The 72089-nt window shown below is 39.4% G+C and overlaps 2 protein-coding genes and 4 non-coding genes across 7 annotated transcripts; all 6 read left to right on the top strand.

The window, feature by feature from the left end:
• The first annotated feature begins 24784 nt into the window (after positions 1 to 24784).
• LOC141607547 (secreted RxLR effector protein 161-like) lies at positions 24785 to 25423 on the top strand. The gene has a single exon (XM_074426901.1). The coding sequence runs from the start codon at positions 24785 to 24787 to the stop codon at positions 25421 to 25423; it is 639 nt and encodes a 212-aa protein (XP_074283002.1).
• Positions 25424 to 42336: 16913 nt separating this feature from the next.
• LOC141605599 (eukaryotic translation initiation factor 2 subunit beta) lies at positions 42337 to 49752 on the top strand. 2 transcript variants are annotated; one of them, XM_074424436.1, is made up of 10 exons: positions 42337 to 42527; positions 42832 to 42887; positions 43605 to 43713; positions 43916 to 43971; positions 44057 to 44111; positions 44215 to 44315; positions 44831 to 44976; positions 45600 to 45742; positions 46426 to 46511; positions 49436 to 49752. In XM_074424436.1, exons 2-10 carry the CDS (start codon positions 42852 to 42854, stop codon positions 49508 to 49510), a joined length of 807 nt encoding a protein of 268 aa, XP_074280537.1. In that variant the 5' UTR covers positions 42337 to 42527; positions 42832 to 42851; the 3' UTR covers positions 49511 to 49752. The 2 variants fall into 2 exon arrangements, with proteins under 2 accessions (XP_074280537.1, XP_074280538.1); XM_074424437.1 differs by having other exon boundaries at positions 42349 to 42527; positions 42847 to 42887.
• LOC141609900 (small nucleolar RNA SNORD34) lies at positions 47431 to 47515 on the top strand. The gene has a single exon (XR_012527803.1). It is a non-coding gene; the product is annotated as a small nucleolar RNA SNORD34 (small nucleolar RNA).
• Positions 48277 to 48354, top strand: LOC141609899 (small nucleolar RNA SNORD34). The gene has a single exon (XR_012527802.1). It is a non-coding gene; the product is annotated as a small nucleolar RNA SNORD34 (small nucleolar RNA).
• LOC141609897 (small nucleolar RNA SNORD34) lies at positions 48493 to 48578 on the top strand. The gene has a single exon (XR_012527801.1). It is a non-coding gene; the product is annotated as a small nucleolar RNA SNORD34 (small nucleolar RNA).
• On the top strand, positions 49046 to 49121 carry LOC141609901 (small nucleolar RNA SNORD34). Its single transcript, XR_012527804.1, has one exon. It is a non-coding gene; the product is annotated as a small nucleolar RNA SNORD34 (small nucleolar RNA).
• Positions 49753 to 72089: the final 22337 nt, after the last annotated feature.

Below are 72089 nucleotides of genomic sequence, written 5' to 3'. Positions count from 1 at the left end.
TTATTTTATCGCAACGATAGATTGCATCATATTCCGCCTAAAACCAAACCACCTAATAATTACATGAAAACTGACTCATATAGAGGTCACGCATTAGTTTTCTTTGATATACAGATATCACACGTTTTAATTAAGCCATCACCTAAGTCAATTCATTCACGCAATGCTAGTTTTTCGTTCACTTAAAACGAATTAAAACTAAGTTGATGGGATCTTCCTCGTATAAACAAAAATTGAGAACAGTCTTTATAGGTCAAACTCCAATGAATCCCTTCTTCGTCGGTAGGCATAATATGACCCCTTCTACGTCGGGTAAGTTGGAACTGATTGACCTATTTTATCTCAACACTATGGTCACTCGTACGATCCTGTGATTATGGTGGACTATAGATAGGATTTACGGAAATCTATCGACCAAGAGTTCTAACGATAGAACTAGCTAAACAGTTGGCTTATCAATTTACGGAAATTGAGTCTTGGGATCACTTGTATTATTCTGGAGGGAGATCAATTATGCAAGTGCAATGAGTCTACACGATTAAAATGAATTTTTAATAGACTTAAATCACCTCGATGAGTTGCTTATTTCGTTTTGTTTTTCCTTTCTTTTTCAGTGTAGATCACGATCACTTAAACTGCTAATAACAAAATGGCTGGCCGTGCTGACGACCCAATGCCAAGTGCCACATTGGACCGTGAGTCCTGGTTTCGGATCTTTATGAATCAGATGAATCAGTCAACTCGACTGAAGAATGATGGATCAAACTTCGCGGACTGGGAGGCGGCATTACGGAATGCTGCCGCAGCTGACGGGAAGCTCAAATTTCTGATAGAGCCCATCCCGTCAAACCCATGTCCCACGGCTGGAGCTAACGAGATCGCCAAGTATAACGATTTCGTCATGGAAGCGGGTGCGATTAAAAACGTACTCATTTTTGCAATGGAATCCAATTTGCAGAAACGCTTCATAGCCCAAGGTACAAACAAGATTTTCACCACGCTCACTAAGGAATTTTCGAAAGCACCGAGAATCGTGACCTATGAGCATACCACTCGCTTCTTTGATGCGAGACTCCAGAAGGGCTAACCGGTTAGCCCACACATTCTCAGCATGATTGAGAATGTCGAGAGACTGGAGGCGCTTGACTGTAAAATCAGCGAGAACATCGTGATCGACCGCATGCTTCATTCACTCCACGATGGTTTTGCGCTCTTTAGAGCGAATTACTATATGAATGATTTGAAGAAAAGTCCTCATGAACTACACTCCCTTCTCGTATGCATCGAGAAGGACATGAAGTTCAGTGGGAGCTTGAAACAGGATGTTCTCGTTGTGTCAAACAAGGGCAAGGGTAAGGGCAAAGCTCAGGCAGACCTAGCGGTAGGTAAACCGAAGTTTAAGAAGTCGGGATCAGGTAAGAGTGGGCCTGGTGAGGCGAGCAACTCATCAGGCGCGACAAAGAGCAAGACCGAAAACATGGAATGCCATCACTGCCACAAGACTGGGCATTGGAGGCGTACATGTCCTGTTTATCATGAGGACATAAAAGCAGGTCGCGTTAAACCTGTTGGTATGTCTTCTTCCTCTTCTATTTTTATTCATATGATTGAGATTAACCACGCAAGTTACGGAACTTGGGTACTAGATACTGGTTGTGGTTCTCATCTGTGTAATCATGTGCAGGGGCTCCGAAACATCGAACCCCTCGTAAAGGGTGAGGTGGACCTGCGTGTCGGGAATGGAGCACGAGTGGTGCGCGTAGTCTCGAGGGGAACATACGTGATCCGACTTCCTAGCGGATTTGAGTTATTTTTATATAATCGCTATTATGTACCCAGTCTTTCTAAAAACATTATTTCAGGTTTCGCACTTGACAAACTTGGTTTTTCATTTGTAATAGAGAATAATACTTGCATTTTCTCATTACACGATATGATTTATGGCAAGGCAGTCTCCATGAACGGAATTTATGTTTTAGATCAGACCACCGAAATATTACACGTAATGAATAAGAAGTTAAAGGTTGGTGACAAAGATCAAACGTATCTATGGCACTGCCGTATGGGACACATTAATGAGAAACGCGTAAAACAGCTCATAAAGAATGGAGCTATCTCAGCCTTTGATTTTCAATCATTTGGCACGTGTGAATCATGTCTCATTGGTAAGATGACTCGAATTTCCTTCAAAGGTGTTGGAATGCGCGCTGCTGACCTATTAGGACTCATACATACGGATGTGTGTGGACCTATGTCAATCACCGCACGAGAAGGCTATAGGTATTTCATCACTTTCACGGATGATTTAAGTAGATATGGCTATGTCTACTTAATGAAGCACAAAAGTGAATCCTTTGATAAATTCAAGGAATACCAGAATAGGGTACAGAACCTACTGGGAAGAAAGATTAAAACACTGCGCTCAGACCGTGGTGGCGAGTATCTTTCTCATGAGTTTGATCAACACCTCAAAGACTGTGGGATTGCCTTGCAGTTAACTCCACCTGGAACACCTCAGTTGAATGGTGTGTCCGAACGGAGAAATCGAACACTACTTGATATGGTTCGATCCATGATGAGTCACACCGTGTTGCCTGACTCATTGTGGGGTTATGCTCTTCTGTCAGCTGCTCTAATACTTAACCGAAGTCCATCTAAAGCTGTTGACAAGACTCCATATGAACTATGGAAGGGAACGGTCCCCAACTTGTCCTTTATACGGGTTTGGGGCTGCGAGGCTTATGTCAAGTGGAGACACGAGGATAAGCTCGGCCCGCGATCGGTCAAGACATACTTTATAGGTTATCCTAAAGGAACGCTTGGTCATTACTTTTATTCGCCAACCGAACAACGTGTATTTGTTGCGGCTAGTGCGACATTCTTAGAGAAGGAATTTCTCGAGAATGCAAAGAGTGATAGAACCTTCGAACTGTCGGAGATTCCAGAACCAAATACCGAGCAACCATTGGAGGAACCAGTTCCTTCAATCCCTATTGCGGTTAATATTCCGAGGAACCTAGGAGGTCGGGAAGAGTCTCTATTCCTCCGGACAGATACATTGGTATGGTCGAGGAACATGACATAGATGACATTCTACTCTTAACGAGTAGTGAACCCGCAACCTATAAAGGTGCCATGACTAGTTCCGACTCAAAGCTATGGCTTGAGGCCATGCAATCCGAGATGGACTCCATGTATGAGAACAACGTATGGGATCTTGTTGACTTACCTTCTAAGGTTCGTCCCCTTCAATGCAAATGGCTTTACAAGATAAAGCATTTTGTGGAAGGTCAACAAGATATCTATAAAGCACGACTAGTTGCTAAAGGTTTCACCCAAGTGCCAGGTCTGCACTACGATGAAATATTTGCACCCGTAGTCATGTCATCTTTGCGTTCCATTCGGATTATCTTAGCGATTGCCGCTTTTCATGACTATGAAATTTGGCAGATGGATGTGAAAACCGCCTTCTTAAACGGTTTTTTGGAGGAAGAGTTGTACATGGTACAACCCGAAGGTTTCATCGACCCTGAACATCCTAAGAAAGTGTGCAAGCTTAAGCGTTCCATTTATGGACTTAAGCAAGCTTCTAGGAGTTGGAATCATCGTTTCGACCAAGTGATAAAAGAAAATGGATTCACTCGATCGGTCGAGGAACCATGTCTATATATCAAGTCGAGTGGGAGCAAGATTGTCTTCCTAATATTGTATGTCGATGACATACTCCTGATTGGGAATGACATACCTCTCTTAACTTCGGTCAAAGTATGGTTGAAGAACCATTTCCAGATGAAAGATCTGGGTGAGGCACAAAGAATTTTGGGCATCCGTATCTATCGAGATAGATCACGTCGGATGTTATCTCTCAGTCAGGAGTCTTACATAGACAAGATCCTAGAGAGATTCAGCATGACTAACTCCAAAAAGGGGTTTCTTCCTATGGCTCCAGGGGTGCATTTGAGCAAGTCTCAGGCACCAGAGACACCGGAAGAGAAAGAGCGCATGACACGGATTCCTTATGCCTCGGCTATAGGATCAATCATGTATGCCATGATATGCACACGTCCGGACGTGGCATATGCATTGAGTATGACAAGTCGATTCCAACAGCATCCAGGTGAATCACATTGGATGGCTTTCAAGAACATTCTTAAGATTGGGCATTGACTTATGGAGGCGAACAAAAGCTATGCGCAACCGGTTACGCAGATGCTAGCTTCCAAACGGATCGAGATGACTCAAAATCTCAGTCTGGATTCGTTTTTACTCTTAATGGCGCTGCATCAGTGGAAGAGTTTCAAACAAAGTGTTAAAGAGATTCTACGACCGAGTCCGAGTACTATGCCGCGTACGAAGGCGCAAAGGAAGCGATATGGATGCGTCAATTCTTACAAGGACTATCTGTAGTGCCTAGTTCGAATGACCCGATCACCATCTATTGCGACAATAGAGGTGCCATCTTCCAAGCTAAGGAGCCTAAGTCTAGCAACAAGTCTAGACATGTACAACGGAAAGCTCATCTAATCCGAGATTACGTGGAGCAAAAGGAGGTAGTGATAGAAAAGATTGCTACAGATGATAACATAGCAGATCCTCTCACTAAACCATTACGACAAGATAAGCATGAAGGGCATGTTAATTCCATGGGAATTAAACGTGTTCCTGAGTTGTAGTACTCTTTTATGGATTAGATTCACTCTCTTTTGTACTCTATACGACATCATCATTTTGATATTTATATATTCTGTTTTTCATGTGGATTTGTATGACAATTTTGAACACCACAAAGTGAACTGAACAAACATTATATTTTTGGTCCTTAATTGCCCACGTGAGCTGATAACTCTGTCACTTATTTTGTGACGTTGGTTGATGGTGGGTTCAACGAGCCATAAGTCAAAAGGTTGACTGACCAATCACAGAGGCGATTTATACGGATATCTCGTAGGACACAATTGTGACATCGACGTGGAGTCCTAAATGTTTTATAACATTCGGTGCCAGGTCGTGGATAGGACCTCCATGGTGATCCTAAGAGTCGATTCTTTTGACTATCGTTGTCTCTTGAGACCGAGGCGATTTTGGGTGACTTTGGTTTCTTTCTCACGGTCATCCGTAACAGGGGGCCAAGTAGATTTTTTCTGGGTCATTTCATGCTGTGCTTAGATCGGAAGGAGTCGAGTTGAAGGAGATATTCAGCCTTTATCAGGTACTCGATATTTCTCAGGGCCACTCGAGGAGCAGTAACTGAAATGCATGGCCATGCTCGAATACGAATTCGTTTTATCAGTTGAGTTACTCTCTAGTCGGGGAAACCACTCTTGATACAGATCGATTGTAAAATACGACCTTTGCGGATCCGGATCTGCAAATTGTTTTACATTGAGTGGGAGAAATTTTAAATGAATATGAGAATCGGTTATCGCACATACACTTGTACGGACAAGTGGGAGTTTGTTGGAGCTGTGTCCTCCAGTTAGTGTCGATAACGTTATTACACATACACTTGTACGGACAAGTGGGAGCTTGTTGGGGCTGGTGTCCTCTACAGTTAGTGAAATAACATTTAAATCTCTAAAAGGATCAAAGGGTATACTTTTGTATTATTATCAGTTGGTCCACGTTTATCAATAACGGTTGGCTTGCTAGATAAGTTTGATGTTATTGTCATACTGATGGCGGTGATCAACTGGTCCCTAAAAGTCACACCTATAGGATACGTTTGAGAGATGTGACGGTATGAAAATACAGTCATGTTGATGCCTAATTTGACTAAGCAGTTAGTCGGAGTTATTGACTAATAATTAGTCAAACGCGATGTTGAGATAATTATTTAATACAGATTAAATAATACGGGTTAAGGCGAATTAAGCGGTTAATTCGTAAATTAAATATAAACGGTTATATTTAATTAATGTATATTGAATTAATTATACAATATTGTCTTTGTCGGACATGTATTAATATGTCGACTAATCCTTGTTACTAGTCGATATTTTAATAACCGATGACGATTTATAATAAAAACCGCGTCATATACATTCAGCATTTTCGAGTCGGATCACGAGTTTAATAAGGAGGAAGTGGAAAGCCCACTCCCCCCTTAAGCAAACCCACGGACCGAACCAAGGAGGAACAAAAGGAGAGCTCCTCTCCTTTGTGACCTAATTCACTCATTTGTAAAATAATTAGGGTTTTGAGAGAATTTTCCTCTGAAAATCCTAGATCTCACATCAAGAAAATTCACAATAGCTCTCTCAATATTGCAAAGCAATTAGAGAGCATTTCTAGCACAAGGGGCATAGTCTCAGACGGTCTTGGGTGCAACGATTAGGAGGAAATCTACGTTGATTTCTATCTTAAGCCGCATTTCAAAGGACCCGAGGTTAATTCTCATGCTTTATCGTTTCTCTCTATTGTTTTTCGTTTATGACATTTTATCACATGTAAAATTTGCGTTATAGTCCTATATTTTAAGGGTTTTATACGGATATTACCCCACAGAAACAACTGCGGGTTATACACCACAACAAAATGGTGTAGCAGAAAGGAAGAATAGGATTCTCAAGGAAATGGTTAATTCCATGCTTTCCTATTCGGGACTTAGTAGCGGTTTTTGGGGTGAAGCAATGATAACGGCTTGTTATATTCTAAATAGAGTTTTCTCTAAAAAGAATAAAGTTACCCCTTATGAACTTTGGCATAAAAAGAAACCCAATTTAAATTACCTTCGGGTATGGGGTTGTAGAGCAATTGTAAAATTGCCGAAACCTAAAAGAAAAACTTTAGGTGAAAGAGGAATTGAGTGCATATTTATTGGCTATGCTGCACATAGTAAAGCATATAAGTTCTATGTGATCGAATCTAATGATTCAATCGGTGTTCACACCGTTATTGAATCGAGAGATGTAATATTTGATGAAACAAGATTTACTTCGATTCCTATACCTAAGGACATATTACCGTGTCCTAATAATAACAAAGTTCAAGATTCAATAAATGATCAAGACTCTAATCCTGAAATTAGGAGCAAAAGAATGAGAAAAGAAAAGTCCTTTGGTCCGGATTTTCAAGTTAATTTGATTGAGGGATCAAAAGAAAATGTACTTTCTTAATTTTCATACTGCTATAGTGTGGAGGAGGATCCTAAAACATTTAATGATGCCATGAAATCCCAAGATGCCTCATTTTGGAAAGAGGCTACAAATGATGAGATGGATTCAATTATAGGAAATAATACATGTGGACACGGGGGGCCAACGGGGGCACTTGGGAAAACAAGCGTTTGCATTTGTGGAGTTGCCACCAATTTATTGTGGAAAATTGGAAACCGTTCGAATATTTCGCGTCATGTCAAGACACAAAGTAATGATATAGACACTAAGAACTCGTTACCCTTAGCATTCTATGTCTAGAATGACTCTCGTGGATGCCAATGAACACGGATGTTCACAGAGATCTGGAGTAAGGGGTGAGGGTACGTATTAGGAAGCTCTTTTACTGAACACCTAATCCCGCCCGCCTCGATAGCGGCCTCTACTAATGATTAGGGAAGTTGTCTATACTTGATATGTTGTCGATTATATGCATGCAATGCAACATCCAACGTTTCGATCCTAACATGTGAAAATTAACTAAGTCGGTGAACATGTAATTTATCATACATTAGGTCGAAGTAGGAATTTTAGGTTGATTACATGTGAAAGCAAACAAACGATAATAAAGAGTACAATACGATAATTAAAGTTACAATGGTTACATTGGTTCAATGATTTACGTCGAAAATACGTTTAAAACGGATAATTTGAGAAAAGAAAAGGAATATAATAAAATAATTAGGGTTAGAAAATGGGCAGATTAGTGGTGATATTACGATTAATAGTCGATTAATACGTAAAATTAATAAACTAGGTCGAAGCAAAAACAGAAGTTCAGAGACAGAAATCACCCCGGAACAGGCGCAACAGTGTTGCGTCCCTTGGAAGAGACGTAGTGGTCACTGCGTCTGTTTCTGAAGTGAGTTCTGGCCGTGAAGCCGGAACGGCATATTGTTAATGTTCGTTGGTGATTTAATGATCGATTATTGATATTCGACTCAAGTAGAAGTGATTTAGCAGATTATTTACATGTGAATTAATCATAAAAGCGATGAAGAAACAAGTGAGAACAAATGAGAATTAATTATAGTGAACTAAAGTAAATTATAAACTAATTATAAATTAATTTTATTTAATACAAATTAATTAGGTTAGATGATGATAAACAGATGAAAATATACAAAAGGCGAATTCCAGAGACTTGATATGAACGAATCGAATCTCTAAAATCCGGGTTTGATTTTAATGACGAAAACCCGCAAATATTGATTACTTGGGATTTAAGTCGGATTTAAAGCTGACAAATTATTATGAATTATGTATTAAAATTATTAAGTGAATGAAACATGAAGAAAATAAGAAAAGATGGAACAAAAGAGACGAATCAACAAAGAACAAAGGAAGAAGAAGAAAGGCAGAAACTGCGGCAGCCTCAGGAAGAGGCGCAGCTGATGCTGCGACTCTTCGAAGGGGCGCAGCAGTTGCTGCGTTTCTTCTCGACGTATGTCTTCTGTTAATCCGTGAAAATAGGTTTGATAAAAAGGGTTTTATAAATCGATTTTAAACATGTTTTTGACGTAAACCTTACATTAATTTATACAATAATAAAATACAATAATGAAATATAATAATAAAATATGGGATTTATACCCTCAGACTTACATGTTTGATGAAACGAGATTAACTAAGTTAACGATTAGTGATTGCTCGACTCGAATGTATGATGAAAGTACCCTCGTAAGAGGATTTAAATTAAATTGATTTGATTAATTGAAGTGGAGTTGGTCAAATTGGTCGGTCATGAAAACGAGACTAGTACTCAGAAGGATCCGAGCTTACGTCGTCGATTGATCAAGCATGTAGACGCCAATAAGCAAAGAGCGTGGTCTTAGAATAAAAAGGGAGAAGAGAAGGGCGGACCCTCGCGTGATAAATATGAGGAACGAAGGTCCCTATTTATACTAATCACACGGAGGAATTAGGGTTACGGTAAAACTTTGGAAACAAATCTCGAAAAGATTTGAAAACATGCAGAAAAGAGCTGGGGAAGAGACGCAGCAGCCACTGCGGCTCTTGGAAGAGGCGCAGCAGGTGCTGCATCCTTTCCCCAGAAGTTTCCTCCTGCGGAAGAAAGATTTTTCGCATTTTTGTTATGGAATTGCGGTAGATCTCAACTTCCTTATTGTTAAAAATATGATTTCGGGATATATTTTGCCAATAGATGAAAAGATTAAAATTATAGAATAGAAATATTCGGAATATTCCAGAACACTCCGACTCGGCATTTTAAACGGTTTATTAGAAAATGAAGACGGTTTTTGACCCGGACTCCAAATGAACTCTAATTACTGTCAAAACGACCGTAATGGCGCGTAGATGACAACCAAGGGTAGACACAATTATTTGAGCTATCACTTGACGATAAACTTACGAATTGGCATAAATCATTCCGTATACCAAACATGCGGCCCAATCATCACGGGGTGGCTTGCTGGAGGTGCAGAAATGAGGTATCTATAGAGCCCCCACTTTGACCGAGGGTTGGACAAGGCGAAAGTCAAATTATAGCCCTCAGGTCAATCGAAGATTACAACCTGAAGACTATGGCAACGCGAGGCGGCTCAAGGGGTCTGAGCCAAGGACCTGTCGTCGGGAACATTTTAGAGTCTGTCGACTTCCGGGGAGGGTCGTTTAAAGTCCATTAGACTACGTAAGGAAGCTCGCCAGCCATAAGAAGAAAGCATACCTGAGATACCCCTGGGTGAAACGGGACTGAAGGCACTTCGGCAAAACTCTTTGGTCTGAAGATAACTTGGTGTCTGAAGGCATTAGGAGTTACAGGGATTCTGAAGAAACTTCTTAACACTTCTGAAGGCTAACTCGCTCTAAAGGGAAGGCTGAAGGATAACTCTCTAAAGGACTGAAAGGGGGCTTAAAAGAACTGAAGGGGGGATTATCCTGAAAGTTACTGAAAGGATTATCTTGAAGGGATAAGGCTGAAGGAAGGACATATGAAGGACTAAACTATCCGAAGGGTTATCTGAAGGTTATCTAAAGGGTTATCTAAAGGTTATATGAAGGGATAAAGGATCATCTGGGGGTATCTGCCTGTCTCTGTCCTCAAGCAAACTCTCATTGGGGAATAAATTGATGACTCTGGGGAATCTGCCTGTCTCTGTCCTCAAGCAAACTCTCGTTGGGTGGGCAATACTGCAAAATACTGCTGCGCTGGAGAGAAATGAGGATTAGGAACATCTTGATCGTCATGGAAGAAACCTTGGGTGAGCAATCGCAAAATATTCTTTTGTCATACTGGACATAACAATTTGAGCAATATCGCAAAATATCTTTGCTTGTTACTGGGAGAAGGAAGACTTGAGCGAAGCCCCCAGTTGGAGCGAGCACTGCTTCTGATACTTAACTGCATGGTTAGTAGCCACACAAGAATACGATCTAATATATGCACGTAAGCAATTATCACATGGACCTCGAATGAGGAAACACATAGGTTTTGCAAAAGTTGTTTCTTTTTATAAAAGTCGTTTAAAACTTGCTTAAAGAAAATTTGTCGTTTGTAATGCGTATTTAATGGGCTCTAGACGCAGGACCTGACATGACATAGACCTACTAGGACGCGAAATGATAGACTAACGTAACGCTAACCTAGATTTGACGCGACACAGGGATAAATTTGATAGACTTTGCCTAAGCATGCGCAACCCCTAGCCGAGCGTGGGTGACAATGCGTATCAGTTCCAAGGGTAGAAGAATTTCAAGAATAATGGGGACATAAAAAGGCAAGGCATGAGCCATGGATCAGCTGTCTACTTGGACATCTTTTGGTACTGTTTGCTGTAAAAGAGACCCCTCTTGAGGAATGATAACTTTAAGAATCGATCTAAAACCTTTGTCATTGTCCGGACTAAGCACTAACTTGACTCAAAATAACAGAGGAATAAAGGAAGGGTGGCGCCTCGGAACAGAAGCCCCCCGGATGAGAAGATGACCCTAGACTTTGGTAAAAAGGAGTCTGGGCGACAAGAAGGAGCCCCCAGTAAAGAGGTAAAAAATGGAAATTGTGGTTGGAAGGTTGAAATTGAGGTTGAAAGTTGATGGTTGAGGTGGTTGATAATTGAGGTTAAAATTTGAAAGTGGGGATGGTTGTGTCCTTGATGACTGCCTACGTATTCATGTGAAGTGAAATCAATCCAGATCGTAGTTATGAGGTTTGGCTTTGGTTAATTTTGTTTGGGTGTTGTGGTTGTATCCTTCTTTCTAAGAAAGGACTGCCTACGTATCCACCTAAAGAGGTGAAATCAAACCATGCTCGTAGTTCAGATGTGTGCCTAAGCTTATGTTGTCAGGACCTTAAAGTGCATGGGTCAGGAGAGTATATTCCTTTGGTGACTCGAATAACTTATTTGAGATAACTCCCTCTGATCATGGACCAAAGAGGTATAACTAATTTTGTAAAAAATATCCTTGTCATGTGAGCACACTCAAAAGTGGACCCTAAGGATGATATGGGTATGTCCCGTTCTGAGTAGCAAAGTATTCGAAGATTCCGTGTTTGGGTCAAGGTGAAATTGGATTGGATATTTGTAACGTGGAGCTTGGTAATAAGAGGCTTTGATGAACAAATCTCTGGAGCTTGATTTTGTGGAGTTAAGGCTCGATGGGATTATGGCTTGTAGTATGGGTTGGAAATTGAGTCTCTTGGCTTGATGTAGCCTGGGCACATAAAGGTAGGTTAATTGATGTGGGATCAAGTTTCCATGTCTTGGCCCTAAAGGATGGGTATTCTTGACGAGTTTGAGAGGATTCTCAAAATTCCTAACTATCTCCCTGTAATGGTCTTGAAAAGGACTTAGGGTGTGTGATGTATGAAAGGCTAAGTGAGAGTGCTAGCTAACCATCTTCATCGATGTCTTGATTCTATATAGACTTTAGCAGCATTCTTGTGACACCCTTAAATCTAGCCTTAATTAAATACGTAAATTCTACAGAAAAACTGGTAGGATATGTTTGTAAATGGTTCAACTAATCCAAAAACCTGCAATTTCAAAAAAATTTCTTCCTAAACCATTCACAACCAATCCAACTCAAGAAGAGTGTCAAAAACCCTGCAATTGCTACAATCTAATTTACTTAACACCGCTAAAGGTAAGAAAATACATAATGATACAACCCAAAATGGAAAAGGGAGACATATGTCCCTTCAAATTATATACAAAACCAAAAGTTACAAGGTTATATACATAACCAAAAGATAAAAGGTTTCTACAAAAGAAAGCCAAACTAGGTCCAAGGTTCCTTGCTCACTAGCTCGTCTGTGACCCCAACTAAGCATCAACAACCTGTCAATCGCATTTTATACAAACACGAAAGCCACAATTCAGTGGGGAGTAACCTCGAGTCCTCCCAGCCACGAATCGTCAAAATTAATGTAACATGTAGTAAAACATGTAAACAATATGATAAATAATTCAATGCAATTATCATGTAAATCTAACCTATGACCCCTAAACTGACCAAACTAAACTAACATGTGAATCATATAATTCAAATAGTAATCCAAACTTTATCAACTGTAACCGGCTTACATCTCACCTATTACAGTTCATAAAATCACCATACAAGAAAGGGCAATATATCAAAGACAGGCATAAGTTCTTAGTACGGTCAATAGTCACTTTGTAACTCGAGTCTATACCACGAGGTAGGGAAGGTAATCGAACCGGTATCTTGGCTCAGCGGTTAATATTAATAAAACATGGCCAAGAGACAACACAACCCTAGCCTAAAATCTGCGCAGACCTAGACATGCGGATACACACCACCGTACCCAAGACCCACAATTTTTCTAAAAACAAAGTGAGTACCCTAAGGAGTCCACCAAAGGGTTGGCTAGTACTTAAGTTGACCCCATACTATCAAAATAAGTACCTGAGGTCATGCCCCAACTTGGATATAAATCCACTAGTCAGGAACACAAAGGCTATCAAGCAGTGAACATATACTCGTCAGAGACTATAAAGACCTATCTATGATGAAGGCCGAAATACTCACCTAGTCCCAGCTAGTCCCAGCTTGAATACTTTAGCCCACACCATACAAGACTCACCACACAAGTCAAGTAAGACACCCACTTAACCATAAGAGGGCAAAAAGTCCTACTTACCAACATAAATTCTAATATTCTATCATGTGAAAGGCTATATAAATGTCTATTCAGCAGATAAACCAACAGAATCCTCAATACAAATTTCCAATTCTAACAATATTAACCAAATTAAAGGCTTCAGGGAATCTAGGGCCGTTTCTACAATATAAGAAGCTACTTAAATTCAACTAACTACACATGTGAAATAAATATATAATGAATGGCCTAAAACAAGAAAAAGGCCGACTATCTAATTCATTCAAAATTTCATCCAACCGGATTTTTACCCGCAACCCCAGCCCTGCGACAGGTACGGGTCAAATTGCGGCTGACCAATCACTCAATTAACTGACATCGCATCAGTCAAAGGGACTAAGGCTCAGTTTTCGGCACAATCAACAAAACATTACAATTATCACTATAAAATTCATTTTGTAAACTATCCTAACATGTGATAATTATCAATATAACATAATTTTTCTACCATTACATAACTTTTAGTTACTATTATGATTCACTTCACAAGTTTAACCATGTATACTTATTCTAATTACATCCTTAATGAACCTAAAATGACGGACAAAACATGGAAAACCGCGAAACAAGCAACGGGCCGACCCGGGCCAGCCGTGGGCTAGCCGTGGGCCTGCCGGCCTGCTGCCCGTCCCCTAACACCCTCTTTTTTTTACCGTTTTTCTTCATTTTAACTCGTTTTAAGCATTATCTAATCGTTCCCATATCATTTCCATACTATTATGATAATTTAATCTAACAATTGACATGCATGCAACCATTTTAAACATGTGAAAATTACTACACAAACAAAAATCATAAAACATACAAAAACAACACTACATGTGACGATCTTTCGTCGAGTAACTCGAAATATGTTACCTTAAGCTAGAAAATGAGCAATTAGCACCTCAAAACCGAAACCTTAACAACAACTAGCCGCTATCCTCTACAATATACGAGTCCCCGAACTCGTCCTCCAATTCTTCACCGAAATAAACAATTAAAACACAAAGATAAGTATATAAACCGAAATTTCCGAAAATTGGTCTTAAAACAACTTAATGAAAACTGAAATTAGAACATACTAAGTTGTAGATCTCGGCGAGGGGATTCCGGAAAGGTAAATTTCGTGAAAATCCGATAAGAAACGAAGGAATTATGGCCAAAAAAAAACTTGAAATGTATATGAAATGTGTTTTGGGAAATGTTAGGATGTTGAAGATGATGATGAACAAGAAATCAGAAAAAAAGAAAGGTAAGGGGAAGGGGGTGCCGTGTAAGGGAGAAAGGAAAGGAGGAAAGGAGGTGCGGGATTTTTACGAGTCGGTTTTGACTCGTTTCAATAATAATTAAATCCGTAAGTCAAACGCAAATTCCGTCAAGACCAAAGTTTTTAAACACGAGATTACAAGAAAATTGAGTATTCATACGACCCATTTCCAATTTCGTTTACCCAACGTTCAAAAGAATTGTCATTTTCCCCCCGATACGCCCTTATTTCGAAATAAAAAGTTTTACACGGTTTAAACTATTTTTAAACATTTCAAAACTATCAAAATAAATACTTTTCTTCAAAATATAATAAAATTATATTTCTTTGAATTATTTTTACTTTAAATACACTAATGTCAAATTTTACTTGATTAATTAATTATTTTCAAAATATATTAACGGTCCGAAATTTACGGGGCGTTACAATTCTGTTTAACATTTGATTTCATACTCGTTCTAGATTCAGACTCAGATTCTTGGTCCGTAACATATCTCGGCCTTTGCTCAGATTTTTTGATTTGGGTATTGAAGATAACTTTGACTTTGGATATTGACATGGCTTGCTTGATTGAGCCTTCTTCTTATTTTGACTCTTTTGTCTTGGATCACGGGCACAACTGCGGCCTTGGATATTGATTTTGGTCATTTCTCTTGATTGAGCCTTTGTCTTTGATCATGGCTTGTTACCATGGATTTGTGTTAGACTAGCACATTTGGTGTGAAACGGGTTGGTCTTTAGTAATTAAGGGTTTGTTTATTGTGGGGAATGGGCTTGCCTTCCGTCATAGATCGTCAACAAGGGAGATGGTCTGGATTCGTCCTAGAATCTCTTGAGATAGGCTCGTCCTAAACTGGGGTATAGTAAGGTTTCTATTGCCAGACATGGAATAGGTAAGAAAAGAATACGGAGTTTTAAGTCCTCTACAACTTAGAACGGAACATCATCTAAGTGTACTCACATCGACTAACATGCGTTGTTCGTTTTAAAATGTCTCAAATCGATTGTTGTTGTCACAGGAAAAGGGTAAAGGAAGAGATGTGGATTGAATATGTGGACTGAAAAGTGTACTTTTATTGAAATGAATAATTAATTTATAGACTCGAGAAGACATGTGACTCGTGGAACAGCCCCTAGGTTGTCACTAGGAATGGAAATGGACACGAAGAAAGACACTAGAAAAATAATGAGAAAGAAAGTCTAGGACTCGGACTCAGACTCGGACTTTGACGCGATCTTAGATCCGGACTCGTAATCATCGGCCCATACTTGAACATTTTCTTTTCCAGCAACTGGCTTCGGTATCTGACTCTGAGCATTCACCCATTTGTGCACCTCGTCCTCATCATTGGGAATACTAGAAGGATAACAGTTAAGAAAAGTTTCCTGATAAGTGGCATATCCATGAGGATTGTCTAACTTGCCGTGTGAGTTAAAGGTTGAGAAGGACAATTTCCCGCTTTCGATCATATCTTGGATCACATGCTTGAACTTATGGCACACCTCAATATCATATCCCCTGTCCCTGTGATATTGGCAATAGGCATTCTCATCCCAGAACCTAGACTTCTTTTCTGGATCTGGTGTAGGTCCCATAAGTTAAAAAAGACCTAAAGAGGATAATTTGTTCAAGACTAAGGCATAAGGTATGCCTAGATTTGTGAATGACCTGCGAGGGTTATTAGGTTTCTTTGATGAAGGCTTCATGAGGTTGCCTTTGTTGATTTTGATTCCTGGATGAGAAGAACTAGAAATATATTGCTCGCTTATTGCTTTCTTCTTAGGATTGTCAGGTTGAGGGTTTGTCTGGACACTTTTTATCTTGAGAGGTTGGGCATCAAGCTTCTTACCCATTTCAGCAAACTGATTCTCCATGTTAGAAAGCCGAGAATTTAGGCTATCAATAGCTCCCTCTAACTTGGAAAATTTATTATTGAAGGCAATGGAAAGCATGAGCATTCCACTTTGAATATCGTCTTCCTCAAGCACGTTGATCTCTTCGCTATCATGAGGATCGAGGAGGTGAGAACAATCTAGGAATGATTCATGGTCATGTTTAGTGATATTAGACCCAAGAGGGTCAATCTTCTTGGATTGCTTGACGGAAGGTGGCACAGGAAGCTTGTCATCCTCGATCATATCCTAAATAATATGCTTTAGACAAAAGCATTCCTCCGTATCATGTCCCCTACCTTGATGGTATTGACAATATGAATTACCCTTCCACCTAGGCAATATCTTTTCAGGGTTTGGGGTTGGACCAATTGGATGAAGTTTTTCCTAGGAAACCAGTCTTTGTAGAGCTACTTCATACGTGGTTCCGAGGTCGAGGAATTCCCTAGGAGCTCGTCCCGACCTTCTGGGTGGAGTTTCCAAGAGGTTGACTCCCTTGTCTTCATTGGCCTTCTTAGATGGGTGAGTTATATTGAAGCTATGACCTGGCCTTGGGGTACGAGAAGATGGTAAAGGTTTCATCATGTCTATCTTATTATCCATATTGATGACACGAGCGCTCAAGTCTTCGACGGTGGCCTGAAGCTTACTGACTGCAGTACTTAGTTCTTCGACGACGACAGATAAACGTTCTTGAACACTTTCGTTGGAAATCGCATAATTCCTACCGAGAAGAAAATGACGCGCGTTATAACTTGATTTGACATGGGATCACGTATACTAAGGCGACAAACAAAGGATACACGAAGGAAAATATAGGAAGACGAGACGGGATAACTAGACTCTTGACTTGTGAAATTATGAAATGTCATGAGTGACTTCTCGTGTTTGGACTCATGGTGTTTGACTTTGACCTTAAACTCGAGTGTTAACCTTGACGGAGTGACATTTATATGGTTGACCTTATTGATGGGATTGATGACACGTGTTGATTCTAAGACGTGTGTTTTAAGATAGACTTGACTCGAAGTTCGGGTATGTGTGTCCTAAACGTGTCACTAGGAGGATTCGAGAGATGGATTTTGGAAAGACTCGACGTGTTAGCCTCGAGTGTGTGAGTCGAGGTGTGAAAATGTTTAGATCCTAACTAAATTGGGGTAGAGGGTCCAAAGTGACGGCGTGACGCCTTAGGACTTGACTTGAATTTGAAAAGACCCAAAATGTAAAGGAAGACGAGTTTATAACTCGACAGAGTTCCGACTAGGCTATAGTCGGTTTGAACTTTGACTCTAACTTAGCCCAATTTAATTTACATATTTACATTTACGTGGTTGGAAAAATATTTTGAATAAAACGCTTTTTTTTTTTTTGGACTTTTTTTTTACGTTTTTTTTTTTGCTCTTTTTTGGGAACTTTTGTTTACGTTTTTTTTATTTTGGTTTTTTTGTTAATTTTTGTACTGGTTTTGAAATGGGTATTAGGCCCGAAGTTTGACTTGACATTTGGACAGAGTTTCGGCTTATTTTGCGCTATTTCGAAAATGTTTACATTTTGAAAAGGATATTATTTTACAAAATTTCGTCATGGTTTTGTTTACAAAAAAGTGATCACGTATATGATACAAACATACATACGGGCATTATAACGGTATGCTGAGTGCATTTAAAGGGTTTTGGCTTAAAAGGTGGGTTGTCATACCAAGCAATCAAACCCTGGTCTGTGGAGAGGTCCGTGCCAAACAAGAGTAAGGCCGGTTCCTAGTCCATTTCCTCGAGTAGTGAAAGCCCTTGATACAAATAAGAGTATGTACCACGGTATGGTTGACGCCAATCGCTATCCATCTTTAGGCCTAGATAAGAATTTGGACCGTCCAGATGGGATGATTGGTCGAATGGGTTGGGTTGGGCCTAGGAAGGCTGAATAAAACGACCTAAGAAGGTCGAGTAATGAAAACCGAGAACTGTCTCATATAAACTATTCCCTAACCTTGTTCAAGTTTCACCCTTGGCAACACGTAAGTGTACTACCCCCCAGGGGAGTCGCCAAACTATGGACACGGGGGGGCCACGGGGTCGCTTGGGAAAACAAGCGTTTGCATTTTTGGAGTCGCCACCAATTTATTGTAGAAAATTGGAAACCGTTCGAATATTTCGCGTCATGTCAAGACACAAAGTAATGACATAGACACTAAGAACTCGTTACCCTTAACATTCTATGTCTAGAATGACTCTCGTGGATGCCAATGAACACGGATGTTCACAGAGATCTGGAGTAAGGGGTGAGGGTACGTATTAGGAAGCTCTTTTACTGAACACCTAATCCCGCCCGCCTCGATAGCGGCCTGTACTAATGATTAGGGAAGTTGTCTATACTTGATATGTTGTCGATTATATGCATGTGCAATGCAACATCCAACGTTTTGATCCTAACATGTGAAAATTAACTAAGTCGGTGAACATGTAATTTAGCATACATTAGGTCGAAGTAGGGATTTAAGGTTGATTACATGTGAAAGCAAACAAACGATTATAAAGAGTACAATACGATAACTAAAGTTACAATGGTTACATTGGTTCAATGATTTACGTCGAAAATACGTTTAAAACGGATAATTTGAGAAAAGAAAAGGAAAATAAGAAAATAATTAGGGTTAGAAAACGGGTAGATTAGTGGTGATATTACGATTAATAGTCGAGAATACGTAAACTAATAAACTAGTTCGAAGCAAAAACGAAAGTTCAGAGACAAGAATCACCCCGGAACAGGCGCAGCAGTGCTACGTCCCTTGGAAGAGGTGTAGTGGTCACTGCGTCTATTCCTGAAGTGAGTTCTGGCCGTGAAGCTGGAACTGCATATTGTTAATGTTCGTTGGTGATTTAATGATCGATTATTGATATTCGACTCAAGTAGAAGTGATTTAGCAGATTATTTACATGTCAATTAATCATAAAAGCGATGAAGAAACAAGTGAGAACGAATGAGAATTAATTATAGTGAACTAAAGTGAATTATAAACTAATTACAAATTAATTTTATTTAATACATATTAATTAGGTTAGATGATGATAAACAGATGAAAATATACAAAAGGCGAATTCCAGAGACTTGATATGAACGAATCGAATCTCTAAAATCCGGGTTTGATTTTAATGACGAAAACCCACAAATATTGATTACTTGGGATTTAAGTCGGATTTAAAGCTGACAAATTATTATGAATTATGTATTAAAATTATTAAGTGAATGAAACATGAAGAAAATAAGAAAAGATGGAACAAAAGAGACGAATCAACAAAGAACAAAGGAAGAAGAAGAAAGGCAGAAACTGCGGCAGCCTCAGGAAAAGGCGCAGCAGATGCTGCGACAGTGCGACTCTTCGAAGGGGCGCAGCAGCTGCTGCGTTTCTTCTCGACGTCTGTCTTCTGTTAATCCGTGAAAATAGGTTTGATAAAAAGGGTTTTATAAATCGATTTTAAACATGTTTTCGACGTAAACTTTACATTAATTTATACAATAATAAAATACAATAATGAAATATAATAATAAAATATGGGATTTACACCCTCAGACTTACATGTTTGATGAAACGAGATTAACTAAGTTAACGATTAGTGATTTTTCGACTCGAATGTATGATGAAAGTGCCCTCGTAAGAGGATTTAAGTTAAATTGATTTGATTAATTGAAGTGGAGTTGGTCAAATTGGTCGGTCATGCAAACGAGACTGGTACTCAGAAGGATCCGAGCTTACATGGTCGATTGATCAAGCATGTAGACGTCAATAAGCAAAGAGCGCGGTCTTAGAATGAAAAGGGAGAAGAGAAGGGCGGACACTCGCGTGAGAAATATGAGGAACGAAGGTCCCTATTTATAATAATCACACGGAGGAATTAGGGTTACGGTAAAACTTTGGAAACAAATCTCGAAAAGATTTGAAAACATGCAGAAAAGAGCTGGGGAAGAAGCGCAGCAGCCACTGCGGCTCTTGGAAGAGGCGCAACAGGTGCTGCGTCCTTTCCCCAGAAGTTTCCTCCTGCGGAAGAAAGATTTTCTGCGTTTCTGTTATGGAATTGCGGTAGATCTCAACTTCCTTATTGTTCAAAATATGATTTCGGGATATATTTTGCCAATAGATGAAAAGATTAAAATTATGGAATAGAAATATCCGGAATATTCCAGAACATTCCGACATGGCATTTTAAGCGGTTTATTAGAAAATGATGACAGTTTTTGACCCGGACTCCAAATGAACTCTAATTACTGTCAAAACGACCGTAATGGCGCGTAGATGACAACCAATGGGTAGACACAAGTATTTGAGCTATCACTTGACGATAAACTTACGAAATGTCATAAATCGTTACGTGTACCAAACATGCGGCCCAATCATCACCGGGTGGCTTGCGGGAGGTGCATAAATAAGGTATCTACAATACATCGATTTTGGTTAATTTACCGCCAGGTTGTAAACCAATAGGTTGCAAATGGATTTTCAAAAAGAAAATAAAAGTCGATGGTACTATTGATAAATTCAAAGCCAGGTTGGTGGCTCAAGGATCATATCATATATTATATTAAAGCAACAACCACTCAGCCTAATTTTTCGCCACATGTCATTAGCCTCACAGTCAGCCACGTGTCAACAACTATAATTATTTAAAAAAAAAAGTAATTGGGATGGATATTTGTTCAGTTGAGATATATTAGGATAATTTTAAAATATCTTTTAAACAATATAACTTTTTGATTGATTGGCTTAAATTTGATTAATTAAGTTTTAAATCTAACTAATAAGGTTAGAATCCTCCGATCAGTTTAAAAAACAAATATCTCCCTTAAATTACATGATCTAAAACTGATTACCATAATTACATAATTTCATATTATTTCCTAAAAGATCCCGTATAATGATGAATATATATCAATCAATTAAGTTTTAAATCCAACTAATTACGGCTAGAATCCTCCGGTGAGTTTAAAAAAAAATGATCTCGCTTAAATTACGGGATTAAAAACTGATAGCCATACTTATCTAAATCACGTTATTTTCTAAAAGATTTCGTATAATGACTAATATCTACATAGTATGCTTTAATACCTATTTTAAATCCCGTAATTTACATTAACAATCAATTTAAATACAAAAAAAAAAAAAAATCGAGGCGAAATTATCTCCAAAATCGTAGTGGGATAATAATCATTTTGGGATAATTCAATGACTTCTTATATAAATAACCGAAACTTGATACCATTTCCTCATCATTCATTCATCCAGCGTAAACTAAAACTTATCTTTTCACCCTTCATTTCTCTACCATGGATATTAAAACTAAAATTACTGTATTAAATAGTGAGGATATTAAAATTACTGTATTAATTAGTTATTTTTAGAATATTATGAAAGGATATGACACATAAAAAGCAACTGAATCAAAATCATATAGTCATTTTCTAAAATATGGATCTTCAATCAAGTAGAGCCTTATCTTGATTGATTGACTTAAAAAAAAAAAAGCAACTAAATCAAACTAATGTAATCATTTTCGAAAACATTGACTTAAAAAAAGCAACTAAATAAAAATCGTTGCCATATTTTATTTTTAATGAACATTTTAAATAAATTCTAATTGACCGAAAAAAAACAAACTGATAAGTGAACGCTATGGTACGCAAATTAAGGGATCTGATTATGATTATAATTATATTTTCGAAGATACTGCAAAATTACTCCAAAGTAAATAAAAAAATCTCATTAGTGTTATTTAATATTCCCATAACAGAAATATAACATTACCATAGAGCAAAAAGATGACGTCAAACTTTTTAAAACTCAAATAGTCCAACTTTTGAAAACTCAACTCTCATCGCAAAAAAGGCTAATGTGATTACTTTGATATATTGATTGAGTGATTGACATATTTTGTTTTAAAGAAATTGTCATATTTATTTATAAGAAATATTTAATGGAAGATTCTTTAAAATTCATAACTCATCCATATCCTTTCCTTATTTGAGATACTTAAATCAAACCAACTCACTAAAATAAGTAACAAATTACAACTTCCTGTTATATAGTGATATGATTCTCACCTAAAATCTCAGTTAAATCAAAAACACATAAACTCCAAGGTTTCTAAATTGTGTACACATATACATAGATACCCACGTTTCTGATCCAGTTCATCACCATTTATCCAAATTGCAGATGTGGTATGAAAAACAGGCAAAGAAAAACTATTTCTTATGAATTAATTTGATATGGTGGTGTAATACATTTGACCTTTAATTTATTGTTGTCTATTAAAGGGAAAACAAATTCCCTTATTGAAACTTCAAATAACGGGTTACACAAATTAGGCTATTTTAAGATTTTCGGATGCATTAGGTGGATTTGAAAGTGTGGTGGGGTTTTGTGATAAGGTGGAGAAGTTATGTGGTCGACGATGGGGATGAGAGTCATGCAGTAGTGGTGGTGGACCGGCGGTCAAAGTTGGCAGTACAATGATGATGATTGATGAGGGTTGTGGTAGGATTATATGAGCGATATAGATGCAAAATGACTAATTATGGGTTGATAGGCAAATTAGGGTATTTTGGTAAACATTATTCTTCTTTCATTCACTTACTTTAATAGCAAAAGGTTTAAAATTATTGTAAAATTTATGATTTCTGATATGCAGTTTTTGAACTCCTTTCATATAAATGTCGAGCTTAAGAAATTACAATGTAACTCAAAAATAATACATATAAGTCGTAATATTTTCACATAAATTTTTCCTCGAGATGATGCAAGATTGTGATGGTTGACTCTATATTACTAAATTATTGCGACTTTGGGTTGTTTCGGACTATGGGTTGCGGATCAAGATCTATGAGCTTATACCTTGATAAAACGGGTCAGTCAAGCGAAGTAAAGTTTTAAGTGTTAGAGTATGTAGGTTTAACGAAATAGATCGAAGGTGGTGTAATGGCCACTTAAACCATGTTCTTTTGGATTGATTTTCAGTTCTTAGAGAATCAGTCTGTTTTAGGTCGATTCAGTTCAGTTATAACATAGTTATTTGTTTAAACTCGATTAAAGGCGCATAAATGAGCTTTTTTAATATATAAATTTTTACAATTACAATTATAATATAAACGGAAAATTCACGTGGTATCCTCGTACTTTGCCATTTTGCACGTGGTACCCAAATTTTTAAGTTTGTGTACATGATACCCTCCATGTTTGATTTTCATGCACAACATGCCCTTTATGTCTCTATAAAAAAACATAATTGCGCATAACTCCTAGACCGGAATTCGGAATTGACCAATTTTAATTCCTAAAATGATTATCTCGTCATAATCTACGATTTGAGAAAAACTAATTGTCGATCGACATTTTATAGGGTTTTTTTAAAAGAAAATCTCAAATCAACCATATCTTTGATCTTGAATTCCTGAATGACCATTTTTGTTTTATCAATTTATAGATCTCGAAGAGGTAATCAATTTGAAAAAAAAAAATTATTCAATTCCGATTTCTAGTCTATAATTTATGCTCAATTAAAAATTTTAAGAACGATAAAAAGGGCACATTGTGCTTGAAAATTAAAACTCGAGGATATCGTGTGCAAAAACATAAAAAGTTGGGTACCACGTGCAAAATGACAAAGTTTAAGGGTACCACGTGAATTTTCCGTAATATAAATATTATTTATAATGCAATTTTGAAGATCGCTTGTGCGGGCACGGGTTCAAAGGCTAGTTTACTCAAAAACATGGAATCGACTATTTTGACACATATGCACCAGTGGCTAGAATAACCACTATAAGATTGTTAATTACTCTTGCGACAATTCATAATCTTGTAATTCACCAAATGTATGTCAAAACAGCATTTTTAAATGGTGAATTGGAGGAGGAGGTGTATATGAAACAACCAAAAGGTTTTGTTATCAAAGGACAAGAAAATAAAGTTTGTAAGTTGATTAGATCGTTGTATGGGCTGAAACAAGCACCAAAGCAATGGCATCAAAAATTTGACGATATTGTGTTGGCAAGTGGATTTAAGATCAACCGGTCAGGTAAATGCGTATATAGCAATTCGATGACAACGGTAATGGTGTCATAATTTGTTTGTATGTTGATGACATGCACTATATTCGGAACTGATATGAAACAAGTTGAGATGACTAAAAAGTTCTTGTCATCAAAATTTTCCATGAAAGATTTGGGAGAAGCTGATATTATCCTTGGTATAAGGATAAAGAGAGACAATGGTACATTAAGTTTAACACAATCTCATTATCTGAGAAAGTGCTTAAACGGTTCAATTGTCAGGATATGTCTCATGTTTCTTTACCCATGGATCCAAATTTAAAATTGGAAAAGAATAGTGGCGCTCCAGTGTCGCAACTAGAATATGCTAGAGCAATTGGGTGCTTGATGTTTGCCATGACAAGCACTAGACCAGATATTGCCTATGCAATTGGGAATCTTAGTAGGTATACTAGCAACCCAAGTAACATTCATTGGCAAGCTTTAAGAAGATTATTGAGATACTTAAAGAAAATAATGGGTTATTGTTTGGTATACAAAGGAGAACCTTCGGTCTTAGAAGGGTACTCGGATGCAAGTTGGATAACAAATCAAGAAGATTACTCTTCAACAAGTGGATGGATATTCTTACTTGGAGGAGGTGCTATATCTTGGGCATCAAAGAAACAAACTTGTATCACAGATTCTATATTGGCTTTGGATTTTATAGCGCTAGCTTCAACTTGTAAAGAAGCGGAATGGTTAAGGAATTTACTTTATGAAATTCCTTTATGGCCTAAGCCTTTGTCTCCAATTTCTATCCATTGTGATAATGCAGCTACTTTATCAAGAGCTTATAATGATGTATATAACGGAAAGTCTCGACACATAGGTGTGAGACATAGTTATGTACGTGAACTAATAAGAGATGGAGTTGTGTCAGTTAATTTTGTACGTCAAGCTTAAATTTGGCGGACCCTTTTACGAAAGGATTGCCAAGGGACAAGGTGTACAAAACTGCAAAAGGGATGGGTCTTAAGCCCAACTAATTTAATTACATGTGAAAGAAAACTCGACTCAATGTCTAATATAACGTTAGATCTTGAGTTCAATGAGAAAAATATTTCATATTGTGATTGCAAACACTATATAATATTTCATCCCAAGGTAAAGTGTTTGGTCCTGAGTGAGGTTGAATTATTTCTTAATAAATCTTTTAAAAAAGTATTTTATCGCAGGAACACGATATAAAAGGTTTACCTATATGAGTTGGAAGTGTGGCCGCTTCACCGAGACAAGGGGCTTAACTTGGAACAAACTCAAGAATGGATATGGACACAAGGCCTACAATAGTGTCAAGTATACTAGTGATGTTTAGTAAACTCGTGTGTGTAGTATCTTCGATAATTCATTGTAATTGTATGGTTCAAAGCATAGTCTACCATTACTAATTCGAATTGTTGTAAAGTATATTATACTAAGTGAAAGTTCAATCGTAAAGACACTTTCATTTATGCATGAGTTGGGTTTTATCATTAAGCAAGTTTTAAACCGGAACTGTTAATTCTAAAATGGAGGAGGATTGTTGGAATTTTAGAGTTAACAAGGTTAAAGTTAACACAAATTAATGATATGTTTGTCATTGAAATGTGTGATTGTGTATACTAGAAATGGATGTGTGAGTTGTACACTGCATGTGCATGTGATCATGTGTACTCTTAACAATGTTTGAAGAGTCACGTCATTAATAATCTTCCACTAATGTGCAGAGGGGAACATTGGTTTAAGAAAGAAACCGGATAAACAATTTTGCGCCAAATTGGTAGACATTTGTTCGGCAAAAGTTGTGTCCCTTCACTCCTATTTCTAGTATGAGATATCTATAAATAAACCCATTTTAGTTGTCAAAAACAGAACAATAAAAATTCAAGAAAATTTAGAGAAAATATTTCTCATCCTCACTTGCTTCTTACTCTTATAAAATTATTGCAGAATTTTCTAAGTGTGGGTGATAAAATCCTTATATATTATTAGTAAGATCGAATTAACAAAGCAAGTTAATTTGATTGCGCCTTCTTTGTATCTCAAAAGTCATATCGTGATACCCGGTTGCTTTTAAGAGGGTCGATATTAGACTTTTAGGAAAGCGTTACTTCACGTGCCTAGAAGGTAGTTCGGTTTTATATTTATTTCATTTATTATTTGTACCATTATTCTAACATAATTTCCTCGTCTTCCGGATGAAAACCATCGCGCATTTCCTCAATAAGTACCCTCTTCTTAGCCGGGTCACTAGCTCTCACTTCCGCTATTAGCGACTCCAACTCATCATCATCATTCTTGAGCATTGCTTGGGGATTGTCGTACTCCAAGGTCTTCCAATATGCGTGAACGTCATCAAGATGAACCCTCTTACCCATTTTTTGCAATTGGATCAACAAACAAGCACAAGGTAACCCTTGAGTAACCCGTAACACACATCCACAATGGTCTTCCAACCGATTCCCGAGTTTCATCCCTCTCTTAATCCCTTTTTCCATGATCTCAATGTCATTGATAGACACATTTCCTTGCAACAAAGAAAAAACACAATCTCTATTTCGCGGCCTACTCCTCGAAACTTCTGGCTCATATCTAATCTTCGAGTGTTGCACTTCAAGCATGGAATGAATACGGGACCACATAGTGTCAAGGTTTAGGTTAGCACTCTTCAACCAAGCTTTCAAAAGTGAATGGGAGGACTCTACCCGGGAAGTGGCCGTGTTTCCAAGATGGAAGTATTGGTTTGTATAGCATAAAACGAACTTGTTTTTATATTTACCCCATGTCTTGACCACATAAGCCACCAACTCTTCCCACTTGCAAAAAGATTCCCAAGAGCCCAACGGTGGATGCATCGATCACACGGAACCAACCGCTTTCTCCATTGGTGAGTATGACTTCTTTGTACCACTTTAGGTTCTGCTTTGAGAGTATTTTTTTTTTCTATAGATGTGACACCCCCATACTCCAAGTGCCTTACCAGGACCACTCAGGTATATGAACGTCACCATCTCGGTTACCCAAGGCAATGATAATCATAAGACAATGAAGAAACGCACTTTAAAAATAAATATAATTTAAGTGATTACATGTTCAAACCCAAAACTGTTAACTGAAATACTACCAATCCAAAACTGTCTGCTAACAAAACTGAATGGCTAAAGGACATCGTCTGACACAGCGGAAGACTCTTCTAACTGCAAGTGATGACTCATCCCAGCTAGCCCATATGCATCATATCAAACCTGCTCAACAACTGCTCACCATCCCCGAATGGATCACCACAGTTTTTAAAACAATTAAATGGGGTCAGTACTAATTACACAATACAAATCACAATAAAACAAATGCCAAACAACTCAGTCAACACATCAAACCCCAGTCTCCATCACCAAACTCCACACAACTAACTACACACTAAAGTGTGTAGCCCTGCCAGAGTACTCATCGCAACAGATACTCCACACCGCCAGTGGGGGACCGCAGCCGTTCCCACCTAGCCCCGCTCATCTCATCCGAGCGATAAACCCATGTTCATTAATGTGCACATCCCTTCTGTGGCGGGTTCCACAGAAGGTGAATCAAGGGCGTGAAGCCACTCCCGCAAGTGACTCCACTCAGCCAGGGACGCACCCCGAAGATCACAGACAGAAACAACAACAATCAACGATATTAATCAACAATACAACCAACAATATAACCAAAAACCGTCACAACCACCAACAATATACTTTAACAATAATCGCAATAGAACCACCAAACACATCATGTAATTAATACTGAGTAGGGAAACCCTACTTGGAATGCAATCACAGAATCAGACGATCTAACAGCTGTCTCAAAACCTCTCTTCTACGAACCCTCCTCCTATACATACATTCATACAGTTACCACCTTAACCATACAATCATAAAAACCCCCCCAAATCCCCAAATTAGGGTTTAACCAACATTAACCAAACGCTATAAAAATGATACGTAGAACGTACCCTTGACGCAAGGATCACAACGGTATAAAGAACAAAGGAAACCGACACCTCTAGCTCCGAGATTTGCTAATAATGCGGAAGAACAATGCAACGTAACTTGAAATCTCTCTTAACAGTGAATTAGGTTTTTTAAAAGTATTTAAAGAAGATGACGAAACTTGTTATATATTAATCCGCGTTATTAGCAAAACCCGTCAAATAACACCCGTAACCCGACTTACTCGATCGAGTAAGTCTCGTACTCGATCGAGTGCCAAGGCTACTCGATCGAGTACCCTACAGGCAGACTACTGTTTCATATACCAAACATACTTACTCGACAGAGTAAGCCCCACTCGATAGAGTACCCAGAGACTCATAAAACCGTAGTATTACAGTCATCCCTCCTTAAAAAGAACTTCGTCCCCGAAGTTCGAACCACAACAAAACAAAAACACACTAACACTCTCCCGACACGACAACAAAAACAAAACTCAACATAAAACTCCAAAACATACTTACCAAACCAAACTCAACCCGACTCAAATAACTACTAACTATATCAAAATCAACATAAAAACATGTAAAAACTCTTCACGACCATCTCCTACCCCCCTAAAAGAAACAAGGTTACGTCTCCCTAAAAGAAACAACAAAATGGCATGTCGTTATACCTTATTTTCAGTAATCATTCGTTGTGTTATCATGAGAATATGATGTCATGAGCGGTAGCGAGGTTGTCAGTAGTGGTTTTGCGTTGTGCGGCTATGAATCATACATTGTTGTGAATATGTGATAGGACCGTTGTGTTACATGTTTTGTGTTGGTAATTGTGACCAGTGAAAGTATAGTCTCGTAGTTGCGATGATGCATGTCTGAATAATTCGATGTAGTAGTATAAACGATAGTCGAGTTGGTCGTGTTGGTGCATGTTATGTGTTCAGTAACTCAAGTAGTGGTTCGTTGAGGCTTGAGTGTGTGGTGTGTGTTAGGCAATTGACGATGATGATGTTTGATGGACATACATAGTAGGGATAATATTTCTGAGTAGTGTTGTTGACCTGTGTCGGGTAAATGGTGGTGTGGACCTAGGTTTCTTGTTGTGTGCTGCGGGGGAGGATGAGTCGAACTTCGAGGACGAAGTTCTTTTTAAGGGGGGGAAGACTGTAATACCCGTCCTTTTAGGGACCTGTTGACCGTCGTTGACCGACCTTAGAGGCGTGTTGTAGCCTTTGGGAATTCGTACTAGCGGTGTCTCTGTAACACCTCCATAAACCAAGGAGCCTTAACAAGACCTTCCCTAGCATATAAAGGTGTTACCATCTCGGTTGCCCGAGGAAAGTAATCATCAAAAGTCGATAAAAGAGCATTTATAATCATTTTACAAGTGATATAACCAAAACTACTGATACAAATAATACATCTCGTCAATACTATATAAACTACTTCTGTCATTACTCGTGAAGACTCATCTCGCCAAGACTCCAGCTACCATCCAAGACAACACCTACTAAGACTGACTGCTCACCATAGCGGATCACGGGCAGACACAACAGAGACAAATAAGAAACAACCACACAAGGTCAGTAACTGAAGAAACACACTAACCACTGGCATAACAATACAGAAACAACAATAACACATAAGCCACTTATCCTCCAACCAATCACCGTCACCGACTGTCCACTGGACAAGCCCTGCCAGTGGGGGACGGCAGCCGTACGAACCAAATCCTCGCTCATCATACCGAGCGATAAACCATGTCCCGTTAATGTGCACATCCCCTCCCGTGACGGGTTCCACGGAGGGCAAAACTAGGGCATGAAGCCACTCCCGCAAGTGACTCCACCCAGCCGAGGGCGCACCTCGAGAATCACAGACAATCAGTCACAACCAGCTGCACCACAACAACGACAACAACAACGACAACAACAACAACAACAATAACAACAACAACAACGACGACGACAACAACAACAACAACAACAACAACAACAACAACAACAACAACAACAACAACAACAACAACAACAACAACAACAACAACAACAACAACAACAACAACAACAACAACAACAACAACAACAACAACCGACACCCTAAACAACCAACGGAAACTGAGTAGGCGAACCTACCTTTAGCCAATCGCAGCGATTCCTTGTTCAACCACATGACATCAACCAAGTAAGCAAAAACCCTCTACAAACAGCATAAACACCTATTACTACTACCACAACCCTACAAGGAACAACAACGACAAAGATGATGATGATGACATACCTACGCACCGTATATCGGCGTCAAGACCGCTACCCGACTCAAGCAACCTATCCCCAAGGCACAAGCATCCTCAAAGGCTCCCATGGAAGGAATTAAGGTGAAAGGAAGGAGGGAGGCGACATCTAGGTCTGAAGAAAAGAGGCGGAAATGATTTGCGGTTCTATCAAAACACGATTATAAACCCTCGCTGGAAAGACGCTACTCGATCGAGTAACCAACCTACTCGATCGAGTGGCCCCTACTCGATCGAGTAACCAAGCTACTCGATCTATTAGCCTCTACTCTATCGAGTACCACTCATCCCCAAAGTCTAACAAGACACAAAGCATCTCTTACACGCATTCCTAAAGGCTCTCACATGCCCCCGAGGTCGGTCAACGTTGGTCAACGGGTCCCTAAAAGGGCGGGTATTACAGTCTTCCCCCCTTAAAAAGAACTTCGTCCCCGAAGTTCGACTCATCCTCCCCCAAAACACACAACAAGAAACCAAGGTCGACACCACCGTTCACCCGACACAGGTCAACAACTCCCTAGAAGCATCATCCCACTACATCATCATCATCATCAAATGTCCAACACACCACATAATCAAGTTCCGAAGAACCACTACTTGAATCACCGAACACACAACATGTACCAACACGACCAACTCAACTATCTTTTATACTACTACCTCGAACTATTCAGACACGCACTAACGCAACTACAAGACTATGCTTTCACTGGCCAACAATTTCCAACACAAAACATGTAACACAACGGTCCTATCCCAGATTCACAACAATAGATGATAACACGGTCCTATCACATATTCACAATGAGGTATGATAACATACTAATGATTACTGGAAAAAAAAAAGGTATAACGACATGACATCTTGTTTGACAATTACCGACAATTATTCATTCTCGCCCAATTATACAATTCCCACAATAAAACTATTAAAACAATTATAAACTCATATTTTAAATATAACAAAAATACTATAAAACATCACAAACATACTGCAAAATTGCTATAATTGCGGCATTTTCCTTTTTGCGACATTATTCTTCCCCTTTAAAAAGGAACTTCGTCCCCGAAGTTCACCATCAAACGAATTACTCATTTAACCTGACACATATTACACCTTATCGACATTACTCACTAATCACGACTAACATTAACTTATATACACCTGCTACTTTATGAGAATGATTAACAACAGCCATGAAGGACATGCAACCCTTACTAGTATTTTTTCCTCAAGTATGTAACAACCTGTGTATAATGGAATTATGGAAAGTCCATGAAGTAAGTAACAAGTCTTTTGGTAATAAATAAGTGAGGCTTGCTTGTAGACGTTGAGGAAGTAAAATGAATGCATTAAGAACCAATTAATATTTTTCACTTTGTGACACCTGACGCCACATAACCACTACTCGCAAGGTAAAGATATGTATATATACAAAAATATGAACTTTTGATAACATTACTTGCATGCCAAATTCCCGCAACAATATGTGTTATTGCCCCGTCACATCTATTTCTCACAAAACGTCATTTATAATTCAAGAATGAACCCAAGCATATCTAATAAGTCGACCCAAACATGTTACTAACCTTCAGTAACCATGATAAATATCGAAATATGCGAAAATAAAAGCATTCAAACAATTTAATTTTCGAAAAGTGCATGTAACAGTGTTACTCGATCGAGTGGGTTAGGCACTCGATCGAGCTGGCCCTACTCGATCGAGTAACTTAGCTACTCGATCGAGTAGCCCGAGATCAGAATGCTCCCAAATTGACACATCTGTAGCTACTCGATCGAGTGAGGGGCACTCGATCGAGTAGCTTCAGGTCAAAAGCTACTCAAAACTTCCCTAACACAATATATATGATCGCATAATAACTAGTGGGGATGGTAACCCAACCACAAATCCTGCAAAACAAGTCTAGAAAAAGCAAGTACGGCCTTACGGCCACCAATACAAACCAAATACGAAAAGAGAAGGTTCCCACTAAAATAACTAATATCCAACACAACTACAAACATGATAAAAGAAACAGAGTCTCACTCCTGCTGCTGCTGCTCATCCATGACATAATCCTCATCTCCACCACCACCCGAGGTGTCTGCTCCTGACGCACACAAGGCCGCATCACCACCGGCTCCAGCATCTGGTCTCACGTACCAAGGGGTCAAGCTGTCGTAAGGGTATAACTGAGGTGCTCCCCGTGTGGACATATCCACCCCGTAGGAGTGAAAAACCCCACTGTAATCCCCGACTCCCCTCCACCAAACCGGATGTGGTCCCGAGGTCCCAATACCCTGAGTGTATGCCATCTCATGCATGTTCCGGAGCGTCAAAGTAGAGGACACTCTCTCGGCCAGGTAGCTCTCACGCGTCTCCGGGGTATCAAGAAAAGGGTAACTAGGAAACGGGTACTCTGGTGGTGCTGCCGGCTGTGGCTGTGTCTCAGCCATCCTCTCCCTCACTCTGCGCGACCCTCTCCCTATCCTGGGTCGATCCTCCTCAGCTCTCATGTTCTCCCCCTTCCTCGGCTCAGGCATGACTCGGAGGATCTCCGGGTCGATGAAGTACGTCTGCCTCGCAGGACGTGCATCCTCATCCCCCTCCTCATCAGAATCGGCAGCTACCACGGCCTCGGGTAAAGGGTATGTCGGTGGGATGTGCTCAGGAGCTGGTATCTTCATCCAACTCATGCCCCACACCCTCCATGCTAAACTACCGTCCTCCAAAGTTCTCAACCATTTCAGGTCGAGGAAGTAAGCTCTGTCCATGGTAGGTACCGGGGTGGCCAAAGGGATGTACTCCGAGGAAGCCACAAAAGAAGTTAGCTTCTCAGCTAAACGTGTGGCAATAGCACCACAACTCAGAATCCTAGTGCCAGAGGAGGCCATCAAAGTAAGGCTGGCACACACCATAGCGGGAGCACTAAAGGTCACTCTCTCAGTCCGCTCAGGGTTGAGGTACGCCATCAGATGCATCAACTCATGCGAGTTCAATTTACTCATATCAGATCTCTCGTAGAGGAGACACGACACAGCACGAAGGAAGATCTTTAAAGTGACATGTTGCACATCATTGATCAACATGTTACTAGCAATGGGAGCTGATTTTCCGGTGATACAAGGCATAAGACTGCAAACCCCACACTCAGTCGGTATGTCACGAAGGGCTCCCTTGGGAGGCTTAGCAAAGCCAAGGTGAGAGGCAAACATGTCCATGGTCAAGGCAAAACTGGTGTTCATGAGGCGGAACTGCACAGTTTGTTCCACCGGCTCGTATTTAAACGAGCTCATGAACTCAAGGGTCAGAAAGGCATACGAATGCTTTCGTAGGCGGTATAGTCCGGTGAATCCCAAGGTCTCAAAGATGTGTCGGACATCAGTCTCAATACCCACATCATCTAAGAGGGTCGTGTCAACACAGCGGGTCGGTCTCATCTTACGGGACTGTAAGGCCACAAAATTCTTTCTTTGGTTGAAATCCACGAATACCACGGACGGGTATTCAGGTACAGTAGGTACTACCGGTCCACTTCCCTCCCCAACTTCAAGCTCAGAAGCCCTACCCCTCTTACTCTGTCTGGTTCCTAGGTTCAGTCTCGGCAACTGTTTCAGCATACAAATTTAAATATACCACCATATATACACTAAAACGTACAAAGTACAAAAATTTGATCATAAAAGAATCATCTACGTACACACTATCACCAACAATTCCCAAAATTACAAGCAAATTTTCCAATTCTTATAGCTCAGACGATCTCTACATCTGTGAAAATTTTACATATTTATCATGAATTCACTTAACCACTACTACTTTTGGGACTCAAACCTTCAAAACATATTCATATACAACCCAAATTTGCAATTATATGAGACGAATTTCAGTTTGGGGCAATTTTAAAACGGAGTTTTAAGACAAATTTTGGGGTGCAAATCACAAAAATTGACTCCATACATAATATATACAACATACATTACTCAATTTTCATCCTTTTATATGCAATAGATAAACAAAAATCGATTTAATCTCTCAAACCCTAGAAATTTCGAGTCATAAGACCCCCTTTTTTATTCGATTTTTGGCACAACTAACCTCAATAATCAACAAATTGAAGCAACTACAGCATATGACAACAATTACAACCAAGATTTGGCATATATAGATCAATTTTCCAACAAATGTTTAACATCCTATATGATACTAACCAATTAAAGACATCAAATTAGAGAGAGCATTCATACCTTGAGCAATTAGGAAGTAGAAAGGACAAATTCAAGCAAGAAAATTACTAGATTGAAGCACCACAAGTTAGCAAGCAACAAGGATTTGAGAGGAAAACAATTAAGGTTTGCGGAAATAGAAGAGAAAGTAAGGGAATGAACAAAAGAAAGGGTTTTGAACCCGCGTATGTGCTGGTACTGTAGCACTTACTCGATCGAGTAAGTAAGGTACTCGATCGAGTTGCCTCTACTCGATCGAGTAGGAGCTACTCAGTCGAGTAGGAAATTCCTACTTCCTCGACGTTATAGCTTCCTAACTAGATCGAATGACGTCTACTCGGTCTAGTAGGCACTCACACTCGGTCAAGCAAGGTTAGGTACACGGTCGGAATTACGAGATTAAGAACGAGGTCAAGGTTACGGGTTTAAGTAACGGTTCCTGCAAAACAACAATGCGTGTCGATTCCAAAATAAATTCGGGAATCGTCACAGATTATTACATTCATTCTCACGCACTATCACTACTTATATGCAATACAACGATTTCATTCGACCAAAGTAATATCACTTCATTGTACAATGGCGTTACGAAATTAATTGACTACACTATTAGCTTTCTCATGCATGCATGCAACATATTATTTCACTTCCAATCTTTCGTCTACAACTTCATTAATAAAACTTATACTCATATTACTCTAAGCACTCATCCAACTTCAAGCTCTTATGTATCATCCGAGTCTACTAGAAATCTAACTATGCCTCAACATACGCAAATTAGTTTACTCAAATTAATCATGTCACAAGCGGAAGCTTTCAACCAAACATATGTCGCATTCATCCATTATTATTTTGGTAATTATCATCACGAATCCACAACTCTTTAATTATTATTATTACTGCTTATAAGACTTATAAACTCTTATACGAACTACTATTACCAACTATTTGATGCAAACACGACCATTACCACATTCTATACGCTATCCCGCACTTCTACTCTTTTCACACACACTCCTATTCGTGTACCAACTTCCACGTTTTTCATTATCATCACACACATATTAACTCCAACAGAAACTTCATCATAAACGATTCTAGCATAACCATTATACACATTAGACACATAATTACCGACTCAACATCCTCATACCCAGTGACTGGCTTAAGCATAATGGGGGCCATGATTTTGAAATGAGGGCGCCTACTCACCCAAAATCTAGCATCAGCTGGGGCTCCCAATATACATACACCAGGTTCATTTTATTAGACTCACTACGTTCATTAGGCTCATTTGTTACAGGTTCCAAAATCGTCGCTCTGATACCACTTTGTAACACCCCATAAACCAAGGAGCCTTAACAAGACTTTCCCTAGCATATAAAGGTGTTATCATCTCGGTTGCCTGAGGAAAGTAATCATCAAAAGTCGATAAAAGAACATTTATAATCATTTTACAAGTGATATAACCAAAACTACTGATACAAATAATACATCTCGTCAATACTATATAAAGTACTTCTGTCATTACTCGTGAAGGCTCATCCCGCCAAGACTCCAGCTACCATCCAAGACAACACCTGCTAAGACTGACTGCTCACCATAGGGGATCACGGCAGACACAACAGAGACAAACAAGAAACAACCACACAAGGTCAGTAACTGAAGAAACACACTAACCACTGGCATAACAATACAGAAACAACAATAACACACAAGCCACATCTCCTCCAATCAATCATCGTCACCGACTGTCCACTGGACCAGCCTTGCCAGTAGGGGACCGCAACCGTACCCACCAAATCCCCGCTCATCATACCGAGCGATAAACCATGTCCCATTAATGTGCACATCCCCTCCCGTGGCGGGTTCCACGGAGGGCGAAACTAGGGCGTAAAGCCACTCCCGCAAGTGACTTCACTCAGCCGAGGACGCACCTCGAGAACCACAAAGAATCAGTCACAAACAGCTGCACCACAACAACAACAACAATAACAACAACAACAACAACAACAACAACAACAACAACAACAACAACCAACACCCTAAACAACCAACGGAAACTGAGTAGTCGAACCTACCTTTAGCCAATCGTAGCGATTCCTTGTTCAACCACATGACATCAACCAAGCAAGCAAAAACCCTATACAAACAGCATAAACACCTATTACTACTACCACAACCCTACAAGGAACAACAACGACAAAGATGATGATGATGACATACCTACACACCGTATATCGATGTCAAGACCGCTACCCGACTCAAGCAACCTATCCCCAAGGCACAAGCATCCTCAAAGACTCCCATGGAAGGAATTGAGGTGAAAGGAAGGAGGGAGGCGACATCTAGGTCTGAAAAAAAGAGGCGGAAATGATTTGCAGTTCTATCAAAACACGATTATAAACCCTCGCTGGAAAGACACTACTCGATCGAGTAACCAACCTACTTGATTGAGTGGCCCCTACTCGATCGAGTAACCAAGCTACTCGATCGAGTAGCCTCTACTCTATCGAGTACCACTCATCCCCAAAGTATAACAAGACACAAAGCATCTCTTACACGCATTCCTAAAGGCTCTCACATGGCCCCAAGGTCGGTCAACGTTGGTCAAAGGATCCCTAAAAGGCCGGGTATTACAGTCTCGTGTTGTGATAGACCTTGGAATGAGTGGTACTCGATCTAGTCGAGGCTACTCGATCGAGCAGCTTGGGTAATCGATCGAGTATGGGCCACTCGATCGAGTGAGTTGGTCACTCGATCGAGTAGCGTCTTTTCAGCGAGGGTTTATAATCGTGTTTTGATAGAATCGTAAATTATTTCCGCCTCCATCCTTCAGACCTAGATGTCGCCTTACCTCATTTCCTTCACCATAATTCCTTCCATGGGAGCCTTTGAGGATGCTTGTGCCTTGGGGGTAGGTTGCTTGAGTCGGGTAGCGGTCTTGACGCCAATATGCGATGCGCAGGTATGTCATTATCATCATCATCTTTGTCGTTGTTGTTTCTTGTAGGGTGGTAGCGATAGTAATAAGTGTTTGCACTGTTTGTATAGGGGTTTTGCTTGCTTATTTGATGTCATGTGATTGATCAAGGAATCCCTGCGGTTGGCTAAAGGTAGGTTCGCCTACTCAGTTTCTGTTGGTTGTTTAGTGTGTCAGTTGTTGTGTTGATTGTAGTGTTAGGGTGGTTGATTGATTATGGTAATCGCTTGGTGTTGTGTTATTTCGTTTGTTGTTGTTGTGGTGCAGCTGATTGTGAATGATTGTCTATGGTTCTCGAGGTGCGTCCTCGGCTGAGTGGAGTCACTTGCGGGAGTGGCTTCACGCCCTAGTTTCGCCCTCCGTGGAACCCGCCACGGGAGGGTATGTGCACATTAATGGTACAGGGTTGTCGCTCAGTATGATGAGCGGGGCTTAGGTGGGAATGGCTACGGTCCCCCACTAGCAGGGCTGGTCCAGTGGACAGTCGGTGACGGTGATTGATCGGAGATGTGGTGTGTGTATGTGTTTTGTGTACTTGTGTAGTGTTTGTGGTTGTTGATGTGTTGCCTCAGTTACTGACCTTGTGTGGCTTTGTCTCTTGTTTGTTCTGTTGTGTCTGTCGTGATCCCTTATGGTGAGCAGTCGGTCTTTCAGGTGAGGTCTTGGATGATAGTTGGAGTCTTGACGGGGATGGGTCTTTCGCAAGTTACGTCAGAGATAGTACACATAAGGATGTTGAGTTGTATCTTTTGTATCAATAGTTTTGGTTAGATCACTTGTAATAAATATAAATATTCTTCGATCGACTTTTGACTATTGCTTTCCTTGGGTAGCCGAGATGGTAACGCCTTTATATGCTAGGGAAGGTCTTGTTAAGGCTCCTTGGTATATGGGGGTGTTACAATAGCGCGGTTTAAGTGCCAACGACACAAAACGTGAGGAGTGCTCGGATAAACGGACTCAAGAGCGGCGATCAAACCCAACTCCCGATCAGTGACAATGGCATAAACAGATGCACCCGTTCACTCGAGAATCTCTCCTAATATCTCCAACATCCACCCGTAATCGTCTTCCGACTCTGACAGAAGGAGCACCGCAGCAATTAAGAAGGAAGAACCACACGGTGTTACACCAACAATCTCAACAAGAGCAATTTTGTAAACATTGGTCTTGTACGTCGAGTCAATAAGAACCACATGCGGATAAGCACGGAAGAGTTTAACGACTTCTGGATGAGATAGACATAAAAACATGACTGAGCTCCTTTGTCTCGGGATCTGATTTGTGCCATTCCACATACTTAGCAGCAACGGCTAGAGCCAACATTTGTTTAGCGGTATTCCGGGTTCCTCTAATTTCACGCCGAACCTTGTTTGCCACGCTATAAATTTGGGCGCTTGTAGGTTGGGGTTTATAAGGGGTTCTTTGATGAAGACCATTTTTAATATCTCTCGGGGGAACCGATGCCCAAACTTGTTGCCTCACGAACTCTTTTCTAATATCTCTCGGGGGAATCGATGCCCGAACTTGTTGCCTCACGAACTCTTTCTCTTCTGCATCCACACCCGCAAAATGCCTATCACCGTCTTTGTACTTTACTACTTGGTGGTTGTGATATACACCGGTCTCCGAGGTCAAAATGTTCCAAATAATCAACTCCTTCCCATTTATATCATTAGCCCGGTTCTCCACGGCTCGAACCCGGAACAAACACCCACACTTAGACGTCCCTTTCTTCTTAGGCTTGTCGGGAATATAGGCATCGATCTTCTTTCTTGTTCGCCCGTACCTTGAACAACGAAAGTATGAACCCTGCAACTCGGGTTGTTTACGATTTTTGGACTCATTTGATGCTTTTACTAAGGCAAACCCGTTATCAAACGCTATTTTCCGAGCCCAGTCAAACGCCTCATCCCGACTCGCAAAACATGTTACCGTCTCAAATAGGTGGTTGTAATTAACACCGTTTTCATCAAAAACCTCAAGTGAATCCTGTTAACACGCAAAATTAATAATGATTAGATGCTAAAATATGTAAAACGACCTAAATATACGAAAATAACTAAATAAAAAGACGAATAATAACCAATTTAATAGTCTGATCCATGAATGGACTATGAGTATTCACGTCCAGCACCAAGCCAGGCGTGAATAGTAGAGGTCCTCGCCAACAATAGACGTTGAATCCATCATCTCTGCCCATAGAGGATGAGAACATTCATCGTCCAGTATGGTATGGACGTGCAAATTCATGGTCCTGGACCATGCAAGACGTCTATGTTCATCGTCCTTGTCCATATGAGACGTTGAGTATTGTCGTCCATGACCAAAGAGGACTATGATTATTCACATCTCCTGCCATGCAGGACTATAAATATGTACGTCCTTGTCCATGCAGGACTGTGAATTTGTAAGTCTAAGGATTGACGACAAACAAATTTAGGACGACTATAGGACGTGTTCGATTCATGTGTTGATAAGGTAAGCTAATTCTAACGATCCAATTAAGACTATTTCGATTCAAACTAATACCATTCATATCAAGCTAACATGTAATTCGATTATCAATCTACTTCATACTAATTCGATTGAAACGAGCAAAAGAGTAATTAGTTAATTACTTACCGATGAATCGTTGTTAGCGTTTGACGTAGATTCTTCGTTGTTCGACATGGATGAACATGTAATTCGGTTATGGTTTTTTTTTATTAATCCGGTCCGGTTTATTTGGGAGAGTTTGGGAGAGAATAGGGTAGAGAGAGGGAGAGGAAGAGGTAGAGAGTGTCTTTTTTAAAAAAAAAAAAAACGTCGACGATTTGTTATAAAACGTCACAGCCCTCGAGAAAAAATTGTAAAGCGGGCTAGGTCAATCATAAACGAGAACGAAAGTTGCCCCTCAAAAGCCGAGTTTACTATAGTTTAAGGATCTAAAATTTCTACTTTTGGAGGTTTAAGGACCCAAACAATTATTAAGGAATTATAAGGACCTGGAATTAACTCCGTTACAAAATATGTCAAAGTGTGCATCAATATTTACACATGTACGTACACGTGTATATACCAAGTAAATAGAAATTAATAGCCCAAAAGTAACATAGAAGTAGACATGTCAGACGGGTTGGGTGGGTCGGGTCCCGGATCGGGTTATACGGATCGGATTAGGAAACGGGTTAGGTTATATGGGTCGCGGATCGGGTTAGGGTCAGAATACAGGTCAAGAAATAATTTCTAACGCCTTTCTTTAGCGAATTTTTTAATCAAAAAAATATTTTTTTAAAAATGTAAAACCCAATTTAAAATTAATATTTTAATCTATTCAATGTTTACGTTAATTATATTGGCATAATTATTAAAATAATTTTTTAATAATTATTTTATTATTAAATATATAAAAGTTATATAAAATTGAGTTTTTAATTGTATTTGTAATTTTAAGTAATAAAAAAAAATTAGCTATTTTTTCAAATATAATATATAAATATTAATATTTTAATAAAATTCTTGATTTATCTTTGATCTAACGGGTCGACCCGTTCGGGTCGGGTCTCGACCCTAAAATAACGGGTCATTTCGGGTTCACGTCAAACAGGTTGCCGGGTCGAAATTTTTGGATCTTGACCGTGGAAAATTGGTCGGATTGGGTCAAATCGGGCTTGCAGATCGAGTCAGAATTTGACATGTTTCCATAGAAGGCAAAGCTCATATCACTTCGTACCATTATTCCAGCATGAAATACCTCAATTCATCGCAAAGGAATAATGCTTTGATTAAATCTCACCCTTTTTATAAGGTAAGGTATGTGATTAAATCTCATACTTCTTAAACATATCTTGATTAAATCTCATGACAAAGATAGAATCATAGAAGAAATGATTTTTAGAAGAATAATCAAGCTCGAAGTATAAACCTTTTTCGGAAATTTGGTCGATTATGCAGCGGTTTGGTGAACAGTGGACATACATTCTACAACACTTTGCTGATGTTTTTTTGTCGATATCTGATACGATTGAAATTAAGACGGAGATTAAAAAAGGATATAGAAATGCGATTATTCAATCAAAGTTTGATAGGTCATCCAATTTAATAGAATTGCGATGTAATTAACACATGGATTCTATTAGCCAAATGAGATAAATCTCATACATTCATTCATAAGATTCTTTCACAAGTTTATGACGAATATTGCCGTCACAAATACGTAGAAACAAACCCATAATGTAAACTTTTTGGTGGAAAATGTGTAATAATCTTAGCGGTTTGGAGAGACCATACTCCATTGTGTATGTAACGGAAAAATGGATGGAAAGTTCATTCTAGGTCCTTAAAGCCATGCTTTAATATTTCAGGTCCTTAAACAGTTAAACCTACTCTTTTCAATATTTTGGGTCCTTGTAGTATGATCCGGACTGCCTCAACAGCCCATAGCCTGAATTTTTGGTGCATCTAGTCAGTTTTCTGCATTTATTTATTTAAAAGCACATCTCTCACAAACCCTAATTATTTCCCACAGATAGCGGAGCCTGATTTTCACCAAGAACTTCATCCATTAATCAAAAGGTAATTTAGGTTCCATCTATGAATTAAGATTTTTAATTCATTAATTAATTTGTTGTTGATTTGATTGCTCACATCCACAAAATCTGCCAGTAAACTGCTTGTTTGCGTTCTTCAGAGCGTTCATCGGTTTATGATTAGAATAAATCTTGGATTTTGAGAAACAGTGATCTTTGTATTTCAATTAGCGTATTAGTTTTGTCAAGTTGGGTGGTCTTCTTAATTCCCTTGTGTTTTTATCAAACTGAGTTAATATAAGATTGTGATACTCTTGTTCCGGAAATTCATTTGCTTATATGATTTTCAGTTCCTTAATCTACAGTGATAATGGCGTCAGAAGATAGCATCAACGATGTTCCTGAGGTAATTAATTATTTCTCCTCGTTGTGTTTTTAATTTGTTTCTTCCAAATTAAGTTGTTTGATTTTGGTTTGATGTTTAACGCTTAGCGTAAGTTGTTATCGATTTCACCCTAAAGCTTTGGCTTTAAACATGATTTTATTGTAGATAATGTAATCAATCATTGTCGATTTGTTAACTAGTTTAATGTATTATTGAATAAGGTGACATTCGGAAAGTTGAATCTTATCGCCTTTTCTTATGAACTATTTGGTTGGCCAGATACCTGATTATACCTTTGTTAGCTATATGAAATAGATGCTCAATTCGTCTCATCCATTTGTATACCTTTTTAATTCTTTATGACGGGTATTTTAATCAAGGTAAATGAAGGGATGGAAATAGTGCTATTAATAAGTTCTGTCAAACACCACCACCGTTGGTTAGGGATGGAAATAGTGTAGTAGGATTTTTAGTCTAATTAAACTTGTTAAGTCCTTATAAAATGCCCACTTGTTTCTTTTGTAAAATGCGTGCTATAATAATTTTAATTATAAAGATAAAAGTTGAATCGAGGGAAGGTTAGTTTTCCTCAGCCTTGTTGTGGTATACTTTGGGTATGATTGGGAGTTAACAACATTGTTGAACTGTAGACATGGATGCATATCTGCTCATTAGATTACTGGGTATTCTTTGGATGGTTGTTGATATGTTGTTGTGATACTGTGATGATTTCATCAGCTTGCTCCGTTTGACCCAACAAAGAAGAAAAAGAAGAAGAAGACTACGGTCCAAGAATTTGTTGAAGAAAGTGCTGAACCGTTGACTGATAAGATGGAGAATATGACAGGTATGAGGAGTACTTTTGAATTTCTTATTTTATAAATCTAGTTTTTGATTTATATTACTGAAAAAAACAAGGTAGAATTTTTAAATTTGATTTATTTGAAATTGACATTGATAAAACATGAGAAACTTACTTTTAAAGAAGCATGGTATATTGGTATCTATTATACTCATCTTGTCATCTTGCTGACTTTTAACATTCGTAGTTGCTGATGGAGTGGAAACATCATTTGCTGGTTTGAAAAAGAAGAAAAAGAAACCTGTAAGCTTCTTTGAACACTTAATCTTCATTATGTTACTGTGTATCTGTGCTTCAGGGTTTTATAGTACTTGGTTTTCACTTGTAGGTTGATCCTAATATGTTCAGTGCCGATGTTGTGGAAGGAGTAGAGGAGAAGGAAGGTAAACAATTATGACCTGTGGAATGAGTCTTATTTCATTTACTATTGGTTTGAATATGAATCTAAACTGATTTAATGTTATTTCTTTACATTGCTTTCTTCAGACGATATTGGGGAAGATGACGAAGGAGATGAAGAAGATCTGTTGCAGCAACAGCCACGCTATCCTTGGGAAGGGTCCGACAGAGATTATCTGTACGAAGAGGTAGGTTAGTTTTTTTGCCTGAGTTTTTTTTATATAATCTCTGTGTTTGTTTAAGATCTCTGGACTTTCTGTATGACATAATCATTCTGCATGCTACGCGATTGGGTTAAGGAATTTGCTTGTTTCTTGTGCATTGACTTCTTTACATTGTTGACTTGTTGTTAGTCATGTGTGAATAGCTCAAAAGCTTTTTGGAGAGATTGCTTTGTTTTATGCTGAGTAAAATGACAACACAAGCAGTGTAATTGGAAGCATCAGTTTCACTTCATCAAGAGAGAGAGTACATGTTTGTGTGAATCTGATTGCTTGTCATAGATTTGAATGCATCGAAGTAAAATGGCTGTATTTGCTGTCCCACTATTTGTTCTATATTATGTTATCTTTTCTTATTTCAGTGCTACGTGTACATAAAATGCTAATGTGAAGCTGAATAACTTTTTAGTTTTACTGTTTATGTAAGTATATTTTTGATATAGCAGTCATTAATATTATTCACGTTTGGTTGATCCGAGCAGCTTTTAGGAAGGGTGTTCAATATCCTTCGTGAGAATAATCCTGAACTTGCTGGAGACCGACGCAGGACAGTTATGAGGCCACCTCAGGTGATGCGTGAGGGAACGAAAAAGACCGTCTTCGCAAACTTCACTGATCTTTGCAAAATGTGAGTTTCATAATCTTTGTTTCTTTATGTATGCTTGCTTCTGAATGACTCTTTGTTTCTTAATATATGCAGCGTTACGGTACCTGTTAAAACCTCAAGATTCTTTAAACCCGTAGATGAATGTAAAATAGGGCAGTGTTGTCAATGTCTGTGATGTGAATGATATTTTTCTAGAAATCAGAACAAGAAATAGTGTTTGATATTGTGACCTTGTCTTTCCGTACTACTTTTTTTGAAGAACCACATTATTGTGACCTATGTTACCCCAACTCTCCGACACGAATGTCATGTCTGACTTGTGTTGAGTGTCGGATACGGCTATTTTGTGCGTTTTTTTTGAATTTTTTTGGTCTAAAGTATCGAAGTGCCGTGTCGTTACACGGACTGGTAGGTGTAGGACACGCGACGCGGCAACTAAGTGAAATGTCGGAGTAAAATAGATTGTGACACACATCTTTTGCTGATTGAAGGGTTGAAGTTTGTTACCCATTTAATATTAAACTGCGCAAGCTGTTATTTTTATTTTCTTCAAGCTCCAACACTCGATCTTTTTTTCTTCTCCAATCGTCTTTAGTTCTGAATGATGTAAATATGAGCGAAATGTACTTTGTTACTACTTTCAGGATGCATAGGCAACCAGAGCATGTGATGGCCTTTCTACTTGCTGAACTGGGAACAAGTGGCTCATTGGATGGACAACAACGATTGGTTATTAAGGGAAGATTTGCTCCTAAAAATTTTGAGGGGATACTGAGAAGATATGTCAGTAAGTACCTGTTCTATTTGATTCTTTGTTTGGGCTATCAATGTGCTAAGGTTTGCTACCGTGCTCAGTGAATTGTCTTAAAAATATAAGCTTTGTTTGTGTCACTCTCTTGTTTTATTTTTTTTTAAAAATAAAATACACTTTCAGAAAACTGAAATGAGTGGTTTGTGTTTTTGGCTTTCACTTTTCCCAAGTACCATGAATGTTTACCTTAAAATTTTGTTATCATACAGTTTTAACTGACCCATAAAGAGAAAGATACAAAACTGCATCAATGATACAATCACCCCATTGCATCGAAGAGTAAATTGCAGTGTTCTACTCCATCGAGTTACCTTTCCCTCTCTTTTTCCTTGGTATCCTTGAGTAATTTTTGAGGTCAAGGCTTTAATGTTCTTGTTGCTGCCTACTTCGTTCGTGCGTTTTTTGAATTTGGTAATAATTGATTTAATGCAGTCTTCTAAGTACTAGCTGAAACATAAAAAGTCCACCGTAGTATGAATGATTTTCTTTTATTTTCTGCAATTTTATTTTTTATCATTTTTTTTCTGCATATTAAGTACGAAGAGTAGTAGTTAGGGAATACACCCTGATTTTTTTGGATTTTGTTCATAATCAATCATAATTTTTAGTTTATTAGATATTTTATTATTGTGTAGAGCTAATGTTTTTTTTTTGTTTAGATGAATATGTTATCTGCAATGGGTGCAAAAGCTCGGACACAATTCTTTCCAAGGAAAATCGGCTACTATTTCTCAGATGCGAACAGGTAATTGATTGTTACACACTATTTTTTCCCTATGTTAATTAGTGTGCAAATGCAATCCTTGCATGAGATTATTTTCCGTCAAGTGTTGTTTCAATGAACCTATAGGTTGTGCCTTGGTCTACTAGGTTTTTAATGCACCTAGAGTTTCTGCTATTGATAATTTTTTAGGTTTACGTTTTGTGTATTGTTTCTTAATTTGTCGTACTTTATGTGAGCTTGTTGATTATGGTACAATCTTAGTGTTAAAAAGCGCACCTCCCGTGCGCACTGTGGTAAGGCGTAGTGATACTATAGTAAAAGCGCCTCGGCGCCCCTTAAATGCATTTTAAGGAAAATGCACATGACTATTCAATTTCCATATGTTGTAATTCCTTTAATATGCCTCTTCTGAACTCCAATATCCCGACCTCTTACCTTTTTATATGTTGGCCCTCTTTTTTACAAAGAAATATAGTTGTAGTAAATTTTGTTTTAAAAGTGCATGAGCCATGAGGTCCACATCTTCGTTTTCCTATCTTATCACCATGGACCCTCACTGTCCCTGTTCATCTTGCGCCTTTTAAAACTAAGGGTGCGTGTTTTTTTTAGTGGAGGATGTATTTATTAGAAGGGTATAAGTGGCCGGTATTTCTGCTCTTCAATGTACACCGTAGTGATGTGTTTCTGCTTTCGACAATATTTTTTGTGATCCTGCCGCCATTTAATTGCCCCGTGTGTGTCTTCACAAATTTTCTTAAATGCCCTTGTGCAACTTTCTTCTTCCTTTCTTTTCAACTCTGGATTATACTCCGTACAACATTAAGGAGAGTAGAGGGCATCAGTCTACTGTAAATTTGGCCATATGTGTTGATATTAATGAGTAACACTTTTGGTTTGACACGAGGGATCATGGGAAACACTTGTGTTTGTTTTCCTTTGTAAAGGCCTATGATGACTTTTGAAATATTTGCCTACATTGGATGAACTACAAAATGATATGTAACATATTTGTGTCTGAGGCCTATTTGTTTTATTTGCCATAATGAATAACTGCTCCAATCCCTTTAATGTGAACGCAGAATGAATGCTTATCTTTTGCATTTTTTCCTTGAAAATCAAACTCTAAACAAGTTAATTTTCAATTAGGGGATGTTTTGTTTGCACAAGGGAAAATGAATGGAATCTTCAAGGAAAAAGGAAAGGGATTACCCCTGTCATCCTACTATGTTTGATTGGAAGTTAAGAAGAATGAATCATCACCCTTAACACCAACCCACACCACATCCACCTCCTACGCCACCGCCAATACCATGAACCACCTTCATCCACACCGCCACTATCACCAGCCACCAAGCCACAGTCCACTCACTGGTGCTGGCGCTTCTCCCATTTGCATCTCTTGTCGAAAACCACTTAATCCAAACCCCAACCATACCGCCCCTAATCAATTCTTCCGTTTCCCGATTACCTCCAACCATACATCCCCTTAACTTGTCCTAAAAATTGATTAGCGACACATCAGTTTAAACTTTTATTTTTGCTGCTGTAATTGAATTTTTGGTCAAACCTCCTTATCCTTACTGTGATGAGTACCTGCCTGTCGTTATCTTCTCTTTCTCAAAAACCAAATATCCTCCATAATAGACAAGATATAGAAAATCATATATTCTTTTAGGTCAGATGTTTTACTGCATTTGTAATCTACATCTTACTTAAATCTCATATTTTTTGCTTTTTAGCCCTTCTAATGCTGTGTTAAAATTTTTTTAGTTTTAAGTTTTAACTAGAAAGCCTGTGATGAGAAACTTTTGCCTACATTGTATGAGTTCACAGTGATAAGTAACATAAAATATCTGAGGCTGCCTTTTTATTGTATGGCTTTAAACTCATTCCCATGCATGAGTATTTTTGTTTTTTTTATTAAAGGTTGTATACACATCTTGATTTTGTGTATTATAAACTTTGTTGTCAATTATTAAATAATGTTTGGTTTATTTAATCAGGAGGCCAATGATGAGAAACTTTTTGCCTACATTGTTTGACTCAAAGATGATAGGAATAGAATCAATAGATTTTACTGAGGCCTTCTTTATGTTTTCGTCAAAAGTGGGTTCAATTTTTTGATGTCCACTTCTAAATGACTGCTATACTCATTCTTGATTTTTGGTTCATTTCATTTTTGGAAAACATTTTCTTGACTACAAATTGGGTTGTGGCTACACAAGTTCCGTGCATAATATTTTCTAGTTAACTTTGACTGAGGCCTTCTTGATGTGTGTGCCATGTGTGCTCATTTGTGGGCTAATGGTTTGGTATTGATTCACGGCTTTTCTGTGTGAAATATTTACCGCTGTAGAATTCGGATCTGGCTACAGAACTTGTACAGTTTTGCAAGTTTTGTGTTCAATGTAGTTTTTTTCTGACAAATCATTACTACCAGGATTTAAAAGTTCATAAATTAATTTCGGCATTTTGTGTAGTTGTTCGACAATAATCTTGATATTTTACGCTTGGTCAAACTTCGTTCTCTATGTTACATGATTCTCTATGTTTTGAGAGGCCAATGATGACTATCTTTTGTCTACATTGTATGATTAACGATGATATGGAACAATATTATCTGAGGCCTGCTTGAAATGTTTATCATGATGGGATCACTTTGAATATACTTTGCCGAGAGACATTATGTTATCAAACTGTTCGAAACGCTTTCATGATAATTGAGCATTAGTAGTACCAACTTCTTTTGTGGGTTGTTCAGTTACTGAACAACTCTATTTATTAGTTAACTTCAATCAGAAAACCTAGATATATCGTGGAAATTTCATTTTTATTAAGGTTGAGTTCATTTTTTCCAGTTAATGGTTACTGTATCCTCTGAAGTATCTGTTTAATATTGATAATTTGCTATTATGAGTAACTGAGTATTTTTTTTTCTGCAACAGTGTGGTTCGGGACGTTCTGTGGCTCCAATCAAAACTGGTTTTGTTGCTCGTGTTGGACGAAGGAGCGCTGCTTGAGGTGCTGGTTTGCTCTTGGCGGTATTACAAGAGAAACACTTGCAAGCATCCTCAACTCGTCTTGTTACGACTTATGATGAATAAATCCTTGTTTTGTGTTATCTTGTATCGTTGTATAAATGGTGATTTGGGAGATACCTCTTACATTGTTTTCCTTTTACAAATCTTGATATGGATGTTAAATACGTAATACTAGTACCCTTTGGTTATAGATTATCAGCTGCTTGGTGCGATTTTCATCATAGATTTCCTCTCAGTTGTTTAAAGGGTTCAATCAACCCCTTTTAAATTGTCATTTACAGAAGGTTTTGTCAATGTATGTTATCAACTCGACCCCTTTGGTTTTAAGTTAACCAGGGATCTTGGTTTCAAGTCTTCAGAAAAAAATAGTGTTAAAAATTCATTGGAGTTTACCATCTTGGTTCAATTCGACTTGAACCTTGATTTAGCCAGGTTAAGGACACACGAAAAAATGTCATTGACTTGCGTTTTGGGAGCAAATATCTGGGCATAATATTAGATTTCCGCACTTTTTACACTTGGTTGCTTGCCTAACCTAGTGTTGAGATATGTAGCTAGATCTGTCAAAATTTGACCCAACCCGTAAAATCGACTCAACCCGTTTCTTTTCCAGGGACAAGACCCAAAAATCTTGAGCCGCAACCTGTTTGATCGAACCCTAAATACAGCGTTATTGTAACAATCCTTAATTTTATCTAATCAGGAACTAAAAGTTGTAACAAACCACATTTTCTTAAAATTTATTCACAAATTACTCCTAGTTTTGCATTTATGAGTTAAAGTCGCCCGCAAAATTCGCGGTTGAATTATCAAATTTTGAGGTTATTGCGATTTACGACCACATTTTTAATTGGTATTGTCCCGTGTTTAGTAAGATTAGGCCATGACAATCCATAGAACATGATTGAACTGAGATTTGATAGAACGTAATTGATCATTAGTCATAACGCTAAAAAAATGTCTCGTGATAAGGGATAACTTTGTTAGAAAAGCTGGGAACAAAAATTCCTCGCGCCCCCCTCCCCCCCCGAAAGAATCCGCCATTGAGCTTTATATGGCTTTTAATCTTTTATACCATGAGAGGTTCAAGTTATACAAGTAAAACAAAGGAAATCGAGTAGAAGCAAGAAGGGGGATTTACAAGTAAGATATTGGTAGTATTGAGGCCTCTTCATATATAATGAGGAGTAAGATAGCATCCTGATAGAGTCAAATAGTGTCGGCCTAATTAGGTAATTTTAGTTGAATAAACTTGTCACAAAGCCGGTTTTGAGTGTTAAATCGTTGTATTTTCCGGTGAATCCACTTTGGTTGTAATTTGGATCATTTGAACTTGTTGGTATTTACATCTCAAGGTAATTCAAGTACTTCATATTGGTAAGTTGAGATGAATGGATCATTTTGTACAAGCCGACTCACAAGTCAAACCCGAGCCACGGTCAACCAAGGTGAAGAAGGAGAGCAAAAGGTAAGCCAATGGAATAAGTTCAAAGTAAAAAAAAGTAAGCTAATGGAAGATTTGATGCCTTGGCATAGACAAACAAGAGCCAAAATGAAGAATTGAAAACTCGGTTTCACAAGAGTCAACTTCAAATGGATATATCTCGAGTTATAGAGCTCGTATCGACGCAAGGTCAATTGGAGGTGAAAGCTTGTGATCTTAGATTTCCACCAGTAGGTCACACGCCTCGTTTGTCCAGGAAACGAGGGAGATATGGCCTTCGAAAGATGTTGCTGTCAGTCTGAAGCGCAGCCTGCACAAATACGCGCAGCCCGCGCTCTGCTCGGAACATCGCAACTCTAGTTCCGTGTTTTTGGCTTTCTTGAGGGACTTAACCTAGATTCTCGTGCCTCCCTATATATATCTAGAATTTTGATATCTAAAAACACTCCTACTCTCATCTAAAAATCTATGTTTAATCTTAAGCTTGTAATAATTAAGACAAGAACTCTCTCTAATTTTATGTTAATCTTTCTTCAATTTGTGGGTTGTAACAAGATTATGGAAGGCTAAATCCTTCTTTACTCGGTGTAATTTCATTCAAAGTTCCAACCTTTGGTATTGTAAGACCCTCTAATCTCTCTTAATTTATCTAATACTCTTTCTCTGTGCTTAATTTCTTATGTTAAGTAATTGAATGTTTGGTTTGATCACCCTTGCATATTGCTTACTTGACTAGTGCAAATCCTAGAGAAATAGTTTAATCTATTTAGGATTGTTTGAAGCAAGTTTGTTGTATGTTGATTTGGTTTAAAGGATTCGTATAACAAATAGGAAAGTTTATGTCTTTTTCTCATTTGTATGGTTTAATCTCTTGAGGAAGTGATCCTAACTCCATCTTTTGGTTAAAATCTTAATGCTCATGCTTAGTCTCTTTTCATGGTTTATGACCTGTTGTCTGAGTTTGAATAGTATTATGACGCTAAAATGGGCCTTGGACGAAGGGTATCTTCATGTTAGATTGGTCATAGATTGTCTTACCTTGGTTATGCAGGTTGCCGGAGCGGAAAAGGCGATTGCGTCTATTAATTGCATTATCTAGGATATTAAGTTTATTGCGTCTCGTTTTCATTGTTGCTCTCTTAGCTTTTGTCCTAAGGGAGTGCATAGGATAGCTCATACTCTTGCTCAGGAAGCTCTTTTGTAAGCTATGCTATTTGTTGCTGTCAAAAAAAAAAAAAAAAAAACATCTTGAGATGGTAGTATTGGGTAGATAGTTTTGAGAGAGTAAAAAGGGTCAAGCTTTACTAATTGTTGGTTACTAAGAAGGAGTTACACCAAGTTCTCTTTAATATTGAATTTTCTTGCACACCAAGTGTTTGTTGTAGTGTCTTGTTAGAAAGGATTACAACTTTCTTTTACATTCATGTTATCAATCAACTCAAACTCCCCTTTTGGTCTATGTTCATCTATTGTTTGTCATTGTTAATAACCATTGTGTGCTTATAAACTTGTCATTAGAGTCTTAATTAGTAGTAGAGTCTTACTTAGTATCCAATAGTTTACAATTCAAGTTTTTAGTTTAAAAGTTCTTCTCTTGAGATCGACCCTTACTTGCACTATATTGCTTTATCCATTAGAGTAATCAAGAGTACAGTTTGGTTTATAAATTGTTAATTTGGTAATTAATTCTAGTAATAACGACAACCGATATTTTTACTATCAAAGTTTGGCGCCGTTTCCGGGGAAGCCAACATAACTAAAGCTTGTTTTTGAACTATTAGTCTTTAATTAGTTTTGTTAGTCTTTGTAAATATTATGACTCATTTATTTGCCATAAATTATTACTTGTTTGATTAAATGGCTAAGATCTCTTTTGCACAAGATGAGGGTGAATTATTTTGCAATTAATTTGATAGACTTGAGCAATATGTCTTGCAATGCAATTATTCTTATGATTCATGGGAGCTTGGCCGTATGGTTTATTGTGGTTTGAATGAGGAGTATGTGTCTCGTGTGCATAGCTTGAGTAATGGAAGATTCTTTGAATGGAGTTGTGAGGATAAATGTGAACTCTTCTACTACTTAGCCAATCTTACTAGGAAACGGGAGTTCCAAAACTCTTGTCAAACCCAATATCAACAAAGTGAGACAATGCCCACCCATGATACACCTTCAATGAGCATCCAAGAAATGTGTCAATCTCTCCTCAAGGGTCAAGTGAAATTAATAAAGAGTTAGATATGGATATAGAACTACACAAATCGAGAATGGACATCTTTAATAATCAAATGAACCAAATTCGTGGTGATATTGATGGAAATAAGATGGATGAAGAGGTTCTTCACACTTTAGACAATGAGTATTTTTATGATGGTTTCTTTGATAAAGAGAATGATTGTGAGGTTGAAGACCCTCCTCCCCTTAAATTTGATACGAGCTACTCTTATAAAGAGTATTTTTTTTGGGATGATGAGAAGGATGCTTATGTTTTCACCACACTTCCATGCCACTCCCTCGTTGTAGTATCTACCGACACTTTGTGCACTTATGATTATGGTTCCTCGAGTAATAGTCATGTGGGTGAAGACGAATCCTCGGTCCTTAGTGGCCTTGATAAGGAGTCATTGGGTCAAATTGTTGAAAAAGATGAACATGAGGGAAGTAAGGTCGAGGAAGAGGTTGTTTGTGCCTTTGACATCTCTTATTTTGATGATTTATTTGATGAGGAAGGTGATATGTATGACTTGAAACCTTCTTTGGCCTTGTCATCCATTGAGATCCCTATTCACACTCCTTGTACCGAAGTTGACGCCTCACACCTTGGAAACAACTCTTTGGTTAGTAGTAACTCTTGCCCGGAATTGGCCTTTAAAGAATCGGCGAGTGAGGTGTTTGAGAAGAATGACCAAGGAGCAATGAATTTTGAGGTGGTTGGGATAGAAAGAAAAAGGTGGAGGCTCTTGAAGACATGATTAGTGGACCTCCAAATCCTATGAAACTTGTAAGTGTGGGGGTAAAGGAAGATGCTAAAGAATAAATGGAAAATGAGTTTGTATAGGTGTACCCTCTTAAGGAGGAACCTGTTGGAGCTTGTGTCCTCCACTAATTAGTGTGATAACATTTGTAAATCTCTTACAGGTTCACAAGGGTATACTTCGTATATTTAATCAGTTGATTAACGTTTACCTAATAACGGTTGACTTGCTAGAAAGTTTGACGTTATTATCATACAGATGGCGGTGATCAACTGGTCCCTAAAGGTCACACCTATAGGATGTGTTTGAGAGATGTGATTATAGAAATATGATCACATTGATGCCTAATATGACTAAACAGTTAGTCAATGTGTTGATGAGACAATTATTTAATGAAGATTAAATAATATTAGTTGAGACAATTAATCATCAATTCGTAAATTGAATATAATAAGTTATATTTAATTAAATGTATGTAATGTTAGCTTGGACGAATTAATCTGTTAATTCGTAATTAAATGTAATAAGTTATATTTAATATCAACAAGATGAATGTGTCATAGTGGTAATAGTGAGGGTACACAAACCAAGAGGTCATGGGTTCGATCCTCACTAGATGACAATTTAGCACATTTTATACATTTTTGGAATAACCAAAAATAAGGAGATTACACTCCTTATTTCGGTTATATGGGCCGAAATTAGGGAAGATTATATCTTCTTAATTGACTCCCGTATTTCGATTACCATAAGAAGGAAAGGGAGATCATTTTATTCTACCCTAATTCTTTTTAACCTAGCCTCCTCTCTCATCAGAAAAAACACAAAAACAACATAATTTTACAGAAAATTTTAGATCGATTCTAGCATAATCAGAAGGGCATATCTCATATCGGCTTGGGTGCAACTGATAGGCGAATATCTCCTTTGATATTGTTCTTAGGCCATAATTGCTAGGACCGAAGGTTATTTCTGAATCCTTTATTTTGTTTATGTATTTTATTTATGACTAGTGATCGTCTTAATTAAATTCGTTATAATCCTTCATTTTAAGGGAAGTATACAGATTATTTCCCACAAGTGGTATCAGAGCAAAGGCCACAAACTTTAATTTTGATGATTTTCATAAAAATTGTATGTAAACAATGACAAATTTCCGAAAAAAATTAAGGTATTTTTTTTCGGCTGAAAATTTTTTGGCCGTGAGTTTTTTTTTTTTTATTTCGGCCTGTTTTTTTTTTCTCTTCGTTTTTTCTTTTGCTTGATGATTTATTTCCAATTTCTTTTTATCATATCATTGTTTTAATCAGTTAAAATTATCATATGAAGAATTGGTAGATTTTGATTTAATGCAGATTAAGGTTAAATGCAAATAGAATCGTCATATTGATGATACAAGAACTTGTTTTTGCTATATAGTTTTAGCATATACGATTAATCATGTTCATTAATTCATTTGCTAAATCATGTTCTATTAGCAACTGTAAACATTGTTCTTCATCAAATTTTTGTATTAGGGCTTTTTGCCGCAAAAGAAAAATAAATTTGACGGCTCATTTTTTAGGGTTGCCGTGAAAAAAAAAAAAAAACTGTTTTTGAGTTGTTTTTTTTGAAATGCCGAATCAGAAAAAAAAAGGAAAGTTTTTTTTTTTTTTGATTTTGCCCAAATGCCGTATAAATTTTTTTATTGGGCTGTTTTTTTTATTCTTCCAGCCGTGAGCTGGGTATTTAAAAAAAAAAATTTTTTTTATTCATTTGGTTCTGCCGAGACCAAACAAAGAAATATAAAGGGTTTTTTTATTTTGGCCAATTAGTTATTGTGAAACGGTTCACAATTAAAAGATACCGAATCATTTTAAAGCAGTTTAAAATTTTGACGGATTGAATTCATATTACAAGTTTAATATGAATTAAGATTGAAATTAATGTGATTAATTGAGGAATTGTCACTTAATTTGATTTAAATAGGTGGTTTGGATAAATTAATCAACATAATTAAGGAATTGTGTCATGTATGTTTAATTTATTTTTAGTTGATGCTTTTTAATTTTGTTGAATGAATCGAATGAATGAATTTTATTTACGTATTTATTTTTGCAATCGGTTGTAAATTGTAATACTTAGTGTGACCTTAGTCAAATTATGTTTTCGTAATGAAGGAAACATGATTTTTTATGTAATTATGAGATCTCGAATCTCCTTTATTTTTAGTTTTGGGTTTTGAAATTAGATTGTAATAAATAGGTTTTATATGTAATTTTATTTATTGTAATTTTCAAAAAAAGACTAAAGATGGAGATTGGAGCTCACTCCCGCTACATGGATCAAGATGGAACATCAAGACAAGCTTCTCGGGTCCAAGGAGGATTCCAAACTTGTATTTTTTGTTCATTTTGATAGGATAGGCCACACTAGGACTTTTACTGTTTTTACGTTTTCATTCTTATTGCTTTTCATTCACATGTTAGTTTATGCATCATATTCCGCCTAAAACCAAACCACCTACTATTAAAATGCATGAAAATTGACTCATATTGGTTGTATGTTAGTTTTCATGGACATACAGATGTCACAGTCTTTTTAAGCCATCACCTTAGTTTATTCATTCTCGCATGCTAGATATTAGTTCACTTAAAATGAATTAAAATAAAGTTGATGGGATCTTCCTTTAAAACGGAAATTGAGATTAGTCTTTATAAGGGCAAACAACTATGAATCCCTTCTTCGTCGGTAGGCATAATATGACCCCTTCTACGTTGGGTAAGTAGTTGTGTTGACTTAGTTTACCTCAACATCATAGTCCGAAGAGTTTCTCGTGATTATGATGGACTAAAGATAGAATTTACAGAAATTTATCGACCAAGAATTCTAACGGTAGAATTAGCTAAAAGGTTAGCTTATCAATTTACAGAGAATTGAGTCTTGGGATCATTTATATAATTCTTGAGGGAGGTCAATTGTATAAATGTTTTGAGTCTTCGCGTTATAACAGTAGTTCATTAGACTTAAAAATATAAACGATGCACATGCTTATTATTTTTATTCTTCTTCTCGCAGTGTAGAACACGTTTATTTTCATAATACTGTTACAACGAAATGGGTGGAAATAACACAATCCCAATGCCTAGTGCCACACTTGATCGCGCGTCCTGGCTTAAAGTTTTTATGGACCAGATAAATCAGTTCTCACGTCTGAAAAACGACGGGTCCAACTTTGCGGACTGGGAGGCGGCACTACGGAATGCTGCCATTGCTGACGGTAAGCTCAAGTACTTAACTGAGCTAATACCGGTCAACCCAGGCCCCAATGCAGGAGTCAACGAGTCACTCGCTTATAGTGATTTCGTTATGGAAGCAGGTGCGATAAAGAACGTACTCATCTTTGCAATGGAAACCAATTTGCAGAGACGCTTCATTGCCCAAAGTGCAAACAAGATTTTCACTACGCTCACTAACGAGTTCTCAAAAGCACCGAGAATCGTTACATATGAGCATACCTGTCTCTTCTTTGATGCGAAACTCCAGAAGGGCCAACCGGTTAGCCCACACATTCTTCACATGATTGAGAATGTCGAGAAGCTGGAGGCACTGAATTGTAAAATCAGTGAGAGCATTGTCATTGACCGAATGCTTCATTCTCTTCATGATGGTTTTGCCCTTTTCAGGGCGAACTATTACATGAATGACTTGAAAAAGAGTCCTCATGAGCTACACTCCCTTCTCGTACAGACCGAGAAGGATATGAAATTGAGTGGGAGCATGAAGCAGGATGTTCTCACGATTCACAACAAGGGTAAAGGTAAGGGCAAGGCTCATGGCGACCTAGCTGTAGGTAAGCCAAAGTTCAAGAAGCCAGGAAACGGTAAGAGTGCGCCTGGTGAGACTAGTGGCTCACAGGGCAAGGCAAAGAGCAAGGGCGGTGACATAGAGTGCCATCATTGTCACAAGACTGGACATTGGAGGAGGAACTGTCCCGTCTACCGTGTGGACATCAAAGCAGGCCGCGTCGTTCCTGTTGGTATGTCATCTTATATTCATATGATTGAGATTAACCATGCAAGTTTCGGAACTTGGGTACTTGATACTGGTTGTGGTTCTCATCTGTGTAATCATTTGTAGGGCCTAAAGAACATCATACCTCTCGAAAAAGGTGATGTGGACCTGCGAGTCGGGAATGGAGCACGAGTTGCTGCAGTCTCGAAGGGAACATACGTAATCCAACTCCCTAGTGGTTTTGAGTTATTTTTATAACTGTTACTATGTACCCAGTTTATCTAAGGATTGTATTTCTATTTCCGTACTTGATATAGACGGTTTTGCATTTTCAATAAAGGATAATAGCTGTATTTTCTTTTTATGAAATGATTTATGGCAAAGCAGTTTTCATGAATGGAATTTACATCTTAGATCAAACCACGGAAGTATTACACGTGAATAATAAGAAATTAAAGGTTGGTGATAAAAGATCAAACCTATCTATGGCATTGTCGAATGGGACACATAAATGAGAAACGTGTAAAGAAACTCGTCGATAATAGGACTATTCCCGCATTCGAATTTTCTACATATGGCACGTGTGAATCATGTCTCATTGGCAAAATGACTCGAATTTCCTTCAAAGGTGTTGGAATGCGCGCTAGTGACCTATTAGGACTCATACATACGGACGTATGTGGACCTATGTCAATTACCGCTAGAGATGGCTATAGATATTTTATCACTTTCACGGACAATTTAAGTAGATACGGATATGTCTACTTAATGAAGCATAAAAGTGAGTCCTTTGAGAAGTTCAAGGAATACCAGAACAGGGTACAGAACCAACTGGGTAGAAAGGTTAAAGGACTCCGTTCAGATCGGGGTGGTGAATATCTTTCAAATGAGTTTGATCAACACCTGAAAGACTGTGGAATCGTTTTGCAGTTAACTCCACCTGGAACACCTCAATTGAATAGTGTGTCCGAACGGAGAAATCGAACCTTACTTGATATGGTTCGATCCATGATGACTCACACGGTAGTGCCTGATTCATTATGGGGTTTTGCTCTATTGTCAGCTGCTCTTATACTTAACCGAAGTCCGTCTAAAGCTGTCGACAAGACTCCATATGAAATGTGGAAGGGAACGGTCCCTAACTTGTCCTTTATTCGGGTTTGGGGCTGCGAGGCTTATGTCAAGTCGAGACACGAGGATAAGCTCGGCCCGCGATCGGTCAAGACATACTTTATAGGTTATCCAAAAGGAACATTTGGTCATTGCTTCTATTCGCCTACCGAACATCGAGTTTTTGTTGCGGCTAGTGCGACGTTCTTAGAGAAAGAATTTCTCGAGAACAAGACAAGTAATAGAACCTTCGAGCTCTCGGATATTCCAGAACCAACAACCGAGGAACAGATAGAGGAAGTTGTTCCTCCAACTGATGATACGGTTAATATTTCTGAGGAACCTAGGAGGTCGGGTAGAGACTCTCATCCTCCGGAGAGATACATTGGTATGGTCGAGGAGAATGACGTTTTACTCCTAGAGAGTAATGAACCCGTCACCTATAAAGGTGCTATGACCTGTTCCGACTCAAAGCTATGGCTCGAAGCCATGCAATCCGAGATGGACTCTATGTATGAGAATGACGTATGGGATCTAGTTGATTTACCTAATAAGGTAAAACCTCTACAGTGCAAATGGCTTTACAAAATAAAGCGTTCTGTAGACGCGCAACCAGATACCTATAAGGCACGACTTGTGGTAAAAGGTTTCACTCAAGTGCACGGATTGCATTATGATGAGATTTTTACACCTGTAGTCATGCTACGTTCCATTCGGATAATCTTAGCGATAGCCGCATTTCATGATTATGAAATTTGGCAAATGGATGTGAAAACCGCCTTCTTAAACGGTTATTTGGAGGAAGAGTTGTACATGGTGCAACCCGAAGGTGTCATAGATCCTGAGCATCCTAAGAAAGTATGCAAGCTTAAGCGTTCCATTTATGGACTTAAGCAAGCTTCTCGGAGTTGGAATCATCGTTTCGACCAGGTGATAAAAGAGTATGGTTTCACTCGATCGGTCGAAGAACCATGCTTTTATATCAAGTCGAGTGGGAGCAAGATTGTATTCTTGATATTGTATGTCGATGACATACTCCTGATTGGGAATGACATTCCTCTCCTATCTTCGGTTAAAGAATGGTTGAAGAACCATTTCCAGATGAAAGATCTGGGTGAGGCACAACGCATTCTGGGAATCCGTATCTACCGAGATAGATCACGACGGACGTTATCACTTAGTCAGGAGTCTTATTTGGATAAGATTCTTGAGAATTTCAGCATGACCAACTCCAAGAAGAGGAACCTTCCAATGACGACTGGGATGCAGTTGAGCAAGTCTCAATCACCCACGACGCCTGAAGGGATTGAGCGCATGAGTCGTGTTCCTTATGCATCTGCAATAGGATCGATCATGTATGCCATAATATGCACACGTCCAGACGTGGCATATGCATTGAGTATGACGAGTCGGTACCAAAAGACTCCAGGTGAAACACACTGGATAGCTGTCAAAAACATCGTCAAGTACCTACGGAGGACTAAGGATTGGGTATTGACTTATGGAGGCGATACTAAGCTATGCGCAATCGGTTACGCAGATGCTAGCTTCCAAACGGATCGAGATGATTCAAAATCTCAGTCCGGGTTCGTCTTCACTCTTAATGGTGCTGCGGTCAGCTGGAAGAGTTCCAAACAGAGTGTTGTAGAAGATTCTACTACTGAATCCGAGTACTATGCCGCTTCGGAGGCAGCAAAGGAAGCGATATGGATGCGTCAATTCTTACAAGGACTTACAGTAGTTCCTAGTTCGAATGACCCGATCACCATCTATTGTGACAATAGAGGTGCCATCTTCCAGGCTAAGGAGCCAAAGTCTAGCAACAAATCTAGACATGTACATCGGAAAGCTCACCTGATCCGTGATTATGTGGAGCAAGAGGAGATAGTGATAGACAAGATTGCGACGGATGATAACATCGCGGATCCTCTCACTAAACCGTTGAATTATGATAAGCATGTAGCGCATGTTAATTCCATGGGAATTAAACGTGTTCTGAGTTGTAGTACTTGATTATGGATTTGATATATTATCTTTTTCATATACTATTTATAACTTCATCGTTTTATTTATAATATTTTGTTTTTCATGTGGATTGTACTGACAACATTGAACGCCACAAAGTGAACTGAATTACATTATATTTGTTTTGGTCCGTAATCGCCAATGTGAGCTGATAACTCCGGCTATTATATTGTGCAGTCGATTGATGGTGGGTTCAACGAGCCATAAGTCAAACGGTTGATCGATCGATCAGATGCGAGATTATAACGATACCTCGTAGGACAACTTTTTGTGACAACATAATGGAGTCCTAAATGTTTAAAAACATTCGGTGCCAGGTCGTGGATAGGACATCCATTGTGTTCCTAGAGTCGATTCTTTTGACTATCGACTGTCTCTTGAGATTAAGGCAGTTTTTGGGTGACTTTGGTTTCTTTCTCACGATCCGTGAATCGGAGGCTAAGTAGATTTTTTCTGGGTCATTTCATACTGTGCTTACATCTGCAGGATTAGAGTTGAGGAAAATATCCAACCCTTATCAGGTATAGTTATTTCTCAGGGCCACTCGAGGAGTTGTAACTGAAATGCATGGCCATGCTCGAATGTTGATTCGTTTATCAGTTAAGTTACTCTCTAGTCGGGGAAACCACTCTTGATATTGATCGCTTGTGAAATACGACCTTTGTGAATATGGATTTGCAAATTGTTTTACATTGAGTGGGAGAAATTTTAGGATATGAGAATCAGTTATCGCACATACACTTGTGAGGACAAGTGGGAGTTTGTTGGAGCTTGTGTCCTCCACAAATTAGTGTGATAACATTTGTAAATCTCTTACAGGTTCACAAGGGTATACTTCGTATATTTAATCAGTTGATTAACGTTTACCTAATAACGGTTGGCTTTCTAGAAAGTTTGACGTTATTATCATACAGATGGCGGTGATCAACTGGTCCCTAAAGGTCACACCTATAGGATGTGTTTGAGAGATGTGATTATAGAAATATGATCACATTGATGCCTAATATGACTAAACAGTTAGTCAATGTGTTGATGAGACAATTATTTAATGAAGATTAAATAATATTAGTTGAGACGAATTAACTGTCAATTCGTAAATTGAATATAATAAGTTATATTTAATTAAATGTATGTAATGTTAGCTTGGACGAATTAACCTGTTAATTCGTAATTAAATGTAATCAGTTATATTTAATATCAACAAGATGAATGTGTCATAGTGGTAATAGTGAGGGTACACAAACCAAGAGGTCATGGGTTCGATCCTCACTAGATAACAATTTAACACATTTTATACATTTTTGGAATAACCAAAAATAAGGAGATTATACTCCTTATTTCGGTTATATGGGCCGAAATTAGGGAAGATTATATCTTCTTAATTGACTCCCATATTTCGGTTACCATAAGAAGGAAAGGGAGATCATTTTATTCTACCCTAATTCTTTTTAACCTAGCCTCCTCTCTCATCAGAAAAGACACAAAAACAACATAATTTTACAGAAAATTTTAGATCGATTCTAGCATAATCAGAAGGGCATATCTCATATCGTCTTGGGTGCAACTGATGGGCGAATATCTACTTTGATATTGTTCTTAGGCCATAATTTCTAGGACCGAAGGTTATTTCTGAATCCTTTATTTTGTTTATGTATTTTATTTATGACCAGTGATCGTCTTAATTAAATTCGTTATAATCCTTCATTTTAAGGGAAGTATACAGATTATTTCCCACAGAACCTCCTCAAATTTGCTTTGAAGTGTCATCCAACTTATACCCCAAAGAAGCTCACGAGTTGCCTCATTCTTACTTGATTTTCACCAAGTCCATCCCATCATTCAAAGAACTTTATCGTGACAAGAAACCATTCCTTAGGCATGAAAATTTGAAATATGTGTCTTGTGCACACTCGGTCCTTGCTTGTACTTGCTATGTGGGTGATTCATTGTACGATCAAGCCTCTTGTTTGTGGGCTAATGTGTATGACAAGTTACTAAAGGCGCTAAGTTGTTCCGCTATTGACTGTTGAAGAAGAATGATCTTGAAAAGCCATCGAGCAAACATAGAAAACAAAAAGCGCTTTACATGAGGCAACCCGTACTCCTTTTACATTTCTTTATTTCCCTTTGCATTTGTAGTACTCTCCTCCACATTGAGGACAATGTGTAAACTAAGTGTAGGGAAGGAGATTGGTTGTAAAATATGTAAGCTTTATTTCATGTTTTGATGCATTACTAATTTTAAAAAAAAAAAAATTAAAAATTCCGGCTAGGTGAAAACCCACAAGGAGGGACACCTAGGCAAGATTGGAAAAGGTGGCCGAGGACGGAATGAAAACTCGAAAGGGCATTCCAGGCAAAATGAAGAAAAGAGTGCGAGCCACCAGTGAGAGGTAAGGAAAAAGTTAAGGTGAAAACACGAAAAGGCACCTTAGGCAAAATGAGTGATTGATAGGAGGATTTCATGTCTTGGAAGGAGGCTAGTTCTAGAATTTAATTTCTTTTTGAGTCACAAAAATGTATCCAAAATTGGCGGTTTCTTCTTGGGTTGCTAAGTTATGAATGTTGTGGTGTTGTCCAACTTAGTAACCATGGCTTGCATTTGTATAGAGTGATAAGTGGGTGTTATAAGTAGTGATGAGTTGTGATTGATAGGAGGATTTTGATGGGTCATTTTGCTATTGTCTTGGGATAAGGCAAGAGTGACTGTTTAGGTATTTTTTACCAAGTTGATTGATTAGGGTTAATGCGGTCTTACTCGTTGATTGATTGTATGATCGTTCATATGTTAATAAGTTAGTAGAGAAATAAAGCACGCAATGTAAATTGACACGTGAGATTTGGTGACGCGAAAAACCCAATGTGGGAACAACCGCGGGAGGGACGGTACCCTACCAAATATTGCACTATGCTTGAATAGGAGGATGATTACAATAGTGACGTAAAGCTAATCCTGCTGGCCCTAGGCGTCTGGCCTGCAAGATCTTGGATGGATATATATTTGAGTATAATTTGCCAATGCCGTGGTGCTGATGTGCTCTTGAATGTGAATGTGTGAATGTATGAATGTATGAATGTATGAATGTCCTTCTTGATTTGCTTCCTTGGCTATTTATAGGGTGAGAACCCTAGATATGTCCTACTTTGATTATGGAAAGGGAATATAATTTCCATAAGAACTCTTTCCATACTCGGCTGCTTTCATCAATTCTCCCTGATCTCCCTAACTTCTCCCTAACTCCTTTTTCCTTAATCCGGACGCCTTCTTATGATGGACTCTTGATCTTCCTTCAGCCCGTTTTCCCTTTCTCCCAATTTCGGGCTTCCTTCCTCTTTATCACTCCTCCCCTTTTGCCTTTTATTTATTCAAGTGGGCCTTCTTTATTGCGCTATTTTTAGCCCAAACAGTTTGCCCCAAATTTCTTGTGAAGTACGCTTTAAGGTGTCGAGCAATGAATTTACGTAACCGAATGCTAAAAACTCTAAGCCGTCTTTTACACTCCTTCCCATGCAATTCATCATGTCAGCCGCCCTATTCCTCTTTTCTCGCACCCTACTCCCTCTCTCCTCTTTATAACTCCAACCTCCACCTTCCACTTTTATTAATCCCAAATCATTTCAAAAATATTCTTCTCTCTTAAACCCTCAACCTTCCTTCTTCTTTATTTTTTGCCGGCTTCACTATTCCTCTTCCTCCATCTCTTTCACCAGGTATTTCTCCCTCTTTCCTTCTTTTAATTTTCATTTTCTCTCTCCACCATGGGTAAAACTCGACAATCTTCATCAACCTCCACACCCTCTGACCGTAATCTTGACCCAATCTTTCCTTCTCGGGGACTTTTTAAGCATCCCCACGACTGTGACTCCGTCTTGACTCCGGCCGACATTCCCACGATCAAGAATCTGCTTAGTCTTGGTGACGGGGTGGACATCGCCATCCCTGAACCGGGACAGAAAGCTGACGCCCTCCGTCCAGGGTGGGTTAGTTTTTATTTGTACCCATTCAGATACGACCTCCGTTTCCCTTTTCCTAAGCTCATCCAAGACTTCATTTTTACCAACAACTTCGCCATGGCACAAATTTCTGCTGCCATTTGGAGGGTTCTTTTCTATTCTCTGGCCGCCGGTCAGAATACTGGTAAACCTGTCACCCTGGGCGATCTTGCCCATATGTACAACATCAGATCCCTGGGTAGGGGTCAATTCTCATTCCGGGGCCGTGGAGAGGCTCCCTTCAAACACGTGTCCAAATCCCGTAATGAGAAATGGTTTGAGGACTTCTTCTTTGTGAGGAAGGACTCCATCCACCTCTGCGATTACATCTTCGAGAAATGGGTTCTAACCGAGTAAGTAGCCTTCTGTCACCTGATTTATTTTATCTCGCCGCTTACTAGCTTACTTCATCGTCTTCGTGCAGGCCCCCGTGACTCGACCCGCATTGGTGCCAAGATCCCACTGCGCAAAGAACCGTTTCAAAGATCATCTCGAATACGAGAAAAGTTCTCAGACCTGCTCCCTGGTTTTTCACCTGCTTCCTCCTCCAATCCTCCTCAGTCGGCTCACAGTATGTCTTCTGGTAAGACTTCTACAACCGCTTTAATTTGCACGCAGTTCCTCCTGATACTTTAAGTATCCTGTCGTCTGAGACTACACCTGCTTGCAGGTTCAAAAGTTGATCCTTTAGAAATCATCCTCCAAAGTGCTAAAAGGAAGAGACCTTCTGCCAGCCCTGATGTGGCCTCTGTCTCCAAGAGGAGTGCTCCTGCTGCTTCCTTCCAGACTCCTCCTACGTTTTCTAGTTCTACTGCACGCGAGCCCTTGGAGGTTGACCCGTTGTCTCGTCATCCGCATACTCCTCCCGCCAGTCCTCGTGCTTCATCCAGTGGAGGTATTACTGCTCATTTCCCAGAGGGCTTTGGGAATGTGGACAAGGTACCTTACTGGCCGGAGATCGACCAGATGCTCTTCCCTCCACTGAAGGAGACGTTTTCGGAGTTCTCCCTAGAGGAGATGGCTGAGAATGACGTGCACAATGCCTTCATGGTAAATACTCTTCATTTTCTACCTGTCTGTTTGCTTTTACTTAGTTTCCTCTTGCTGACTTCTGACTTTCTTGCTCCAGACCCTCCAGTCTGCACTCTATAATAGGAAGATGATCAACATAGTGCAGACCACCAGCCATGCTACCAACGTCAAGAACCGGGAGTGAAGGGGACTATTGATTTGATTTGGCGCAAGTGGGTTGATCTCGAAGGAGCGTGTGGTGGAGTCAAGACCGAGCTTCTTGTCACCAAGAAGAAGTGAAGGAGGGGCGATCGGTGGCTCGTACTCAAACGGTGTGCGGCACTTTCTCGACTCCCTCAGCGCTCGATGAGAAGATCGCGAGTGATCTCCCGGCCACCAACGTCGTTGCCTATGCTACCTGGCGGGAAAAATCGGCGGGATGCGTCGCCCTTGAGGAGGCTCCCCCCAAACAAGCTATAGAAGAAGAGGAGAAGCGGTGGAGATATTCTACCCCACCCAACCCGATCCGGTGCGATGCGAAGTTGGGAGGTGAATTCTCTCCGCATTGGCCGAGCAGTCTTGGGGGTAACGCTAGAATGTCCCAGAATGCTGCTAATGGAGCTCAGGAAGCTATGGCGGCTGAGGATGTGCAGGCTGGTGCGGTATCTGAAATGGGAGGTCAGCAGGCAGAGGAGATGCCAGAGGTAGAGGTCATAAATGTGACCGATAATTAAGTATTTTTATGTTTTGATGAACTTTTTGGCAGTCTGGCCCAGAGGTGGCAGACTTGTAAGTTTTAAAACTCTTTTTGTGGTTGCTTCGCCAAGGTGGCGGTTAAACTTTGGGCCGTACTTTGGCCAAGTTTTGAAATGCCCCTTGTCATAGTTTGGCAAGGTTTTAGCTTACATATCGTGTGCTTGTTATTTATTTTCCCTATTTTTAGGAAGTTTGCCGTGTCACCGCTTGCGGATTTAGGGCGAGTCTGTCAACTGAAAAGGCCGACATTCGACTCGACTAAGCTGCCGTGTCACTGATGGTGATTTAGGCATATCCGCAATGTAAGGAGGAGTGGCCGTGTCAACCTAGGAGGTCGATTTAAACCGGCCCGGTCGGCTGAAAAGGCCGATCCGGACTAAGCTAGCCGTGTCACCGGATGGTGATTTAGGCGTATCCGTGATTTTGGACTACTTAACCTTGTTCATGACGCAAGGTGTGTTCATCACGCTTAAAGCCAGCAGGGGCGTAATTTAGGCAAGTTTATCGTCGTTCTAGGACCAATGGGACGCTGCAGGATTCTGGCAGCGTAGATATCCCTACATTCCATGTTCGTGTGCATGCATGCCGGGGCCCTGATTAATTGCGATTAGTGCGAGCTATGTCCAGGGTGTGGTATCAGGGGTAGCTGGATAAACGTATTTAGCTGTCAACCAGACTCCCTTTTGTATGTTCCACAGTCCGCCTGGTGAGGGTGCTCCTTGTGGAGAAAATAGGTTAGGCATGTTGGAGTGCCGTGTGCCTTATCACCCCACGTTGACAGTTGACAGGCCTGCTAGACATCCTTTCAAAGTACCATAGACACTAGGATTCAAAGTGATGTACTTAGAGTAGCCTGAAAATAAGAAAATCTATTAAAATGATGTGAAGTACTTGTCGCCATCTCATGGGGTACCAGAGCAATTGTGGTCCCAGGACACTGCCAGACCACACCATCTAATAGTAGTTTAAAGTTTTGAAAGAGCTAGAGACACCAGAAATAAAAGTGAAATTGGCAGTATGCCTACTACCGGATTTTTATTTTAACTTTAAAAGTGATTTGGCTTTTCATAGTACATCATTCTGAAAGCTAAAGTCTACTTATTATAAAAAGTAATATCTCTTCAGGTGAAGTATGTTCCATGGGCGTTGTATGATTTGACCGTCCATAGTCATCAGTCTGTATGCACCATGGCCAACAACTCCTTCTACCTGGTATGGTCCTTCCCATTTGTAGGCGAATTTGTCTGCTTTTCGATTCTTGGTGTTTTGGAACACTTCTCGGAGAACCAGGTCTCCTACCTCCAAGAGCCTGACTTTCACATTCTTGTTATAACTCCTGGCCACTGACTGTTTGTAGGCAGCCAGGCGGATTTTTGCGCTTGCTCGCAGCTCGTCAATTGTGTCCAGGCTTTTGATCATCTCTGTATTGTTTAGTTCCCCTGTCATATTTTTATACCTGTGAGTGGGAACTAGAACTTCTGACGGAATGACTGCTTCTGCGCCAAACACCAGGCTGAAGGGTGTTTGACCAGTTGCTATCTTTGGTGTCGTTCTATCTGACCATAACACTAGTGGCAATTCATCTGCCCACTTTTCTCCTAACTCCTGTAACCTCCTTCTCAGATTGTCCATGATGATTTTGTTCTTTGGATTGACTTGCCCGTTGGACTTTGGAGTCCTAGGTGCGACTTTTTAAGGTGATGTTCCACACCGGCACAAGTATCCTTCGCTATCGTTGGAGATGAATTGTGAACCATTGTCACATATGATTTCCGATGGGATACCAAAACCCGCAAATGATGTTTCGTTTTATAAACGAAATGACGCGTTTATCTTTTACTTCGTGAATGCTTCGCCTCTATCCACTTGGAGAAGTAATCTGTCATTGCCGCATCCGGTTCTGTTTCCTGTGGCCCGTGGCAGAGGTCCTACTATGTCCATGCCCCATGCCATGAATGGCCAGGGAGAAATGATAGGGTGCAAAGGTTCTGCTGGCTGATGGATCATCGGTGCTGAGCGCTGGCAGGCGTCACATTTGCGTGCGTACTCTGCTGCATCTGCCTTCATCGTAGGCCAATAGCATCCCTGTCTGAGGGCTTTATTTGCCAGACTCCTGCCCCCTGCATGATTTCCACATTCGCCACTGTGGAGAGCATGTAACACAGTCTGTGCTTCTTTCTTGTCCAGACACCGTAAGTAGGGGTCTGCTAGTGACTTTCTGAATAATATATCATCAATGAGTATAAACCTGGAAGCCCTTACTCTGAAAGCTCTCACTTCTTTCTTGTCGTCCGGCAGCTTGTTATGACGCAGCCGGTCTAGGTAAGGTGTACGCCAATCCAGTCATCGCCGCTCGGATGTTTGATCGGTGATTTGTGAGCTCTCATCTTCCTCTCAGAATCGCCGGGTTCCTTCTCCATTCTGTGGATCCTCCAGTTCTTCTTTGTCTACTTTATCTGCCTTTTGGATAGAAGACTCCAGCATGTGTGCTATTGGAATGCTGGATAGCTCTGTTGGTTTAAATGTTGCTCCCAGTGTTGCCAAGGCGTCTGCTTCCACATTCGGATCTCTGGGGACCTGCTTAAGCTTGCAAGTTGCGAATTTTTGCTTTAATTCCTTCGCTATTTTCAAGTATGCAATCATCTTTGAGTCTCTGGCTATGAACTCGTCGTTTACGTGGTTGACTATTAGCAAGGAGTCACTGGATATGTGCAGGTGCCTGACCCCTAACTCCAAAGCTAGCTTCATTCCTAATATCAAGGCCTCGTATTCTGTTTCATTGTTGGTTGCCTTGAATTCACATCTTACTGCTTGCGCTATCAGGTCTCTCTGTGGTGATCGCAGGATTAATCCCACGCCTGCTCTCCTTTGGTTGGAGGCTCCGTCAATATGCATCTGCCAGACTTCTGTCTCCTTGCTTCCTTCTAAGGTGTGGATCTCCGTATCTGCCAGATTCTGGATGGCTGGGCTGAAGGTTGACACGAAGTCGGCCAGTGCTTGCGATTTGATTGCTGTTCTGGGGTTATACTGGATATCGTACCCACTGAGGTGTACGAACCATTTTGACATTCTTCCTGATAGTTCAGGCTTCCTCATGATAGATTTTAACGGGTAGTTGGTCACGACATGTATGATGTGGGACTCAAAATAGGGGCGCAGTTTGCGAGATGCTATTACCAATGCTAGTACTAATTTTTCAAGGGATGTGTACCTGGTCTCTCCCGCAGCGAGAGACTTTCGACGCAAAGATATCGTTTCTCGCTCTTTTTCCCGCTCTCGACCAGGACGAAAGCACTCTCTGCCACCCCCGTGACGGCCGAGGTATAGGAATAGTGGTTCCCCCGGCTTTGGCTTCAACAGCGGCGGCGGGCTGGCCGAGGTAGTCTTGACTCTCTAAAGGCTTGCTCGTGCTCGAGGTCCATTCAAACTTCCGGCTTTTCCTTAGTATGTCGTAAAAACGGCCTGAATTTGTCGAAGATCTTGAAATGAACTGTTCGGGCCGCTACCTTTCCAGCTAGTCTTTGAACATCCTTAGGCTTTTCAGGTGATTCTAGTTGTAAGACGACTTTTGATCGCTCGATGCTGGCTTCTATCCCTCTTTGAGTTACAATATAGCCTAAGAATTTGCCGGAAGATACTCCGAAGGTGCATTTAGATGGATTTAGCTTCATTTTGTATTCTCGAGGGTCTTTGAATGTTTTCGCCGGATGCCGCATATGATCTTTGGCCTTTTCTGATTTCACCACCATGTCATCAATATACACCTCTATTGTTCTTCCTATCTGTTCTTTGAACATTCGGTTAACCAGCCTTTGATATATGGAGCTTGCGTTCTTTAGGCCGAATGGCATGACGTTGTAGCAATATATTCGGACATGAATGCCGTCTTCTCTTGATCTGCAGGATCCATCTTAATCTGATTGTACCCACTCCATGCATCCAGGAATGTCAGCATCTCGTGTCCTGCTGTTGCGTCCACCATTGCATCAATATGAGGCAGCGGGAATGGATCTTTAGGGCATGCTTTGTTGAGGTCGGTGAAGTCCACACATACTCTCCACTTTCCATTCTTCTTGGGCACTACCACTACGTTAGACACTGACCATTACGGATATTTTACTTCTCTTATCTTCTTGTTTGCCGCGCCAGTGCTATCTACCTCTTGGTTGATCACCTTGTTTCTTTCAGCTGCAAACTTTCTTCTTCTCTGCTGGATGGATTTACACTTTGGGTCCACACTAAGCTTATGCGTTATGATGGATGGATCTATTCCTATCATGTCATCATGTGACCACGCAAAACAATCCATGTTGTCTTGTAAGAACTTGACTAGTTGCTGTCTTAAGCTTCCTGTGCATCCTGCTCCAATGAGCACGGTTCTTTCTTGGTGCAGCTTATCCAGGTTGATTTGATCCAGCTCTTCTGCTGGGGGTTCGATGTATTCGTCCTGGATAGGCTGCTTCTGTAATTGCTATGCGGGAGGGCTGACAGTGCACTTAAGTGCCTTCTTATAGCAGCCTCTAGCTTCCTCCTGATCTCCTCTTATTGTTTCTACTCCCCATGATGTGGGGAACTTTATGCACTGGTGGTATGTTAAGGGGACTGCTTTCATCTGGTGCAACCATGGTCTTCCCAAGATGACGTTGTAGGTGGAGGGGCCGTCTATAACCAGGTACCTGACTTGCTTGTTGACTCCTCCCACATAGGTTGGGATGACTATCTAGCCTAGTGAGCTGGCTGTTTCTCCACTGAAGCCTACTAGCGGAATAGTCTTCTTCTGCAAATCCTTCTCGCTGAATCCCATGTTTTCTATAGTTTTCAGCATGATTAGGATGACCGAGCTTCCTGTATCCACCAAGACCTTCCTGACTGTGCAATTGGCCATCGATAAGGTGATAATAAGTGCGCCGTGATGTTCTCGCTCGTCGTATGTATCTCCTTCATCAAAGCCGATCGTTTGGTAGGTCAGTCCTTTGTGAGAAATTCTACAAGATTTGGCTGGCCTGTCTCCTTTGATCTCGGTGGCACGTCTTTTAGCTGCTGAGTATGTCAGACCACTTAAGTCTGAGCCGCCTGTTATCACGTTTATGATTTGGTGCATGTGGGTGGATCTGTAGGCTTGGCGGAGCCTACCTTATCTTGCTGCTTGCCCCCACGTAGTAATAGGTGGCTAAGCTTTCCTTGTTCGTACAGGCGCTTGATCTCTCTTCGTAATGTGTAGCAATCCTCAGTGTTGTGCCCAATATCATGG

Source organism: Silene latifolia, chromosome 10, assembly GCF_048544455.1.
Source record: "Silene latifolia isolate original U9 population chromosome 10, ASM4854445v1, whole genome shotgun sequence".
NCBI lineage: Eukaryota > Viridiplantae > Streptophyta > Magnoliopsida > Caryophyllales > Caryophyllaceae > Silene > Silene latifolia.
This window is presented reverse-complemented; position numbering and strand designations above follow the sequence as displayed.

Excerpts from the sequence above, each read along its gene's own strand:
- LOC141605599 (XM_074424436.1), top strand. The coding sequence starts at position 42,852 with ATGGCGTCAGAAGATAGCATCAACGATGTTCCTGAG. Across the intron at positions 43,972-44,056 it reads AAAAGAAGAAAAAGAAACCT|GTTGATCCTAATATGTTCAG; the intron begins GTAAGCTTCTTT and ends TTTCACTTGTAG. Across the intron at positions 46,512-49,435 it reads TATTTCTCAGATGCGAACAG|TGTGGTTCGGGACGTTCTGT; the intron begins GTAATTGATTGT and ends TTTCTGCAACAG.
- LOC141607547 (XM_074426901.1), top strand. The coding sequence starts at position 24,785 with ATGGATCCAAATTTAAAATTGGAAAAGAATAGTGGCGCTCCAGTGTCG.